Source organism: Scomber scombrus, chromosome 10 (assembly GCF_963691925.1).
Source record: "Scomber scombrus chromosome 10, fScoSco1.1, whole genome shotgun sequence".
In the NCBI taxonomy this organism is placed as follows: domain Eukaryota; kingdom Metazoa; phylum Chordata; class Actinopteri; order Scombriformes; family Scombridae; genus Scomber; species Scomber scombrus.
In genome coordinates, this window is record NC_084979.1 from 16401704 (window position 1) to 16473792 (window position 72089).

The following is a 72089-nucleotide window of genomic DNA, read 5'->3' on the forward strand; positions in this document are numbered from 1 at the left end:
TTCCTCAAAGACATGATTTGTTTTTAGGGCTATCTTTTTCATTTAATTTTAAATTAAGTTTTTGGTACGCCAGATTATGGCCTTGGCGAAATCATGTGGGGTTTTTTAGAGACAGAAAGGGAACAGAGCTGTCATTTTCTTCAATTAATTGTTGATTCTTGAATGACTCGCATACTTTTTTTTGTCAGTGAAATGAACGTGTGAAGTGAAACTAAAGGATCAGAGTTTGTTGCGCTTTAATCAAAACGGAACTGCAGCGTTACAAATACGGTTGAAATGCATTAGTTTAAAAAAGAAAAGAAAAGAAAAGGCAGCTTGATTCTAAACTGCTTTTTAAAATGCCTATTTTTCCTTAACCTACGCTCAGGCTGATAATAATCAGGCTAAAGTCTTACAACTCTTCTGTTCAGTTTAGTTTAGTTTTTTCCTCTCCAGTAGAGTCTCTTTTTTTCCTGAATGAAACAATGTGTCAAAGCGCAGCCTCTTCATTCAAGCTGTTTATTTCTCAATTTGCGTGCGTGTAGCTTTTACAGAATTCCGGATGTGTCCTAAGTCACAGCTATTCCACACCACTTCTCTCTCTCTCTCTCTCTCTCTTTCTCTCTCTCTCTCTCTCTCTCTCTCTCTCTCTCTCTCTCTCTCTCTCTCTCTCTCTCTCTCTCCCTCTATGTGTGTGTATGAGTGTGTGTGTGTGTGTGTGTGTGTGTATACTTTTGCCAGAGGGTTGACATTACCAATAAAGTTTAGTGTACCTGCTGTAAACTTTATTGGCGGTGTAAAGACTCGTCTCGGATGGCTGTGCATCTTTTGTCTCTGCGTGTCAGTTTGGAGATCACGGTCTGCAAGGACAAGATACACCACTCATCCAAGTATGTATCACTCATTTGATCATTTTGGAAAATTATTTTTTATTCGTTATAGAGACTAATATGATATTTTTTCGGTGAAATGCGAGAGGCCTTGTTCTGTAAGTGAATTCAACAGTTAAAATCTGCATGTTAGGCTGAAACTAAATGAGTTGCAGATACTCTCTTAATCTCGCATCCTCTCACACACACACATAAATATATATATATATATATATATATATATATATATATATATATATAACACATTTTAACATGTATTTCGATGCAATATATTTTCTGAAGGTGAGGAACATTTCTTGTAAACCCAGTGGCCGCCTCATGTTCTCGTTATCTCCAGGATCTACAATTTATGTCCGTATTTTCCAAAGGCGTAATTTTTTCCTTTTTCTGTCTGTTACTCGTAGCTCTTGTTGAAAGTTTGAACCAGATTTACAGTGTATGTTGAATCCATGTCTTCAGGTTTTTATAGCTGCTGCTGTGTGTTATGTGCAGGCTTAAACGTCACCTTGCCTGCTTTTCAATTGTTGTTTTAAAAAAAAAAAGTGTTGATATCCTAAAGCCAATTAGTTGAATTTGACGCAATTTCCATATTGCACATGCACCTGGAGCATCTAGTGGATGTGGATCTGGATGTGTAGGACAGTGAAACCAGGCATCTGCTTATTGTCATGTAATCCATCCCTGAGAATGAGTCAGTGGGAAAGAATCCCTAATATGGAGGTATAGTTTGGCCTAATTGAAGTTTAATTAGACGTCTGTGTCTCTCTCTGTGCCGCTCTCTGTCTCTTTCCCTGCCTCCCCTCCCTCTCTCGCTCATTCACACTTTTATTCCCCATTTTCCTTTGGTACGGGCAGATCATGGCATCGAGCTTGTCCACCAGGGGAACTGTCATATTTTTTGACGCACGTCGCCACTGTGACATATGGGAAATTTCAGCATTTTCTGTTCAATATTGTGTGGCCATTTTTAGTTGTGTGCAATCGAAAAAAAGAAAGGGAAAGATGGGTGCAAACATTCCTGGTTGTTAAAGGGAGAAATTTACAGCTGAGTAATAAAAGTTTACGACTGAATCCTTTCAGTGATTGGCTGCAGCGAGCCACGTGGCAAACGCTCTATGAACATGAACTTTATGCTGTTGTCTATTCTCTGGTCCTTCCCTTGTATCAGCAGCAGACTAAGCTGGGGCGTAGAAACCTCTTTTATTTTTTACTCTAATGTAAAAACACTGCACAGTCGTTTTTGGCGCTGATTCGTGTGATATTCATCCGATCTCCGACTTCCTGACAGAGGGATCTTCGGGACAGTCGCCGCCTCTACCAGCCGCTGCCTGCGTTCATCCCCCCCGGAGGCAATAAAGCCGCGACTGGGAAAGGAAAAGGAGCAAGCAAGCCTGCTAGAAAATACTTTCCCGGGCACACAGACATAAGCTTCTTATCGCTGGGATGAGGAGACAGCCAGCAGCAGACGGGAGATGTGCTCTGTGTTGATATTTCCCACTCGTCTTCGTGACCCCTCAGCTGCTGTGTTGGACCACAGGGAAGCTACAAAGTACGGAGAGCCTGCTGGGGTAAGATTACACATTTATCTTTCACTCTTGCTTAATGTTTTTATGTTGTGGTTGGCAGTCATCTGGCGCGTTCTCTGTTGGAAATGATGCATAAGTGTGTGTGTGTGTGTGTGTGTGTGTGTGTGTGTGTGTGTGTGTGTGTGTGTGTGTGTGTGTGTGTGTGTGTGTGTGTGTGTGTGTGTGTGTGTGTGTGTGTGTGTGTTTTGAAGATCACGAGAAGGGAAGGTGCCTGATCTGTGTAGTTGTGACCTGACCTATAGCCTAGGAGGCTGCTGATGCCCAAAGCGACTGCCATTACCTCATTGGCTGGTGTAAAAGCACCTGAGTGTCTATTGATCACTTTAGGTTACATTAGCTGCGCATTTTAAAGGTGCTGTGCCAATCTGTTGTAATTAATTGCCTACTGATTGTAAACTTTGTCATCACTCATAGGCCCCTCTGACCAGGCAGAGCTGGCTGGTGTCCTCTAATGATTTCTGGTTTTCATAGTTGTTGTCACTTGTTATTATCAGTCTGTGCCAAGAATCTGAATATCATGTTTAAGTAATGTCACGCACGCACGCACGCACGCACGCACGCAAGCAAGCACGTACACAAACAGGTTACCATATTTACACACTGACACACTGGTGGCTCCCAGCAGTGCCCCCTAGCGATCAGCAGTGTTGCATGTGGGAGTGGGCGGGTGTTGAGGCTTGTTGTTTATGGCTGCTGGTTTTCGGCGGCGGTTCACTGCGGATGTCAGCTGACCCAGCTGATACACTGCTGCCAGCAAATAACTGCACGAGCAGACACAGAGGAGTGTTTCTGAGTGTCTGAATTTCTGTTGACACTTTGGGGGAATGAGAGATTTTGTCTGTTTGTTTCATTCTAATGTAATGTAATACAGTGATCTGTTGAAGGATGTTGCTCTGACATAATCACTGACGACATTATGAGAAGTATCCATTGCCATTTTATTTACACCAGTAGCAATAAAAGAAATAAAGAAAAATCACAGCAATTGCAGTAATAATTGGACATTAGTGGACAGGTTGTTATTGAGGAAGCACAAGTTAACTGCATAGTGCAAAATATACATGAATCGTGCAACATATTCCGGTTTCTTCCCTCAATTTGACAAAAAACTGTTCAGGATCAATTTCAAAGTATTCTGAGCAACAGCAGAGAGGGGCTGAACCAATAAGGCGTGTGCAAAAATTGAAATATAAAGGAAAGGGGATACTTAAGTGGCCTTTATTGCATGCCCAAAACAAAGTGGTTTGTCTAATGAAGGGGCATGTCAAATGTATCTTAAATACTACCGTGTGTGTGTGTGTGTGTGTGTGTGTGTGTGTGTGTGTGTGTGTGTGTGTGTGTGTGTGTGTGTGTGTGTGTGTGTGTGTGTGTTTGTGTGTGTGTGTGTGTGTGTGTGTGTGTGTGTATATGCCACCCAGATACTTTTAATGTGTATTTGAAGTTGAAAGCGGTTGTTTTTTTAAATCAAAGCACAGTTTTTATTGCCTGCGCAGAGACAAAAATATTGTCTGTTATAAAGTGATTTCATGTGTGTCTGTGTCCTGCTGACGCTCAACAGTCCTGCGTTTTATCTTGTAAAATTCAATTATTGGCAAAGTCTCACTCTGGAAGCCTTTAGTCTTTTAACCTACTGTTACACACGTTGTTTGCTTTTTCCTTATGAGATATTGCTCTTGTAATGGGTCGTGTCCGCTGCTGCCCGATAGTGTGCCTGCAGAGAGATAGAGAGAGAGAGAGAGAGAGAGAGAGAGAGAGAGAGAGAGAGAGAGAGAGAGAGAGAGAGAGAGAGAGAGAGAGAGAGAGAGAGAGAGTCCATTTAATACATGCCATTTGAGTTGTTAGGTAAATCTTGGTTTAAAATAAGATGTGAAGACCACAGTCTATTGTTTTGCCCTGCAGTGTTTTTAAAACCAGAGATAGGCTCGCATAAAACTCCATGAAGTCATGAATCTGTCCGCATCACCACATTTAGAACCTCACTTACAAATCCCGACAGGGCAAAAATTTTGCCTAATGGTCATAATTTATGATGTGTGGATCAACATGCACTCATTGGGCAACAGTTTCCTGAGTGCTTAACGAGCATAAAGTCGAACACTTCCGGACATTAATTGGGCTAGCCAGCGATGGTAAAGTGCTTATAGAGGGCTTTACATTGTTAGTATGTGAATTACTCCTTATTAGTAAGGTTAGAAGCGGGGGAGAGGAGAAACACCGGGGTCTGACCAGGCTTTTGCCTCTTTGGCTAAGTTTTTAATCATGGCTGATAATGCAGAGATTTTACAGGTCCCATACAACTAACTGAGTAATGTTGTGGCGCTGGATATTGATATATATATCTGCAAGCGTGCAAGAGAGAAGAGCTGTGTGTTTAAAGACGTAGTGGGCCCTGATCTGCTGTAGAGGAGCAGGCTGGCAAAGTTGGGCCTTCAGCGAAACAACTAATTAAAACGTACATTTAAAGGCGATCTTGCGTGATAATAACTTACTCTATAACCACAACAATAATAGTTATAATTATATTCATAGTAACAACAATAATGAAACCAATAATGATAACAATAATGATGATGATGATGACAATAATAATAATAACAATATTATGTATACTTGATTTCCTTTATGCGTATTGCATGTTCATCATACTACTAAAAGCATAATCTCTCCATTAATTAATATTAAAGGCCAATATTAATATCCATGGTCAGTACTTGATAACAGGATATTGTTAAAAATGCATTAATTTTGTTCAGGACCTCTTTGGTTCTTTCGATCACCGCTGGTCATTATAGCTCTTTAAAGATCGTGGTAACATGGACCAAACGGCTTCTTTCCTTCCAGCATCAAAAGCTGCGCATGTGATTTGCCTCACGGGCCGCAATAAAACACTAAAACACGAGGGAAAGAATGACCTTTCTAATTCTGCACACTGGCACAACCTCTCCTGCATTCCAGCCTTTCCAGTCCACATTGGCTTTACTGTTCAGCCTTTATTTACAACCTAAACTTTATGGACCAGCGCATTTTGGGGGGCTGAGAATCGGACAATCTGTGTTCTGAAACAAACATAATACACATTTAATTATATTTAAATATATTTCAGTTGAAATAAAGCACAAAATACGTGTGTTAATTACATTTAAAAACGTTATAATACGTAAATGATACCGACTGTAGTGTGACAACAAAGTTACTTTAAAGAAAGTATTCCCTAAATCCTGCCACAAGCTGTCTGTGATATTTATGAGTATGACAAATTTAAAAAGTAAACTTTTGCTGCCAAGCATGTTTTACGCAATTAATCTCATTTCAGGATCCATCTATATAATCTCAGTTTAAATTTGAATTTAATATTGCATTAGCAGTGGTGATAAACGCCTTAGGGGATTATGTTTTCAATTTCCTGCGGGTTAAAATGAATTTGGGCACGTTGAGACATGCCATCCTGCTGTACGCTTTTCTTTAATTCTCCTTTAGGCTAATCATCACCTGATTTGATATTAAAGTGAGGAGGAAGCAATAATCCCAGGCCAGTAGCACATTACAGCCTCTAACTTTTGCGCTTTATTTGCCACATATTTGTGCGGCGCGGATGTCACATATGGCCCCGAATAAGGTGAAGAGAAACTTTTATTGCACCAGCTACTTCCTTCTCTTTGTTCTGCTCTCTTTTATGGTCCATTCAGGATCCTAAACAACAGACCAAACAACTGCACGTTTAGGCTTCAAGTATTCACCCTATTGAGGAAATCAATGAGGTGGACTTACAGGCTGCTGTACTTAGAGCGACTGTGTTTGAACAGACATTTTCAATAACTCTATTGATTATTTTATAGATATATGTTATGGTCTGTTGCAAAACGCCAATTAGGTGAAATATATTTCAGAGGAAAGTGTTGAGTTTTATTCCGTTAATACGCGTTGGACTTTTTAAAAGGAAAATAGTTGTGGTGAAAAAATGCGCTGTAGTCAACTGTACAAAGAGTCATTTAATTATCTTAATTACAAAAATGTGAGTGAGTGAAGCTGACATCTGTCATATCATTAATGTGGATTTGAACGTATTTAAAGGCAGCACATTTCACGCAGACACTCGCTTAAGTTTTGCTCGATTTTTGCAGCACACCTCTAAGTAATTTTCAAACCTATTATTTGCTGCTGAGATAATTATCGGTTTCCCTTTCCTCCCTGTGTGTCAGAGGAATGTAGGAGTATGATCAGAACAGGAAAAAAGACTGGAACATCTGCATAAGCATTTAACGCGTTGCATTTTCACTGTAATTCAACTCCATATTCTCTGCGTAAAATTACAAGCATCATTTTTATTGTTATGAATTGAAGAGACTGTACCTGAGAGCAGCCAGCCCATGTGAGCACCGGGCATATAGTTGGCCTGTGAAGGTTTTGTCTTACGTGAGCTGCACAGTCGCATAACTGGATTTTTCAGACTGTCAGAAATCAGCCTGTATTTAAAGAAGCAGTCCTTTCCTTGACGGTCGGAGCTATACGCGCTATTTCCTTTGGCTTTATGCTTCCACATGCTGTGCAGTGCTTTCATTTTTTAGCCTGCTCGTGTTGCGGGGCTTGGCTGCAGAGATAGTAGTTGGTGAGCTGGGGAACGTCACTTGTTTTATTGCCCTGAGAGAAGAGAGACCATAAACGCATTCTTACTACCTACACCCTCCCCCAGTTTCACTGCAAAAGCATGGAAATTGCTCACAAGCCAGATAATTCATAAACAATGGAAACATTAACAGTATGCCGGAAGGTCGTCGATATGACTGAGATAAAGAATAAATGCCAATATTCATTTTAGTGTCTATGGACAGGCGGCGAGTCCTGCGGGATCACAACACATATTATGTCTGCAGTGATGTTGTAAAATTAAAACTGAGAGTTTTGGACACACACACACACACACACACACACACACACACACACACACACACACACACACACACACACACACACACACACACACACACACACACACACACACACACACACAGACAGCACAAGAACTGTGTGTCACAGGTAAACGAGTTTCATTATATATAGTAAATGCATTTAAAAAGCATTTTCTCTGAATTTGACCCTTTAAAACATCTTTGCATGCTAGTTCATGTGTATGTATTCAAATATCCCACCTCCCTTTGACTATGAGCACTGTACTGAATGGCATTGGTCCAGTTTTGCATCAAACGTGCTCCTTAAACAACACATCTCTGAAACTAAGTGAAAGTAAAAAATGTCTCATCCAACCAAGCTGTATTGTGTGCTACTCCAACTCAACGTTGTGTTTATCGGCATTTAGCACTAATGTTCAAGCTCTGAGCTAAAAGCTACAGTTTCTCCTCAACTCCTGCCTCTCAATTGGTGGAGAATGGTCAGCTGACATTGTCATATTGTCTCTCACCGAGCCAAGCCTCGGCTATAACACTCGGGTTTGTGCGTCTTAACCGGAGATTGGAAATTAATAATATTGAATCCTCAAAGTAGCCCACTTCCAGATAGACAAGCAGAAAGTCGAGGGAAAAAAAGAAGACCGAAAGGTGTGGTTGGTTGACAGAAAACGGGAAGGAGATTTACTGAGAAGGAGATTGAAAAGAGACCGATAAAGAAGTGGGGAGAGTTGGAGAGAGGGTTACAAGCAAGGTATGAATTCTTATTTCGCAAACCCGTCGCTCTCCTGCCATTTATCCGGTGGTCAAGATGTTTTGCCTAACGTACCCCTAAACTCCACCACCTATGACACAGTCAGACATTTTTCGTCGTACGGTGCAGCTGTGACCCAGAATCGGATATATTCACCTTTCTACTCTCCTCAAGATAATGTCGTTTTTGGGTCTGGCAGGGCACAATATGAATATGGATCAAACGTGTTTCTTCAAGACAAGGACGTGCTCCCCAGTTGCAGACAAACAAACATGGGACTCAATACACAAAGCCACATTGCTCAAGAGTACAGTTTGGATCAAGGAAGAGCAGGAGCTCAGGATCAGAAAACCAACATCCCGATCTACCCGTGGATGCAGCGAATGAACTCACACAGCGGTGAGTTTTACTACGACAAATAAATTAAGGAAATGGGCCAGTTTTACGATATGTCTTACCAAGAGAGCAAGTTACTTTTTATGGCCCCATAAAACATTACTGTATCCCCTCGACTTGTAGATGGGCCTTTACATGTGCAAACAAACAGCTTTCATTTTAAGAATGATATACTAGTCATAAACAGGAGCGTGAGACAGAGAGGATACATTAGGATGCTTTCATTATTTTAGATATTAAAGCAAAGATGCCCTTTGAGATAGGATTAGTCTCACAGTTACACGTGTTTATTTTTCTTCATGGATGTAGATTACAATTATGATTCTAGCAATGAGGCAAAACTTATGTTCAACTGCTTCAAAGTATTATCAGACCACAGGCAGAAGCATGATTTTATCTCAAATGTGACTTAGCCTTGTAGATGATTAAAGTACTGACTTTACTTTGTATTCCAGCAGGAGTGGGCTACGGGACAGACAGGCGCAGGGGACGACAAATATATTCTCGTTACCAAACACTTGAGCTGGAGAAGGAGTTTCATTTCAACCGCTACCTGACTAGGCGCAGACGCATCGAAATCGCAAATGCGCTTTGTTTAACAGAGAGGCAGATCAAAATCTGGTTTCAGAACCGACGCATGAAATGGAAGAAGGAGAGCAACCTGACCTCCACGGTGACTGGAAGTGAACAGACAGGAGAATCTCCGGAGGAAGAACGCAGTGGCGCAATGGAAGAAGAGAAAGATGAGGTCAAGAAGAAAGAATAAAAAAAAGTGGGGAAAAAACACCTGATGACCATGAAAACCCAACATAACTACCTAAAAAAAGCTATATGGACCTGAGAGCGACTTTACTGCATGATGGCTACCCCGCAGCTCTCCCACTTATATCTCATGTTGACCACAGGAGTGTTGAGCCTTAGAAATCCAAATTATTTCAGCCACAGTATGCCCCCCCTGTGACATTGGAGCCCCGAGATTTTTTTTTTTTTTTTTGCATTGCAATGTCACACTTGTATTGTGAGAATAAAAAGAAGTATTCATTTCTACGTTATTTCCCATGCCAGTAAAATCTGTGTATTTATCCCCCACAGTCCATCCATCACTGTGAACTCTTTGATCACCTCACTAAATACAGTGTTGGTCAGAACTAACTCAGTATTGTACATGCACATTCCACGGAAGGAAAGGAACCGGGCGGACACTTTAATTTGATCAAAGTGTAATCTAGTACTTGAATATTCCGCAAAAAAGTGTCTTGCATAAACCTCAAAGTTGCACGGATATGCTACAGTGTACACACACAAAAACACACAACACTGAAATGCCTGTATATAATAAAAGTAACAATACATTATTATAAATCCTGTGTGGACTTATGTGCATTTAGCCGCTTTGATAGACGCTGTATAACATAAAATTGCGCTTATACCCTTTTTTGACCATTTGACACAATAGGCTTTCCTTGTGAGATAGATTTGTACACTAGTAATTCTTCACTTTTGTTTTTGGAGTTACGTGTTTTGTCATAATTGTGTATCATGGAATAAAATATTTGTAAAACTTTCACTCTCGTCTTGTGCTTTTGGGGAACTTGGCACTTCCTTACATGAGTCAAATGGCCGTATAAAGAAATTGTGCTTACAATACGTACCAACTCACCAAACTGTAGCACACTTGGTATTATATATATTTTTTTATTACATTATGACAAGTCAGGAACAAATGAGCTTTTAAGCAATAGACACAGTTCTGATTTGAGAGCAAATTTTGGCCTTTTTAATATAACATTTTCAACTTTCTGATTGGTATCAGAGCACGGGAATGAGTCATTGTCTTATATCCAATGAAACACTATAACATTCTCGTAGCTGTATTACTATAACACAACTGCAGCGACATTAAAGTTTCAAGTCCAAATGCGTGGATGTGTTTTACGCAACTTGGCGCGTTTATCATCATCATTATTATTATTATTATTGTTGTTGTTTTCATTATTATTATTATTATTATTATTATTATTATTATTATTATTATTATTATTATTATTATTATTATTATTGGGGTGGTGGTGGACTCGCAGTTTTTCGGGGGCAGAGAGCTCTGGCCGGTCCTGACCGTCTTGCCCCATACCAGACACCAGATGACGCTCTTGTCTTACTGTCCTGCCCTTTTTTTTCATTAAAGAGCCTTGCCTGGTCCTCAACAACCAACAGCTCAAAGTTTACCGGACACGTTTCTCCTATTCATCAATATCCCCATTGAGTATCAAAGCCAATTTATGACTGGCCAACATGTGCACGTGATCCCATACAAATACCCCATATTTGGGCAGCGCACGACGGATCAAGAATTAAAAAAAAGATACCAAAGCCTACTCCACCTATAAATCCTGGATTATTTTTTTAGGGCAGACAACTCTGAATTTTCCAAAAGCGGCTACAAAGAAAAGCAATGATCAACAAAAACAAGGAAATAACCGCAAGATAGGCTACATCCCGCAGCCCTCTCTAGTTTAAAACGAAAGTATCGGAAATAGTTAAAAATGAGTTCTTATGTTGACAGCTCAAATCTCAGGCAAACAAGCGAGACAACTTCTCCAAACACTATGTTTAGTTTCGATCTATCTGGGCACGGGTCCAGTCGTTATAAGGGTGTTAATGTGAACGGGATATTCACTTGTCCCGTCCCAACGACCTCTGTTGAACGGGAGGAGATGAAAACTAGCCTGCGTGGCAACACGGATACTCCTCTCCCGCCGGGACCACAGATAACCATGGTCTCCAGTAGCTCGTCGGTGAACGCAAGCGGGCTCAACTACGGCAACGGCGCGCTGCTGGGGCGAGGGGCTGACAGAGACCCGGAGAGGAGCGCAAAATCCGGCGGCAACAAGAACCATGAGAGCGACAGAAACGCGGAGAACACGCAAGCCATGAAACAAAACACAAACGCGAGCCAGCGTCAGGACAGTGAGCAGCAGCCACAAATTTATCCATGGATGACAAAACTGCACATGAGCCACGGTAAAGTTTGTCTATTTCCTAAAGTGCGACTAAAGATGCTTTCCCTTCTTCACTCTTTACACTGCTACACTTCTTTTCGCCCGTTCCAGTTTCCCTCTTGAGTTTTATAGGCCAAACGCAGGAAATAATAAAAACTCGCGGTCATAAATTTTATGACAAAGGCATCCATTGCTCGTAAACCTGCTCTGTTACGGTGAAGAGGTGATCTGTGGGGTGATTTATGGATGTATAATTGGATAAGAGAACAAAATTGTGAAATAATATTACGAATTCACTTCCAAGTATTACTTTTGCTTTGCTTCCTTTATATTATTGCTTATAGTCAAGCTACACGTTTTACATTATCATTCTGTGTGTGTGTGTGTGTGTGTGTGTGTGTGTGTGTGTGTGTGTGTGTGTGTGTGTGTGTGTGTGTGTGTGTGTGTGTGTGTGTGTGTGTGTGTGTGTGTGTGTGTGAGACAAGCTTTAGCCTTAAACTGAACTCTGGGAAACACCAGTGCCCTGACCCAATCATGAACTTTTCACCTCTAAAAGATTTGAATAGGCATGCTCCTTTTCCATGCCTTGGACCCTCTGAGCACATTTTGCTGCAGATAGAAGCTTCTTCTGTTTTGTGCTCGTCCATATGCAAACATCCAGAAGCACACAGCAGGATGTTAAAAATATTACGTCCAATAGGACGGGCCTGTTGCTTTACTTAGCACGCCTGAGCACGAGCAAGACTTTAAATAGAAAATATATATCCAGAAAACAGCAGCTTCCATTTTCTAATCCCACTTTATTTTAGATTGTGCGTTGTTTGTTTTCTTCCCACGACATTCTGCTCCCGTGCACAGGCCGAGGCCAGTGTTTACAGGAAGGGCAACTCATTGTCTGTTATGTCATTTTACGTTTTACAAAAGGATTTCTTTGCGTTACAGTCGTGTATTTTTTATGTTTTAGTGTGAGCAGCCTCCCCATTCAAACTGACTTTATTTATTGAATATAGCTTAACCATCCTCATCAGTGTGACATACATTTTTATTACACAAATCCCCAGTAAGTAATATCAGGTTAAATGGGGTTATATAAAGATATTTGATCTTTTAAATAAGGGTTGAAAGGGACATAAATTAATAGATTTTTGCTTGTAATGCTTACTCTTTATGGATATGTATATTATTATGGATAACCAAGCTTTTTTTTTTTTTAAATTCATATTATTATTAGATTTATATTATATTTTATTTATTTACTATTACAATACTGCTGAAAGCTAACTGATTTTAATACCACTTCAGAATCGGAGGGTAAGCGGTCCAGGACCAGTTACACCCGCTACCAGACTCTGGAGCTGGAGAAAGAGTTTCACTTCAACCGGTACCTGAGCCGCCGCAGGCGCATAGAGATCGCCCACACCCTGTGTCTAAACGAGAGGCAGATCAAAATCTGGTTCCAGAACAGACGAATGAAGTGGAAGAAGGACTCAAAGATCAAAGTGAAGGAATAAAAGTGCACTGATAGGGGCGCAGCACGTTTTCAGCCCCTCACTTCACAGTGCTGGAGTGCCGCCTGACCTCCGGATGAACTGCTAGGAGCAATGACATCATGACACCGCTCTGTGCTCTTCATCACCAATTATGTGTCACTTGCTGCAGTTTGGGACCTAATGTATTGAATATCATTCACTTTGATCAATCGGTTTACATTTCTAAATTAATTTGCTGCCCATGCGATGATAACCTCACTTTGCTGCACGAAGGGGACAAGAGGTTGAGGGGAGCAGGGTCTTTCAAACTGCAAGTATTTGGCCTGCAGTACACTGGAAGGCTGCACAATGCTACTAATAATCTATGTTTTTAATTAGGATAACAGTAGTGGAGGCAGGGCGATAGCCTGCTTCATTTCAAGCTCTCTATCATCATCATATAATAAAACAGTTAGGTCAACAAATCCAAAAAAAGGGAACTGCTTTGGAAATCATAATGATTAGGACCTGTCCTATAAGCATCAATTAAATAGGTCCCCACTGGGAGAAACTACTTTCCCTTTTTGTTAAATTTACTCCCTAATATGTTGCAGTGCAACCACAATAGGATGTGTGATGTGTACAGTGAGCAATGTCTTTGTGAGTGGATTTCTTTGAAGACACCATCCATGTTGTGTCTCTTATCCTTGTGAATCTAAATCATTGTGTATAATTCAGCGACTGTATGTGATAATATTGTAATGTGCAATGAAGCCATTTCTCCTCCCCTTTGTAAACTGAAGGTACCTGGTTTACACAAGGCCTAGAATAACTGATAGATGGCTTATTTGTTGTAACCAATAAAGTCTCATCATTAAAAGTAAGGGAATTTCCTATTGTCAATATGCGCATTTCTGTTATTTGTCACCTGATATGAGGAGTTGTTGGCAGAATCACACAGCTGTCTAATATAAAAACTGAATTAAACCATTTCGAAAGTGTGACACATTTTGTCCTGATAACATTTTTAGTCCGACTTGGTATCCGCATTTCATCAGAAGACAAACGCGCTCTGAAGTTTAAGGCCCTCATAAAACTTTATTGCCCCTTTTCCACCAGTCACCCACAGACACAATCCGTTTCCTGTGTTGTCAGGGAAGGAAAGGACACGCCAGCCTGTGATAACACAACATGGATGCGCAACTTTGGTTTCCTGTGGCCGCAGACTGACGCGCCGTCACTGCTGAGGCCATATGGCCACTTTATGATATCACCCTGCTTTTTCTACCTGGCATCATTATACTCTAGTTAAAACAACAATATCTACCAGTATAGAGGACATGAAATCATGCCAGTGGCTGGATGTCCTGTATCCACAAGACGCTTTAGTAGAAGTATCACTATGACGCACAATTGCTCAAGGTTATGAGGTAATTTCTCTACATCACTACTTAAAGAAAATAAAAATCAACTCACCTCTCAAACTAATAGCTTCAGATAAAACTTCCTTCACGCTTAGAACCGCTCAGAGCAGCGTCCACTTGCTCTGCGCGCTCTTAGGCCTAACCTATATGTGGACAATGTATTGAATCCCTTTTTGTGTGTCTTTCTTTTAGGGTATTTTAAAGTTTACAAGGTTACATATGCCAATTGCCCCAAGCAGGGCCTGTGAATGGTGCATAGGAAGCACGTGGTGTCATTTAAGTGGGTTTTATGGCCTGGAAGAGCTGACAAACCTTCGATATATACACATCATATATAATCTTAACTGTCCGGAATCGCAGCTGCTGGCTTCCCCTTATCTGAGGAAGAAAGGGCTTTGTGGCAGAGAGGATGCAGTACCTTTCTCTGGACTCTGTAGTCGGGTGGTGCGGAGGACTGCACGGGAGCTGCTGCAGTAAGTTGCCTTTTAACTTCGTCTACAGGCCTGCGACCGTGCCGTTATTTCACCGTGAGCCGTTTGAAAAAAATAGTTTGTTTTCTATACGTGTGACTTTAAATGCATGGTTTCCAAAATTGAATTACTTCCAAAAACTGTCTGTACTGCTATTGCTTATGCGTTTCATAATTAAAAGGATAATTATACTTATTAAACGATCGAGAAAAAAAAGCTCATTTTGAGATATTTATTGGCTATTTGGTGTTGCATAATAGTTCGCCAGAAACGGGATTATACGGAGATGATGATCGTGATTATTGGGTTTTTAGCAGGTTTATTTTTACGCAGCGTCATCATTATAGCAGAACCAGATTTTAATCTTAGGAAATGCAAAAAGCAGGATGTTTTTAATTCCTCGTAGCAGATTTGAGATACAGTAGCAGTCCGTTTGTTTCAACAGCTTGCTTTGCATGTTGGACCTGTCAAAGAATAGAAGAGAAAAAAAATATTTTAAATGAAGGTGACTGTGAGGAAAATGAAAAGTTAACCATAAGTATGAAAAAATCATCTGGCGCGCTGCTTCACGATCCCCACCCCCTCCCTCCTCTCCCTCCCTCTCTCGTTCTCAAACACACACATTCAGTTTCTCTCTGTTGCACATCTACAGCACCTGTATGTATAATTTGTAAAGTGAAATTATTTGTTGAATTTTCAGTCAAGTCATATAGTTTGGTACAGTGACTCAGATTGAAGAGAAATTGAAACGGTGTATGTCGTAAATAAAATGTAATTTTTGTTCTGTCAGGCTAACATGTTGAACTATTGTGTGCATTCATACATGAGCTATAAAATACAAAAACGTCCTGATTAAAATGCTTCATTTCGCTGTCTCACCTTGACATAAGGTTAGTGTCTGTGCTCATGAGCTGCAGCTCCTGTTGTTTTAGGGTCATGTCTGGGCCACGGAACAGGTTTGATTCAAAGGCACTTTGCAGTGTCATTATGGCATCGTTCAAACTCAAACACTGAAAAACACAGCGTGAATGTGAACTGCAGACATGACTGTTGTTGCATATTCTACATAAAATTCACCTTTCTTTGGAAATATTGTTTTTGTCATATGCCTTCTAACTTGCTGTCCACATTACCGAATTGATCAGTTTGGAGACTGATGAGGTACTGTGCATCTTCAAAGCTCGATAATGTTCTGTTGCTCTGTAGTGCACATCATTTAATTGCCCATATATCTTAGAAAGTAGTTCAGTTTGGATATGTTGTTCTTAATCAATGTGTGGAATTGCAAATGGCTAATTTTGATGTGAAGTTATGTTTGAGTCAGTATAGCAGTGTGATAAAGCAGGTGTGCAGCAGGGATGCACATGCTGACTGTGACACAGCACCAGTAGCTGCTGTAGGAATGAAATGGGACAGAAAAGTTCAGATTCTCTCCAGACTTCAGCTTCAGATTTCACAACACACTTGTGAACATGAATTTCATTAATGCACATGTATGTCTATCACTCTGTCGCTGTTGTATTGGCCTCGTTGGCTTCTAAACGTTTTAGGAGAAGCACTTTTGCTGTGCAGGTTTGCTTTCAGGTGTGCAGGATGATCAATTCTACACTTCCAATAGGGGGCGCTGTGTAACACGCTCCTGTGTGGGTTATACACTGAGGGGGCAATATGCCCAAGCCAAGGCATGGATCAGTACTCTTTTTTTCATTTTAAGAATATATTTTATTTTGTCCTAATTTTGAACAGCTGTACTGTCTTATTAACCATTTCCAGAGGGAGAAAATTATCATATTGACCCCCAAACTAAACATTTAAAGAAATCCTAAATCCGAGATGTTTTCCTCCAAAAATGGAATATTTTGTCTTTTCCAATATATTATAAACACAAACTCAAAGTGATACGGAAGCTTACAGGTTGCAAGACGCTTATTATAATCGAAATTATTTCATTTTCATGCCTTTCAGTCATTGTATCTTAGTAGGAAGTTTGAATTAAAGGTGTTGTCTTATCATGCAACAAAGACAATTCAGTTCAAAACAATCTGATGCTGATGCTGCTACAGTAAAAGTGAAACTGTCTAAACATCCGTTTTCACTGCCATGCTTGTATTCCGTTCTTTGACCTGTGGAGCTGACACTGTCATCATTCAATCCACAGAGGTCATTTCCGGGTGAGCATAGACTTCCCTTTGTCTGAGCCCAAATAAGAACCATAAAGTCTCATTACATCGTTTGCAAACAGAGTCAGAATTTATTTACAATGTGAGGACAAAGTCGTGATTTTTTTATTGACTGCTCACCATAATTCAGCCGTGCTGAAGTCCAGGGATTTCTATTCATAGGAAACTTTGCCCAAGGAAATACCAAAATGCTTGTAAATTTAGTTTTACTGTCTGAAAATGACCCGTCCTAAATGTCTGTCCTCGGTCCCAGTTCTGCAGGAGCCCACACATGTCAGAGCTTTTCTAGGACAGTCTCCCTTCAATTAGGCTAGATAACAGAGGAGAGCAGAGGCAGGGGGCAGACTGAAGGATCATTCAGATGAATTCATATCAGAACGGTTCGTTTCTTTTATTTAAAAACTGAGAAATCATCTGTAGAAAAACTTGTCCAAATTGTTTAGAGTGAAATAAACGTGTGGCTTTTCGATGGTTTTTATGACATTTGTTTCTCATGTTTTCATCTGCTTCATTTTATTTTATTAGATTTACTTTTTAATGATGTGTTGGGAATTTTACACGCAGCAAAAACGGAATATGGTAAAAGAAAACAATGCGCTCAGTTCCTCCAGTTGATGTCTGTGACTTTACGAATACCAGCTCTGTTAATTCAATGGATTATTTAATAGATTTAAGTACCTGAAAGTAATAATAATTTGCTGAACTTTGGCATTATTTTTCAAGAATTTAAATTTTTCTTTTTGGATGCAAAAAAACGAGTATTTATTTTAACCTCTGGATATAATAATGATGTCCCACGTTTGATCTAATTTTTTCTTTTTTCTTTCTATTTTTCAGGCAGTTCAACATGAGTGGTACCGTGGAGTCAGTAAGTGTTACCCATCGCACCACGTCTAACCACCTGGCTTTAGTAAGGAGATGTAACACTTCACTGAGTTTGTTATTTGGCTGTAGGCAAACAGCTGGCTCCACTGACCTCGCGGGCACTGATGCCTCCACTCTTAACGAATTTGGTTAGGGATTCTGGTGTTTAGAGAAGGACTGCGGTCTAACAATCACAAAGATTTTACTTCCAAATCATTAATGATTTTTTTTTCTCTCAATGTAGATGCGCAAACAAAAACTACAACTTCAACTCAGATTACTGTCTTTCTGTGAATTACTTGTGTATAATTAATAGCTAGAAAAGTTGCACTCTTGTTGCACAGGTGAGCTGGATTTAACAGTGGAGCTATGAGTCTAATTAACCATAACATTGCTATAATGAACTGCAAACAAACCAGTGGTTTCTGTGGGCATCCAGTGCGCAAACCTTTGCTCCATAAACGGCTGCATTAGAGGGATTTCATATTCAACTAGTCTCCAGTCTGTCTGCATTTCATTAAAACTTTTTATTTTAACTGGACGATACAGCTTAACGATTACACCTGGGGAGATTAAAGGTGTAAAGGCTATTAAGTTAAGGGTTTGATTAAAAGCACGTCTCATCAGGGAGCGGAATATTGCTATATCCAGGTCAGGTGCTGCTGGGCCACCAAATTAAAAAACAGCCATGCATGTACAGAACAAACAGCCTCCACGTAGTTCTGCACAGATTTATTTTGTTTACATGTGTACATGTGTGAACACGCTTGTACAGCTGTTATTTTGCAGGGGGGAAAGAGAAGCTTAACAATTTCTCAAATGAACAAATGAAACATCAAATTAGTCTGCCTGAGGGCCTCATTTTTTGTACTTCTACATTATAACTAGTTATTGAACTAGGTGCACGATCTGAAAGCCATTTGTGGGGAGAAAGAATTCATTGCTGTCGCTCCATCAATAATCATTGGCAGTGAACTATTGGAACCAGTCAAACGCGAGGGGTGAAACGCGGGTCAGGCTGTCTAACTAATATTAAAATGCGTGCGCCAGAGCGCATGAGGCGAGAGGGGAGTGTGTGGTGTGCTTGCAGCTCTTTCAGACTAGTTGGGTGCACGATAAACCGCACACATTTAGATGAGAATAAGCCAAATGAACACGAGTAAGATTGTTGTTACTATTTTCTCGTTGCTTCATTGTTGTTGGCTCAGGATGCTTTGTTCTTTCAGTAGAAAAACAATCTATGAAATGGATACACAGAAGAGAGTGCGAGCGGAGAAATATGTAGATTGAGATATTTTTTGACAGTGTTTGAAGTCCCCTGTGCATTTCCACTGTAATCAATTCCATTGATTCACAATCTGAGCATGTTTGCTGTTTTTAATAACCCCCCGAAACAGGTCACATGTCTGATATTGCATTTTTCATCCGAGGCTTTTCTCATTAGCTTCCAGGGTGGCAGGAAGAAAGGTTACCGAGCGGTCAGTATGGTAATAGAAAGCAGAAGAAATGGTTGGGAACAATAGAAACTTATTTTTCATCTGTGCTGTCACGCCGTCCCTTTGTATCCTCCGTGTTTGTGACTGAATATTCATATAGGAGCTACCTCAAAGGCAGAGGTTGAATGTTGAGAAAAGAGACCCTCTTTACCCTTCTGCACACGAAGTGTTTGTGTGTGAGTGTGTGCAGGCATATTTGCGAATATTTTTTGTGGGGAGAAAAGTAATATTTTCTGTCATTTGTTAATGTATTAAGAGCAGATTTGATTTGTGTTTGTGGCTCTAGTAACCCTGATAAGCAGCATCCGCTTTGGCGTGCGCTTTGTGCAGTATTTCTACTCTATTGCAGCTTTAATATGTGGTAATGACACTATACTCCTCGAAATGCATGTTTGTCCGATTTCAGACATGATAACCTGCATATGTGTGTGCCTGAGAGATATCCTTTGCAGCTTCTAACCTAAAGCACATTAGTTGTCTATATGTACCCTGTAGAACCGAATTTGTGTGGAGTATAAACAATCGCAAATCCGTCTCTACAGGAATACATGGGCAACTGAAATACCACGCCGGCCAATGGATTATTCTGCTTCTGCCTCTCTGCACATCTCTCAGGCTCCCCCCCCCCCCCCCCCCCCCCCCCCTTGATAATGCATACACAGGCCACATCCAGGCAGCAGCGGTGAAATAGCCCAATATTGTCACAAAGTGTATTCATAGTCCAGACAGCCGTAGATTGTGTAGGTAGGCCACAGAGAGTAAAGCCATGTGTGCAGTGTGCGGCTACTACTGTGTCTGCCCCTGTAAAACACGTTAGGAACCAGGGGTCGTTTCAAAGTGACTGATTTACGGCTTTTATTGCGCTATAAAACGCCTCTAACATCCTCGCTAGGGGTAATAGAAATGTCGTGCGCATTCTGTACAAACAGGACAGCCAGGAATATGCCATTTCACGTCGTTTTAAACCATGTTATGTCATTATTGCTGTGAAAATAGATGCATCCGTTAACTTGCAGTTTGGTGCTGTTGACCAATATATGGACTTGTGTGCATCTGTATATTATTATTATTATTATTATTATTATTATTATTATTATTATTATTATTATTATTATTATCATTATTATTTTTATTTTTATTATTATTATTATTATTATTATGATTATTATTGGCTGTTGGTGCCCCTACAGCTAACATAACCGTAAAAAATAAACTGGAAATTATTTTTATTTTTTTAAATTTAAAAAGGCATCTGGATATTGGGAGACTATTATGAGTTAACCTCTCTCTCTCTCTCTCTCTCTCTCTCTCTCTCTCTCTCTCTCTCTGACTCCAGCTGACTCTGAGATAAGAGTGGCTAGTCTAATGCATATGACAAGTTTATACAGCAAAGCAGTATCAGATAACAGCAGGCGCCCAATAATGTGGCTGATGGTCAGGCTTAGTTTTCCAAATGGCACCTAGACTGAAATGCTATTGTAAAATTGTGTTATTATTATTTTTGGATAACTTGGACTGTATTTTGAAGCTGTAGGCTATGGATGTTATTGTAAACAAGTTTGAGTACAAATCAGTTTAATTTATTTATGTACTTCTTTCATTTAAAAAAGGAAAAAGTGTTGCTTTGTGCAGATGCTCCTCATCTGCTGGTCAGAGAGCAGTGATAGTCCACACAGATTGAAGTGATTTACATAGTTATGGCTTTTGTTTAAGTCATAACAAAGTTCATAACATGTCTTGCATGTACAAAACAATGACTTTCCAAAGACAATACAAACTGTGATGAAAGAGAGAGTGTGACGAGGAGTTAAGAGTGATACTTTTTTGTCAGAATCCACTAATAGTGCTGAACTTGAAAATCTGAAGATTGTTGTTAATCTGGTTTTGCTTTTTGTTTTGTTTTGTTGTTGTTTTTTGTTATTGTTATTGTTGTTTGTAAATCTACAAACAAGGCATCTCTAAGCAGGACTGACTTTCAGCTAGATGTGAGGCTGTACAATTGCTTCAAAATGATCTTACTTTCTAGTCTGCAATAACCAAAATGAACTTTTCTTTGGCAAAATACTTGACCACTGCAGCTGAGTCAGCAGATCAAGTGTTTCTGCTGCTCACTGGTCCCTGCTTTTGGGTCTGTTGTGACATCATGATGGTGTAGTTTTACTGCTGACTGGTCTTTAACATCATAATGATGTTGTGGTTTATGACACAGGATCCTGTTCTATGTTGGCTGGCCTGTGATGTGACATTGGTAGTATTTTGTAACTCTCTTCTGTTGGCTCCTCTGTTTTCTGGTGTGTGTGTGTGTGTGTGTGTGTGTGTGTGTGTGTGTGTGTGTGTGTGTGTGTGTGTGTGTGTGTGTGTGTGTGTGTGTGTGTGTGTGTGTGTGTGTGTGTGTGTGTGTGTGTGTGTGTGTGTGTGTGTGTGTGTGTGTGTGTGTGTGACATCATGATTGTAGTGTTTCAAAGCTTTCTGGATTATAACAGTTCTCCGCTTGTTCGCTGCTGTTTGTTTGGTGATATCACAGTACCAATAATGAAATTGGAAGATAATTATTAAAGATTTTATTAAAGAACACATGTGGAACATTTTATGTACTTTAACCTTTTTGCACAAAATACAAGGACAACCATGACTTTTCTGGAATATCATTTTATTATTATACAGACAACTTTGGTTCCAGATTTTTGCTGCTTCTGTATTGCAATCAGCTTCCCAAAGCCTGGCAGCTTTAGGCTACTAGAATCAGTCGTATTTCTAATGTTTTCCATTGTAAGAAATAAATTAAAAGGTGCAGCAGAACTTTTTAAGGCACAACCTGGAACGAAGGGGAAATCGTTTTAAAGTAGGCAAACATATTATTTAGCTTGACTCTTCTTCTTCACATTACAAATGATCATTATAGCCTAATTTCAAAAATCACACACCTGCAGAGAATCTCACCACTCCAACCCCCCTGACATATAGATTCACAATACACCTTTTAAATATTAGTGCTGAAACACACATTGCAAAACTGCTGCAGCTCTAACTCTTAAGTGTATTAATGGACTGTAATCTGTTTGACAGGTGAAGTACTGTTGCCTTCATTAATTAGCAGACAGCCTTTATATGAGGCTTACAGGCTAACAAAATGATTGGTTTGCTATTGTTGTACCTTATCCTTGGTGAATCACCTATTGTCCCTTTGAATAATTGAGACCAGTGGATTTTGCCTGTTTTATTTTCTCCTTGGTCAGCAACTAGCTACTAGTTTTGTCCCCAAGATCAATTGCCTTGGTAACACAACCAGAGAGAGAGAGAGAGAGAGAGATAGAGAGAGAAAGACAGAGAGAGGGGGAGAGAGAGATTTGTGCCCACAATGGCGACTGTAGGTATGCTAAATACCGCTGGTTCCTTATCCGGGAACTACCTCTTACTCTGCGATTGGGCCACTGGGTCACGTGGTAAAAGTAACTTTACAGGGCTGCTCGCAAGTAGGAGGGCTTTATGGAGCAGAAAAACGACAAAGCTAGAAAAATTATTTTCCACTCCAGAAATTAATGATCATGAGCTCGTATTTGATGGAGTCTAACTACATTGATCCGAAATTTCCTCCTTGCGAGGAATATTCGCAAAATAACTACATCCCTGAGCATAGTCCCGAATATTACAGCCGTGCAAGGGAGTCTGGCTACCAGCATCATCATCAGGAGTTATATCCTCCGCGGGCGAGCTACCAAGAGCGCCAGTATAACTGTGCAAGCATCCCTGAACCTGACACGCCAAGGGGACATGGAATACCCCATTCTGCGCACCTGCTGACAGGGAAGGGGCAACCTGCTTCATGTGATACCCCACAGTTGTCCATGTCCCCCGCCACCCCACCGGCCGCAGCCTCCGCCTGCAACCAAGCTACCCCGGAGCATCCAAACAGCACAGCCTCCTCCAAGCAGCCCGTGGTGTACCCGTGGATGAAGAAAATTCACGTCAGCACTGGTAGGCAACTTGTGTGTTTATGTTCCCTGCACTCCTCATGCTCCTCTCTCCCTTTCCCTCCCTTTATCAGTCCCTCTGACTCCCATCTCGTTGCCAGCCCCTGCTCCGATAGCAGGGAAGCCTTTGAAATGGCACAATTGAGGCGGATTTACGACTCGGCATTGGTAATTACACCCACCATAAATTTTATAGCCGAGGTATACTCAGGGCAGCCGTATCGCCATGTGGCTTCTGCTGTTATGTATTGCGCGATAGAGAGAGGGGGAGAAATGAATAAGAAAAAAAATTGAGCTTTGTAATCTTGCATTAATAATTTAGCTCATAGTTGGATGTGAGTGTCCTCTCATTACGCTGAGAAGTTCTTAACTTCCCATTTAAATTTCTCAAACAGCTAAACATTCATATCCAATAAATCTTTGTAGCCATATCTCAGTTGAGGCCATTCTTGTTTACCCCTCCTTTCCTCCCTTCTCTGTCTCCCTTTCTCTCCACTTCTCCCTTTTTTTCCAGTGAACCAGGGTTACAATGGGACGGAGCCCAAGCGGTCTAGGACAGCATACACCCGGCAGCAAGTCTTAGAATTGGAGAAGGAATTCCACTATAACCGGTATTTAACTCGGCGGAGGCGCATCGAGATCGCCCACACCCTGGTTCTCTCTGAGCGACAGATTAAAATCTGGTTTCAAAACCGCAGGATGAAATGGAAAAAGGACCACAGGCTCCCGAACACCAAAGTGAGATCCTCCTCTTCCTCCTCCTCCTCCGGGTCCAACACAAGCTCAGCAGCCGGCGCTGTTGCCGCTGCCTCGGCCACTAACACTGGTGCCTCCGACGAACTCACCGGAGCACAACATGGAGAGGATATTACCAGGTTATAAACCACAAACCAAGATCGGGGATAGAAAAAGAACTGGTTATTTATAGAACAATTATATATTTTGTTTTCGTAGCTATCTTGTGCGGTTTCCTTTAAGTCCAAAGTTATATAAAATGCATGTTATATAGCATGGATTACTGCGAATACCGATGAATTATTTTTACGTGACACAGGGTTTAATTTATTTGAAGCTGAATTAAAATGTTTTTTATTAAAAATGTTTTGAATGAAGGAGAAAAAAATTAGAAAAAAATATACATTTTATCAAAGTGTTATTGTGGGCCATTCTTTTGCCCTGCTGCCCAAGGTGAAATGCACAATCTATTTATTTCAAACAACACTGGAAGGAAATCAATATAATAATAGTTATTTTTGGTATAAAAAAGCTGGAACACACCATTGATCTTGAACTTGTACGTTTAGGATAATAATGTGTGAATTACCTCGTGCTATTTCAGAAACAGGACTTTTGATTTACGATTTTAGTTTTGTGGTGTTGATGTTGTGTTTAGACCGTTAAAAGCAGATTATTGTGTAATACAATAAACGGAGTTTAGTGTATACTTGTAATCATATTGGTCAATAAAACAGTGAGTGTCTACTAGTTTTACATACGTTTGGTCGAACTTCATTTTTAGGCAAGATGAGGTTTGCTATTGTTTTGGCTGTTTGGAGAGATTCACTTCAAAAGTGTACAGATGTGTGAATATTTGAACATTTCACGAGGGCAAACAAGAATCACTGTGTCTTCAAAGCTCATTTATGCGTCTTTCATTTTATCAATGTGTATCTTGATAAAAAAAAAAATCAGATAGTCCTTTGTGTGAATGTTGTGAGTGTTAAAGCCGCCCTCATAATGGACTGGACTTATTTCTAAAAGAAAATCTGAAAAATGAATTTGTTTGCGCTGTGCATTGTGTGCAACCTCATCAGTCTGAAGGGCATTCAATTAACGCTAGAGACAAGCCACTGAGGCCCTCCTCTCCTCCTCTCTTCTCCTCTCCTCTCCACTACACACTGCACTGCCTCTGCCACTTTCTTCGCTCTGACTTGTAAAAAAAACAAAACAAAGCTGCATGCGATTAATTTAGAGGACATTTGCAATGTGTTAGAGATTATAGATTGTTGTGAAAATATTCTTATTCATTTTGTAAACGAAGTAGTTGCCCTGCTTTTTCTATAGTACACTGCGCCATGCGACTGAGTTTTCAAATGTAAAAAAAAAAAAAAAAAAGCCAACAAACATATACGAAATAAAATAAAGTCGTGAATTGCAGATAGATTCAATATAATGCGTCATGTGGTTTTCGTTAAATCTCACAGTGAGGATGGTGATGGAGCAGCTGACCTTTGTTATTAGCAGCCTGGCCTTATGAGGGGGATGTTGATGTTTTCTTGTGTGTTCGTGCACTATTTGACTTTTTTTGGTCGTGTTCAACACTTTGCAACATTGACCTACTATTTCCCCACCGGGCAGCTTTATCTCTAGAGTGTGCAGCAGCAACAGCAGCTCGCGAGAATACAAAAACTACAATTTTCAAAAAACGGCGCTAAACTCGTCTCACTTGCAACGTCATCGCTCCTGCTTTTCATCTGGCAATAGGAGCAACACACTGCAGGACTGTTTACCACTCTAGACCTGCTGGACTGATGCAGCAAAATGATACAAAATATTACCTACTTAAACTGCACATCTCAACTGAATTGTCTCCAGATCCAAGATGCTTTCATTTTTTTAAGTCTTTTGTTTTGTTTTGTTTTTTGGACAAATCTGTGCAGAAGTTTAAACATGACTTAAACCCAACGACTCGCAAGAATTTGATCGATTATTGAAATTGTGACATGAATAGGCCTTATAAAATGCCTTGCCTAGTGGGGGGCAAGAGAGCACAAAAGGAAGAGGTATTCTCCATCATCAATCTCTCACTATACAGAGCTTTGTGTTATGTTTGTGTTATGTTCTTGAAAACAGCGCTGTGTATGACAACAGCCAGTTTTGATCGCTCCAAATATTCTGTACCAGGCCACATCCTGTACCATTCTTCCGAAATGGGAGAGTTTAAGTGGACTTAAGTGTACCACTTAAACTGAACCAAAGCATTTAAATTTTGCTTTTGGACGTGGCTTTATAAAGGCACTAGAATAGTGTTGAGTCGGCGCTGAAAAATGAATCCAGAAGCCTTTATGTTGTCGGACAGATTGGAGAAATTAATGTGCTCGCCACAGTCGCAGCATCCCTCCAGTCCCTTTCTCGGCCCTGTCGCCTCCATGTCGCGAGGTTGAAAAGGTACTTTATTGAAGTTTGGGGGCGAAGTGGGAGAAGGCCGAGTTCACCTCGAGGACACATTTTCTGTCCCATTAGGCTCATTTCAGTCTGGATGGCCGACCTCTCCAACCCTGTGACCTGACTCCCTCTCTATGCGTGTACCTTCTGTGTGCGCCCTCGCTGGTCCCCCCTTGGCCTCGCCTTTCTTTGTGGATTTTTCTGCTGTGTGCCTATAGAGAGGCCTGCAGCGGGGCATCACTGAATGTGCTGCTCCCTTTGTTTATCAGAGTGACTCAGGACAGTGTTGAACTCTCGGACAGTCCTAAACATCCAGAAGACTTGCAGGACTTGCAAACATGCGTCTTTTTTAGAGCATGTTGATGTAATATCGTGTCCAAACTGAGCTGGCAAAGATTCGTGTCAACTTTCATAAGTTAACGAAACGACAATTACCGTTAAACACTCACATAAATTGCAATATTCGGACAGATTATGAAGCATTATTCTGATTGTTTGTGTTGATTTGATTTTGCAAGGTTGTCTAGAAAAATAAGAAATATTTTACATTTATATTGTACAGGCATTTTGGGGTTTTATATTCAATGCAATTCAGTTCAAAACTTTATTAAGGACACAACTCTTTCAACTCTTAAAATTAAATGATTCTTAAAATTAGAACCAAGGTATATAAATGTCACATTTTCCAGGGACCAGTTGCATTCCTTAAAGTCTCCAAATAAACAACAGAAGGCTGTAAAAATAGTTGGTGGGGTCACATGACTTCTGCGGAAGAGAGCAACTGGCCTCAGGTCATGACTTCCATTCAAAAGGAAGCTGCCAGTTATACAGTAGGTGTTTCTGACAGTACTGGGACAGTTTGGACGCTGATTAGTTTATGGACAGTTTGTAGTCAGAAAAGAGACTTTCCTAAAACTTGCCACACACGCACATTTCCCCTATATGGGACACAATTTAACTCAGCGTATTGATGACAAATTGATTCTTGCTGCCAAATGCTCTGGAAATCATTAAGGTTATGTATATATAATTAGAGCTACTGCAGATGTTACAAGCCTTTAGATATTTCTTTAATTAAATTGTTTTCTGTCATTTGGGAAATCTTATATATATATTATTGCAAGCAACCTTAAATTCATTATTTTGACCACTTTGCAGTAAGTTTGCTTTGGTTTGGTTTTGGCTGGATATATATTTGACAGCATGTCTTCACAGCTGGCACTGAAAGTCAAACAAGTAATCTAAGTGTGTGTCATTTGTAGTTGATAATTCAGTTCCCTCCTCACATATCCGAGGCTACAGGTGCAGCAGCTCCAATTACAGCTAACAATGACTGCATGTCCCTTTTTGTTTGAGCTGTTGTAACTGAAGGTTTGTGTAAAGTAGAACACGAGTTATAACTAGCGGAGATTTTCTTGATTTGTTGACTTTGCTTTGTCAGGGATTTAACTAATATGCCCATATAAGGCCGTACTGGATTTATTATGGGAATAAAAAACATGTGATTTGTTTAAAGAGCCCATGCAGTTAACCAGTAATATATCAGCCATGTCACGTGTTTTGTTATTTAACTCGTGTGCACAGATTTCTCACATCGGAAACGTTCCTCAATATTTACACTGATATTTATCATCATAATGTTTAAGGATTAAAAAAAAGTGCAGGTCGTGTACTTAACACGTTTACTTTCCTGTGCTCTTATAAGCAGGCCAGTAGTTCATTAAATACATTAACTTCAAAGTTATATAGACCACTAAGTCAGAAGATTAAAAATAAATGTTAAAAAAAAAAAAAACTTTCGTGACTAATGGCGTCATCCTTTATGAATGAGTGCCAATCTTTAAAGTTCAGAATAAACTGTCTTGATTTGAATGTTCAGGGAAGCCCTTTGCTTTCAGCTGTAGAGTAACTTTGAGAGGCGGCAGTTATTCTTAACCTCACCACCTTGCAGGAATGTGTTGTATTTTATGTGTTTGAAGTTCAGTTGTTTAAATTCCTCAGCACTTACTCAGCTTCTAACTGGTTTCTTTTCTGACTTGCGACTGTTGAATCACACATGATCTTCAGCTCACATTGCACGGCTGCGGGCTCCCTGTGATTTATGAGCCCCTCAGGCGAGGGACTCTCTTGGAAGATATAAAAACTTTGCACAAACAGCCATCTGAATGTTTGAACAAGAGAAAACACAAAACAAAAAATCATCATCAGCTGTTCTGATGTTGACGTTAGTTTATTGCCTGTTTTTTTTTTATTTTTTATTGCGCACCAGCATTAATATTTTTTCCCTACTCGTCTCAGGTGAGTGTCTTCTTCAACTACTTCTGTTTGTAATGAAAGGTCGGAGCATTGTTATGGTGTAGTGTGTTTAAACGGCAGCCATGGCAGCTGCATAAAGGCTGAGAGTTGAAACAGGGGTCACGCTGCTATTTTCCAGAGACAGAGAGGCTCTCTCGCATTGACCAGCGGTGGGTGTGTCATAAATCCGTAAATCTCTCTCCCATCCGTTCACTCTGGGGAGCAGATGCACCATGTCTTTTCTTTGTGTGTGTGTGTGTGTGTGTGTGTGTGTGTGTGTGTGTGTGTGTGTGTGTGTGTGTGTGTGTGTGTGTGTGTGTGTGTGTGTGTGTGTGTGTGTGTGTGTGTGTGTGTGTGTGTGTGTGATTGAGAGAGAGAGAGGCGGAGTTTAATGAATTTACATAAAACTAGATTTTAAAACTCCATCAGACATGTTAAAATGATTTACTTTCAGAGCTGGCAAACATTTCGAGCAGCTTGGATCCACACCCTGATATCCCACTGCAGACTTCAACATCATATCACACAGGAAATGATGGCCTGGGTAAACTTGCCCGCAATACTTTATGTCATCATAACGCCTCGCTGAGAAATTTTTCATCAGCCTATTTGCTGCATCGTTGAGGACCTTAGAAATTACAGTCATTTTCCTCCATATAGTGTGTCACCAGGGGCCCAGACAGTCACTCGATTGAGTTATGATGATCTTATTCACTTTTCATTAGCAAAAGTGATCTGAATATGGAATCCCAAGACTATAGAGCCACAATTATGTATAGGTTAAGTGAAAATGCGCATTTTATTTGATTTGTTCTGGGAAAATGATTCTCCGGTGTATTTGTGCGGCCACCAGTTGCATTTCCATCGCAGTCATCTCGTACTTTTAGCACTCTGAGAGCACATTTTCCCTCGTCGCAACATATTGTTACACACAGATGCAGCAGATTATTGAATATTTAAGTCACAATGAAAATCAAAATGAAAAAAGGAAAGTGTTCCAGCGTTTAAACACTGGATTGAAACCAGCGCTCCCTCTCAAACTGATTGACAGTCATTTTAATACAATTATAGCTACACATCTTGATATTAATATTTAATGGTGATGTTAAAGGTTTTACAACAGCCATAAAAGCAGTAAAACAGTTATCATCAGCCGAAAAACAAACAAATGTGAGGCTTTAATATATATGGAGCAGTCAACGCCTATTGTAAATCATGTAAATCAGTTTACAGAAAAGGATATAAAAACCATGTTTGTTTTATGCTGCCGAATTATTTCATTTAATGCTATATATGTTATGCAAAGACATATTTCTTTTGATTAAAAATACACTTAAAGTGATCTCCAAATTGTATCCTTTGGGGTGGCATTTCATTGGCTCAGAGCTGCAGGATTTATGTTTGCACTCTGCACAGACAGGCCAGGATTTACAGTGAGCTGTGGGTACAGCAGGCCCAAATTAATTCTCTATGTTAATGCACATGCTTATGCAAAAGTCAGGACTTGTTTGGGAAATTGACAATGTGTGTCTTTTCCTCACTTATGAAGTGCAGTCTGCAAACTCTAGTCCTTTCATTTCACTCTGAATTGTTTACAGCAACATAGAGCACCGGGCCCATAAATCTTCCCCTTGCTCTGCCAAGACAGCGCCATTTGTATGCACCGTTTTAACCGACAGCATCCTCTGCCCATTAACGTCTTCTCCCCAGCTCTCTCTCAGTCTCCCCTTATCTGCCCAGCTCTTGTCCCCTGGAAATACATTAACTGATCCGTGCATTCGTTAAGCTTCAGTAAACCAGTGAATTTTAACGAATATATAATTTACAGAAAAAGGAAAAGAATATATGAGTTGTGTTGCTTTTCGTGGATTTCCCCCATACTGCGCGCGTCTTGCAGATGTTTCCCTAGTCCCGTTTTTCTCTGTAAGTTATTGATATGAAAAATAAAAAGTTTATCGACGATTTCCTTGGTTGTTTGTGTCAGCAGGCGAGAGAGCGCAGAAGGTAAGGAGGAATTGGAAAAGGGTTGACACCCAGAGCGACCGGCGCGCTTTTGTGTGAGAGAGAAAAATGATTTATTGCTGCTGAGGCGGTTCAAACAGAGTTCACGGAGAATTGTGGTGGAGGCGCAGAGGAGCTAAATTATGGTCTTGCTGAGCTAGTATATCATAGATTCTATCTCCAATTCAGAGAGTGTGTTCAAGGGTGTGAGGTAAGGAAAACAAAACGAATTTAATTACTTTCCCCCATTTCACCCAGTGCTGATGTATCCTGCCCATTCACCTGTTGTTGTTGTTGTTGTTGTTGTTGTTGTTGTTGTTGTTGATGATAATAATAATAACAATATTATTATTATTATTATTACTATTATTATTGTTAATAAGAATAATAATGATTACTATTATTATTAATCCATTTTGGTATAAACATACAGTTATAATAATGTGCTCTGTTGGCATACATTCAACACTTAATTATCATTTTAATTTGCAAAACCTGATCACAATCATCATTACATAATTTTTATTTTCAAATTCAAATAAGGTCTTCATGTACTAATATTTTAGCATAAAGTTTAAAATTAAATATTCATTTAAAAAACAACTGCAACTTTTGGAACTGTTGATTACTTACTAATGAGCCATATTGTATTGGTGGGGATTGTAGCTGTATTATGTGCTTGATTGGAACTGTAAATTGCTTGATTGAACTGGAAAACTAAAATATTGTATTCGTGAAATAAATTAAGAAAAAAAAATCCAAGGACCTGGAGGTTCAGGTGAAACCTCGGTGCTGGTGGCAGCAGGGGTGAAACGGAAAAGGGGGAAGGCTCCTCTTCCAAGCTCTGCAACCCTGAGTGCATAATCCATCACAGCTGAGAGACATCTAAAGAGGCTTCTCTCGGCAGCTTTGTTGTGAAACACCAGAAGGAACTTATATGTAAAGCATAAGAACTGAGATTAATACTGGCACAGAATATGTTGACATCATAGCCTGCTCTCTGGTTTTGAGAGATGCTTTTGGGTGCACTATTTAAATTTTTACGATTACTTCATTAATCTGCTTATTTATCCACTATGCATTCATGTGTGTATTGTGCATTTTATGATTTCCCCCAGTTAGGCCAAACTTGATGTTGCTTTTAGCTTAAACAATTTCCACTCCAAAAATGTATTATGTGGCATTAAAAATGAATTTACAAAATTCATATTTTATTTAAATGTATTGCAGCATAATGGGCCATATTTCCAAGTTCCCGGTGATTTGCTTTGCTCTACACTGTAAAACAGGCGCACATAGGACCCTACTGAACCCCTGTATTCTTTGTCCATGCAGCCGTGCAGCAAGCGGGAGGTTTCCCATCAAAATGTCCATACTGTTTGACTGTTGCCTCCCAGAGCCACAGAGAGGGACACTTGATACTGTACAGTACTGCCTGATTAATGCAAATGCGTTGAATATCCTATAGGAAGAAAAAAAAACTCTTATGATTGCCTCCTTTGTCTTTGTGTGGCAATGACTGTCAAGCCTTTGTTTGACCACTCCCAGTGAATCCTATTAAGCCAAAGCTACACTTCCACTCCGACAGTTATAAACATATGTTGTTATTTAAAGGAAAGCCCGCCGATTTATAATGACCAGTTGAATTAGCTGCAAACTGAGTTATCCAAAAATAATCGTATTGATTTCTTTTGCAGGCAAAAAGCAAATTTAGAGCAGTCTGACAATAGACAGAGCAGCTAATAACATGGAAATACGGTAATAAATAATAATTTTTATCATTAAATTTAATTGGATGAGAATATCCCGGAACACAATTTATTCTCTGGCATTTTACATCAAGAAAAGCGTCAGCAGAACTAATGAATTGTGGTCGATAACTCGTTATTATCCAATATGATCCTCCAGCTCATAGACGTAGCCTACTGTATAGGACGTAAAGCGTTGCATTTGATTTAAAAAAAAAAAAAAAAAAACCTACCACCAAAAGTTCAGGTTGTGCAGCTGCAAGCGGCGGCTCCTTCTAATAATAGCGTCCTGTCAAAAGATTTACAACATTACAAGAAATCAGGTTCTATTGAAACAGATTTCTCGGAAACACACACATGTAAAATCTCTGTCCACACTGCCATTCTTTCTCTCCCCGTATAAACCTCAATCTTTCTCTCTCACACTCATCATACAGTTGTTGGCGTCTATTCATATTCCGTTATATCTGTCTTTTTTATTCCTATAGGTAAAGAAAAGCGGGCTGCTGATAGAAATGTTGTCTGAAGAAATATCGCAGAAGCTTCTTCGGGCGCCCCAAGTTGCCAGCGGATTACTTTGCAACTCCAGAGCTCGGTCATTGGAGGACAGCCACACGTGACCAAGGCACCCTTCTGGTAAATATTATTCAAATGTTCCACATGGTTACTCCAAGTGTGCTTCCCTGCATGCCTTTATACATTCAGGTTAATTGTGATCGGATATTAGATAGACAGACGTCCTATAGTCTTTACGACTGTTGAGGGATTCCTGGTTTTATTTGAGACAGTTTGATGAGCTGGGTCCATGGACCCCCAACAGTCTGCCCTCCCACTGCAGCTGCATGGCAACACTTTTGCTATGAGCTCTGGACAAGTGCCAAAACTAAGCGCGGGATACAATGGAGGAGGAGGAGGAGGTGGTGGAGGAGGCCAAGAAGCAGAACTTAATCAGCAAAACATGACCTCCTCTGCTCATGTCAGTTCCAGGTTGAGCCCAGATGAACGGTTTCAGTGCCCACTGGAGCCTCTGGTTCACTGCCATGCCAAGGGCAAGCTGGACATCAAGAGCAGGAGCTGCAGTCTACTCACCATCTGCCGCTCAGGAGTAATTTTTCCCTGGATGAATCCACGGACAACTGACTCAGAACAATCTGGTAATGTTGGTTCTTCTTTTGTCATAAACTAAATAACTTTAACTTTTTTAAGTTGTAACTGAGTATCCAAAATATTGTTGACCCAATCTTTTTTTTAGGTGTTCTCATGGGTTAATCCATGAATCCAGTTTTGAATGAATGTTTAACTCAAACACTGATGTCTGACCTTAATGCTGTATAGCACTTAATTAATTGCTTTTTGTTGCATGAAGATACTGAATGCATGGGCTATAAAAATGCACCCCTATGTTTTTTCATGCTTGATCATATATCCAAAGTCCATCTGTCACATATATTATTTATCCTGCATAGGCTAAAAGTACCCTCATCAGATGCACAGGCTCATTATCTTCTATTAGGTTGGATGGATGAGTGTGAATGTTGTAGCACAGTTAACCAAATGTCAGTGTCAGGCACAGAGCTGTTTGTTCTTCCAGCTCTTTACACCAAGTGATATTCAAAACAGAGAAACTGCAGTATGAGCTGTATGAAAACAGCACTGTTGCCACTAAGAATCTTTATATGTGGATTTTTTAAACTTCATCAGAAAATATCTTCTTTTTTTTATCAATTTATTGTTTCATGAAATCCATCATTCCTGCTCTAATAGATCTCTTGTAATGATTAATAATGCCACAGTGATACAAAACAAGCTACAATATATTGAGGACGCTGCAGTCTCCCTCCAGTCTGGTGGAGTGTTGTTAAGATGTGTGGTTCTCTCTCTAAGGTCACTGTAGGCCTTATTAAGTGTCCATTAACCCCTGCTTGTTATATTGTTATCAACAGGGCCCTGGTTTCCCTCATATACATGTCAAATGGAATCTCTAATGTGGTTATTTTCAGTGGTGGTCCCAAGGTACCTTTTAAGTGACTGAGATGGGGATTTGACAGGTCTGCTTCCGTGTGTAGCTGTGATTAATGTGGCCTGTCAGGCAGCCGTAGTGGCGTCAGATGTTTCCCCCAGACTGTTTCTTCGGGAGGTAACTTTCCCCTGAACACATGAAACAGTAGACAGCCAGTCTTGTATAGTGTCTCAAGCATGACTGAATACACAGGAAGAGCTGAGGGCTCTACTTTGTCTCAGGTTGATTGGCTGAGGATTAACATGGGCCTTACTGGCACTTGAAGTGCTCCATTTGGAGGTTGTACATTTCACAAAAGACTTGTTAGATATGTGACACTTGCTTTTAGTGCCTTTTCATCTTTATGTGCTTCTTCCTACATCAGTCAGCGGTGATGTGCGGGCCGGTCTCCCGGGCAGAGGTGGAGGCAGGCGTGGTGTCAGAAGAGAGAGAACAGCCTTCACCAACAGCCAGCTGCTGGAGCTGGAGAAGGAGTTCCACTTTAGCCCTTACCTGTGCCGCCCTCGGAGGCTGGAGATGGCAGCAGGGCTGCAGCTCACCGATCGCCAGGTCAAGATCTGGTTTCAAAACCGCAGGATGAAGTACAAGAAAGAGCACAAGCATGAAAAGGTGGTGAGTCCATCCCGGTGGTCTCCTTGCAACCCCTCCTCCAGCTCAAGCTCATGTGCAGACCACCAGAGGCTCCCAAGTGCTTTTGTTGTCAGAACCCCTTCCTCTGATGTGCATTTCGTGGACTATGCTCCTATGTCTTCCTCTCCTTTTGGTTTTCATTGCGAGGCCAGCAATGGTCAGTGTATTCACCCTGCAGACCTGCCCCATCTGAACTACATACTTCCATCTGTTGCAAATGGTCCACCACCCTCCTCTATGGGCACAGAGAGTCATCAACATGCTGGCTTTTCAAATTGGCCCTAGAGTCCCATAATGGTTATCCCTCCTTTGCTCATCAAAATCTCAGTGATACGTCTGCTTTCACTTACTTATGAAAGACTGGATGTCTGATTAGTATCGCCGGGTTGAAATTCCCTCAGCACACTCTTTCACCATTCATGAAACATTTTAATTAAACTATACGAACATATCTCAATTAAAGGAGAGCTACAGTGATATCACTTGTGGTGACTGGAGACTGCGGGCCTTCAAACATGCTGCTCATATTGTATGCACACAGCATGTACAGAACATTTGAGCATTAATAATTCCATGTTTTTTCGCTGTAACTCTGTGGCTGTTACATTTGTACTGTTGTTGCATGTTTTATGCATGTGGGAATCAAACTATGAGTGAGTTTTCTATTTCCCTTGGTTGTCATATAAAAGCTAAGTGGTTGTCATATTTTGTAAGTGTCACATTAGGCCTCTTTTTCATTACATACTGTAAATATCAGGTCATTTGTGTAAAACGTTTTAATGTGAAATGGGCAGAATAATGTTCATATTGAATGATGTTATATTTTTGTTAAAGCCATTAAAAGGATACGGCGAGTCTTTGATACTGTTCTTGATTAATTGAGATGTCATATACTGTACATGCTTAATAAATGCATTTGGGAAAACTGTAGCTCTTGTGCAATGTTTACCCTATTCATCGCTGATTAGAACTGCACTTTTTGTCTCCAGCAGTATTTCATGATTAAGGATTCCTGGATTAGATCCCAAGTGGAAAAAACGAGAGAGGTTCTGTAATCAAATTAAGGCACGGTTTAAAATTCATAGAAAACTCTATAGTATTGTGCATTCAAGTTGCACAATCTTGCCACATAAACCTCTCCCTTGCTTCTGCCTTCGAGTTCCCCACCATTAATCACAGAGACAAGGCAGTCTTTCCAGCACTCCAACCACAAGCTCTGAACCCACTGGGCACCATGACAAGATCTCTTGCCTCCTCCTTCCCAACCTTTTCCTTTTAAATAGTCAAATTGTAGTGTTGCAAGTTAGGGCTGGCCTCCTTCTCAGGGGGCATGTTAGTTGTGTAGCTTGGAAGCCCTTCCAGCGAGGTTCAATCACTAATGACAACATATTATTCTAAGGAACAATGAGGATACTTTGTTTAATTCTTATTTACTAGGGGGCAATTACTCTTGCTTCCAATCTGCTTTCATAACATGGATTCTCAAGTACAAACTATGTCTTTTATTTCAAAAAATTCAACCCTCATAGAGCTAAATTACGCATGCAAGGAATTTTGCATTTATTTGACAGAAGTGGGTCACATTTTCTCTTGGGTCTCAGTTTTACGTGTCAAGAGAGACAGCAGCTTTCTTAGCCATAATGTGAGCCCGAGCATCAATATTCTAATAAACAAAACTGCACACTGTTTTTAGACATGCTGACATTTTTACATCAGTGGCCTTACTATAAATGAGCTGTCACAGAGGCCTACTGACAGCTATGAGATGAGGAAGGTAATGAGGAAGTTGATCCCCTAGCGGTCCTGAATAGAATGACTTCCTGCTCCTAATTCATTACCTAATCAGTCCCTGGATCAGCTGTCATTTGGTAAATATTTGACATCATTTGCAGCAGGTCTCAGAAAGTGTCAGGGGACCCATATAGATGCTATAACTGGAAATTCTGAATAAAATAAAGTAGGGTCTACACCACATCTGTACCAAAGAGGTGGTGACACAGCCTTGGGATGAGAGTGTGTTGTGTGACAGCTGGGTAATTTAAGGGAAAAGTAATAAAGGGCAAGAGGGAGAAAGAGACTGAGCAAGGAGAAGTTCTGCCCTGCAAATATGTTCACTTACAAAGAGACAGAAAGAGGGGGGATTGTGAGGAAGAAGCAGACAGTGTTGGATTCCTAAGATTCTTGCATATGCCGGGTGATTTATGGTGTTAATGGTGCAGAGGCTCAATAGGACTTTACCTCTAGTTCCTCAAAACATTCTCCTTCCAGACACTAAAAGCCAGGAAGATCCACACACTGGAGTGCAGTAATTCTGTGGATGGGGTCAAGGGGGATCCCCCGAGGTCAAGGAAAGCCCCCCCACCAAGGGCCCCACTGCAAGGGGGAACAGTCTACTTCCATTTCAGCATTAAGTTGAACAGTTGTTCTGACATTGGATTGCTCCGAACTAAAGTCATTACTTCCTTTTTACTCACTTGGCTCCCCATTTAGTGACTGCTGTTTTGCAAATCCCAAAAATCCCTACATGTTTTTCTAAAATTCTGGGCTTTGATCAGACTGGAGCTATGCATTAAGTGGATCTTTGAAGTGATAAATGAAGCCAGCCCTGGTGCCATGAAACCAGCTTTGGTTACGGTCCATCATTAATTTGAACATTTTTGCATTATGTCCTTTACAGTGACTGATGTTCCACTGTCCCATTTGCAGCTGTTGTGAAAATGATTTTGGGGTTAGTCTTAGAAAATTCTCTGTGCATCAAGACTTTTCCTAAGCCGCCGTGAAGACAAAACTGCTGTGTGCTTAACAAAGGCGTGCTGTTCTAAGTATCTCACAAAGCATTTGCCCCTGCATTCAACAAACGCACTGACTGAAGATCGTCATATTACCATCACAGTAGGCTGCTGATGTCGACCGGAGTCTTATGTTGTGAGGTGGTAACTCCACTCATTATATGGGGATCAATATCAGAGGAAATAAATGACAATAATGATAACAAATGTCTATGTGTGTGTTATTGCTGTGTGTGCCAGGTTGTTCTCTGATTGGTTAGAGGCTAAACCATCAGAGGTTCAGAAAATAATCCGGACCCCACCGAGGACACTTTTCCAGTAATACATTACACTGGATTTTTGTTTGCTGTGGTTTGTTTTGATATCTTGTTCATGCCATGTTCTCATTTTCACCAATGCCAATGACTTGCCTATGTTTACGAACTGGGATTGCAGCACTTCAAATTCTCTCAATACTATGACCTCAGTTTACCATTATACACGGTCGCCCATAAAGTTGGAATAAAATATTTTTCACCTCTTTCCATGAAATGATTGTGAAAATGTGATTTATTCTTGATAGATAAAGTGTATATATTCTCAAAATTGTATTGATCAATCTCATTGCAACTGGTCAAAGGTGATTACTGATGTGTATAAATAGAAAATAAAAAGAGGAATGTGTCTGAAAACAAAATTATTCCAACTTTATGGGTGACCGTGTATTAATTATGATGATGCTTTTTGACAAACAAGTCTTCATCAGAGCACAACAAACTGGTAATCCTCCTTTATAATGATGATTAAGAAATCATCCCCAGGTGTGTGGAGGAGATAATAACTTGCAATTAACTATTACAGCATATACAAGAGATATTTTTCATTAGCTAAAGGAAAACAAATGTTTCCATCATGACAAATCTGAACCTCTGAAACCACAACACAACAGCTTACTGGACGCTTTCTGTTTACAAAATGTAAACCTGTTTAAGGCTTTACCTATTCATCTATGAGCTCAAATCATAATCTGATATCTTCCTGAGGAAGCCCCCACAGACACCAAAGAAAAATGAGGAAAACAACTTTGAGAGCATGTATTTTAACAGCCTGAATACATGCTACACAACAATGTTCTTGTTGAGTTGTTTTTTTTCTTCATCTGTGTTTTGTCATTTTTGTGTCTCTGTCCTCATTTGTGTGTTGTCTCTGTAATTTCAACTTGTCAGTCCTGAGCTGTTTGTTGTCATTGACATTTTTAATATTGCCTTTAATAATGTATTTTTCATTATAAAAATTACTTTGACGTTTAATATCTGTGAAAGGTGCTATACAAATAAACTTTACTTACTTACTTACGTACTTACTTGAGGTTATATTTTATTTTCTCATGAAACAATATAAATACTTTGATAAAAAAATTATATCTAATGCAAAAAAACAGATTTGATAATGTTTATGTAGAGAACATGTCAATGAAAAAACATGTACAAAGACTAGAAAAACCCAATAAATCTGTTGTTAGTATGAGACCAAATGAAAGCACTTAATGTCTTCCCACAGAGGTCCTGACCTGAAGTTGTGACTTTTCTACTTTACTTAATAAGTCCTGATGCAATGTCTACTCTTACATAATAATTAACATATAATTAATATAAGTAACATAATATTAAAGATTATGATCAGTTTAGGGCCAATTGACAATTCTCTTTTTAAAGGACATAAAGAGGATATAATGATATGTATAATAAAAAACATACCAGTAAATACTGGCTCAAAAGTGACTGCTCTTTGCAGCACTTTAGTCCATTGTTGAGCAAAATCTTAAACTTTTATGCTCGGCCTTTAGGAGGATTTGTTCTTTTTATGACCTATTAACCTTCTCAGCCTTTTCCCCCATGGTAGTAACTGCTGCCCAGCAGTCTCTCCAGGTGCTTGTTGCTCAAGATGATTGTTAAGTATCAATTTCCTGTGTCACCTTTATGGGTTTTATTTATTTGTCTGTTCCTTCATGTGGAACGGAGCCCGGGCATCACTCAGGTAGATGGATTATAACTCAACTGCTACGACTCATCAATCTGGGAAATTTGACTTCCTGAATCTCATACAACTGTTACTGTCATATTACAGTGCGGCATTATCAAGATCAATGACATTTTAAATGCTTCCCAGTTAAGGATGATCTGTGACAATAAAAAGGTAAGTTGGTGATGAAACTGTCTCAGCTGTGGTGAGCAGTGCTGTGCTCAGTGAGTGAGTCACTGACTGGAGCTCACTTTTTTCCTCTGAGGAGCGCCGGTTAAATGAATGAACTTGTAATCACAGTCACCCTGCTAAATGTCACATGTTGACCATTATCGAATATGCAACACCAAATGGCTTCATCACAGAGATAACACACAGTTACCCATGGGCACTATATTTTGGTTGCTTCTTGCATAAAAATGCTTTGTGGAAAAAATCTCACAGACAAGAAAGGACATAAAGACATGATGACATCTGCAGGATGAAAAATATCCAGTGTATATAAACTTCAAACTCTGGCTCTATATTGTTCATCTAAAAAAACCTAACAATGTTTTATCTGATCCTTCATGACTTTTACTTTTAGCACAATTGCTCCTGAGCATACATTTTGAACTGTGTTTGGGGGGTCTCAGAGACTCAACTGTAAAATGTGGTGAACTACAATGAATTTCCATATGCTCTCTATCTGTGACTGGTGTTGACTGTACTTTTTAGTGGAGCTGCAATGATTAGTTGATTAATCGATTAGGCAACGATAGAAAATTAATTGCAACTATGTTGGTAATCAAATAGTTGTTTATGCAATTTATCAAGCCAAAAGACCAATATTATCTGGTTTCAGTTTCGAAGATGTGAAGACTTTGTCATATGTGACATGACAATTAAAAATATTTATGTTTTGGACTGATGATAAGACAAAACAAGATAATTGTAGATCACTGTGTTTTTATTTTTATTTTTTATTACAATTTAACATTGTATGGACTACATGATGCATTTTAAAAAAATCAGCAGCTTCATCAATAATGAAAATAATTGTTGCAGTCAAGCATTTTACAGTTTGTTCATGATAAGTCACACACAGAGTGAGACCTCTCTGGGTTATAAATGACCCCAAATTTAAGACAAATCAATATGTAAATACAATGAATACAGTACATACTGTAACATACTATACATTGTTCACAGGAATTCAAAGAGAAAGAGAAAGAAACCAAAATAATATAATCTATTAATGTATAGCCTATATAACATATAAAACAAGGAAAATGTCCTATCTGGTGTAATTGGTCATTTCCATATTTTGTCATGTTCATCAATGTAAAAGCTGAGTTCTGGCAATTGGGTTTAAACATTAGAGGCAAATCCAAAGAGTATCAACATTTTTTGAAATGGCTGGTTTTGCAAATATTATTATTTAATATCAAACAACGAGAAAGTAAAGACACTCTAAACAAGATAGAGGAGTTAAAACTGTAATATGCAACACAACATTGACCTTTTTTCTTTTATTACCGGAAATACAAGCCTTGCTGATCCGCATTTGATAAACGAAAGATTTCTGAAACAGTAATATAACTACAGTTTTATTCTGTTTGTATTTTCTGGGGGGGCAGTCATTAAACTCATGCAGTGTAGCCAAACATTGCTCAAACACATAGAAATGTATTTCATATTCTAGTGAACATCCCAAAGTTTCCAAAGATACCAAATAAATCAAGAGTTGAATTTTGGGGGAATGTGTATAAAATGATGCACGAGACATCAACAATATTTCCAATTGATGGAGCAGATGTTTAAGGGATGTTTAAGCAAGACAGAAAAAAAGACTCCTTCTCTTTCCCTGCAGCAAAAACAATGCCGTGTGAGTGAGAATATTACAGAATGTGCTGCAATGATGAACATTTCCTCCTGTTTCATGTTTAACCCTGCTCATTTCCCACAGTAAGAACTCCGGAAACACACAAGTGTGCACAGCAGCTTGGGGGGAAGATGACTGATGGCTTGTTGTCATGATGTTTGGGATTTTGCCGAATCGAAGCCTCTTGGCTCACTGAAGCTGTGAAGCGCTGCAGTACATACTACAGGCTATTGTTGAAAAGTCCTGGTATTAGCAAGGTATTGCTTCATTGTCACATTGTCGAGCCTGTGTAGAATGCATTCATCTGTAATGTACCCCATCATTTACACAGTAGTTCCATTGGATTTATGATTATGGTTCATCTACTGTGACAGATTTCATACAATTCAACAATGAAGCAATGGCAATTATTAGAATTTCACAGTGTGTGTGGATAGGTTTTTTTTGTTTGTTTGTTTGTTTCTTTCTTTTCAAGTGGTAGTCCCTGGATTGTGTGTGGGCTGGATATACACTACACTAAACCTTCCTTCTGACATCACTATTTTTCAAAAATGTCAATATTTGAAAAACACTGACATGCTCTATCAATCACATGGATAGCCATCTTTCAGGCGGTCAATGCACCACACTTGAATATCTGTGTCTGGTTGTGCCTCAGCCCTGCTCGGACCATTTCTCTCTATTTCTTGCTTTATTTCTCATTGTCTCTCTACAGCTGTATTATGATGTCTCATTGATGAGCCTGCACTCCATAAACATGCATCGATGGCTGTCATCTTCCCCTCCTGGAACTGCATTAACGGCAGTGACCTCTCTGGCTGGTGGTGACAGTCTTCTGTCAGCGCTGGTTAATTCTCATTCTTGTGAGGGTCAAGAGCTGACATATAATGAGGCTTGACAACATTGGAGGGCCAGACGAGGGTCTGGTGTCAACAGCGGCCGTAGCATCATGTCAGCAGCAGGAGGGTTCAATTTAAACCACGAAGGTAATCCAAGCACGGATGCGGCTGATCCCAGGGCCTCGACTGCCTATTGACACACATCAGAGCATGGACGCAAAACAAATTAGCATCAGTCAATATTCTGTCCCTCCTCCTGCCTCCCTACACAGCCACCCAAGTGCTGCCATGTTTACCTCACCTCCAAGTCAAAATAATAGAGACAGTGGTGAACATGATGGAGAATGCCTGCACAAAGAGGATGTTTTGGGGGCTGGGGACAATGTAATATGATGCAGAGTTGGGTTTGAGGGAAATCAAATTCAGAATTATATTTGTGGGATCCATTTAGTTTTCTCTTTCTTTTTTCTGCAGACATCTCATGCAAAAACTGTGGTTTAGGGGATGCAAGCTGTCCGGAAGAACTTGTTTTTTGTGCTAAATGTGATAATATAACTTCTGTTGCATAAAGGTGCCAGGCAGTGACATGGAACAACACTTCAAATATGCTAATCAAACATATGGCATGTCTAGGAACAAACACAGGATTGCTGTTCTTGTCCTACAAGATAAAAAGGTTACTTGGTTTTAAATGTAATTTGAATGCGTCCATGGGGCTGTAATTGGCTTGGGCTTCTGCATTTTTTTATTCGTTTGCATACGGGAAAGCAGAGATTGCTCACACCTGTTTTTTCTTTTCCTCATCCGCCCCCCACCACCCAACACCTACCCATCCCCCCACCCCTCTGCTGAAAGCCATTACAGAAATACAATTTCTAATACCTCCGCACAGGTCTTCGATCGACTGCAAACAAATTTATATTCAGGCGGTAAACAGAAAGCTGCAGAGATTTATTTATTGAGTGTGGAGGAGAGAAACAAGCTAGCGCGTGAACCCTGAGTAACCTCCGAGCTGACATGAAGATGGATCAGTGCACCATGCAAATGCATGGAGAGAAGGGATATATTGCACTCAGTCATTCAGCACATCGCTGCCTGTAGAATCCCATTAACTCCCACAGCTGGGATCATATTTCTGTGTTGTAAGAATGCAGTTAGAAGTTGTTCATTACGGTGGATTATTTTGTAATTACTGCAGGCTTAAAAGACATAGGAAATATCATTAAAATCAAACGACAAGAAATGTTAGGAATGGTTGTTTCTTACTGTTATCTGAGTCCGAAATATGATTGTATGCTAATTATAATAGTATTATTATTATTATTATTATTATTATTATTATTATTATTATTATTATTATTATTATTATGATAATGAGTCTGCGTGGTATATCTTTTAATACGTGTATTGAATGTATTCATTGTTTGATCTAAGCTTATAATTAAATTTAAAATGCTAAATAATTAAATTAAATCGCTGATAATGTTTTAATCAACTATGCTGATGATATGAAACAGCTGAGCTTAAATAGCTTAAAATAAAGCTGACACATTTTTAAGTTGATTTTGTATTTTATTTCTTATAAATATAAGAAACTGAGAACAGTTTGAATATTAGACATTAAAATTGGCAGATCGGGATATGATCAGCTTTATTCATTCCTGTTATGTATGCCAGCAGGCTGAGCGTCTCGCGGTAATGTGTGGATCTGAAAAGTAGGTCACCAGACACTAAAAAACTTTCGCAGCACTGTGCAGCTTCTTGACATTATCATTTCTGTTATACTGGAGGTGAAAATACTGGGCTGCTGGCTGCATTTCCTGTAGATCTACGGCTGCACCAAAACACAGGCCAGTTGGATTGTTTGTAGGCCCAGCAGTCCTGGACTTGTTATTTTCAACCCATCTGTGCTTATTTGGAAATTTCTGTCACTACTGCTTGTTTAGATAGTAGCATGCAGTTTTGTTTGCACATGCAAAAGAAGAATCACACGATGATTCATTCCTTATCAAACACAGAGATACTGTATGTTGGAAATCATGAAAACATATTTTTTTCAGGCTCTGTTTAGCTAGCATGCTTTATCTTTTTTTGACGGAGGGACCAGCTCATCCAGCTGAGGAGCTCGTTTAACCTGGATGCACATGTCCTCTCTGTCACTTACAACTTCTTGATCTCCGCTCGGAGCCGTTTTTTTATGTATTTGTTCGAGGCTAATTACAAATCTGCTGCCACTGAACTTCTATACCAGCTGTCATGACCTCTGAACCCATTAAGTGTGCCTTTCACATGGTCGGGTTTTTCAAGAAGCCTTCACACAATTTGCATAATCCATTAGCTGCATCAATGTAGGCCTATATTATGTTAATTTGTGTGTGTGGGGGGGGGGGGGGGGGGTGTTCATTGTTGCCATGAAAAATAATCTGAATTTGACCGAAAGAAAACTTTAAACTTTCCCCTAATGCTCAGAAATCTGTGTAGACTTTAAAGTGGATGCTGCAAAGACATATGACGTCATAGCCTACCTGTCTGAGTAGATGAGAGGCCCACGAAGGCCCCAGTTTTTTAGGATGAGTATTGCTATGGCCTGCTCCGGTCACCATCAAAATGTTGACCTGTGGTGAGCTTCACAACTTGCTTGCTCGGCTTAATCAGTGTTGTCCTCCCTGATGACAGAGATGTCCAGCTATTGGCCGAGACCAGGAGGGCACGTCATCTCCATCAATCAGGGACTGCTGTTTCTCCACTGAGGCATGTCCCCACGGTCGTCCAGCCGCCTGACCATGCGTTACTGGATGCATGAGAGGCCGGGCATGAAGTGAGACCCCGTCCAATGATTATGCAGAGAAGAGGTGATAATGACTTCCTATCAAGAGTTAACGGCCGAAGGGGAGAGTAGCCCTCTGTTCACGGGCTGCTGCCGAGCAAGAGAGGTCATAAACCGAGACCTGGACGCCAGGACACATCCTGAACTCAGCAGTCGTGATGAGGAGGGGAAACTGAAGGTGGAAGTTGCCTCAGGATTTAATTCTCTGCATCCCCGGTATTTAACTGTCTCCAACAGTTTGACTCTGTGCACCTCTTCGGACAGCCCTCCTCCTCCTCCTCCTCTTCCTCCACCACAGACTCTCGAGGGCTTCTCAACACCGGCCTGCCCCCACTCGTCCCGTGTCCCCTGGCGGTGCAGGGCGCAGGGGCAGGGCTCTCCAGGACGCGGATACTGTGAGTCAAATAACAGCGAGGCGAGAAACTCTAGTTTTGGGTCACTTGCAGAGCAAATTCAAATTTTTTCTCACGGTGGCGCCGAGATTCAGAGCTCGAACTGTAACGTAGCAGAAATGGATGAAAGGAGTAAAACTTTTGAGTGGATGAAAGTGAAGAGGAGTCAGCATCGGGCGGGTAAGTTTGAGCTCGAGATGAGCGATAAAGTCATTTTAGGATGAGAGTATACAAATAATAGACATGTGTATGTTTAAATGTGGTCTTTAGATCACTTTCATTCATTGTTGGGAAAAGTTTGGTCAAAGTTTTCTCGACAAGCTGAGGAAAAAAGACAGAAAAACAGCTGACGTGTTTTGTGCGTCACCGTGCACAGTTTCCTTCGTCACCAACAAACATGCAGGGTGTTTTTTTATTTCCCCACTTTTTTAAATGCAGATGAAAACGTTTTAGAGGAAGCAATAGCTGTTTCCTCGACGCCAGATTTGAATATGCACATGAGGACCCGGCTACTATTTCCTTAACGGTTCCATGTTAATGTCAGACTGTTATTTCACATTTTTTGCTCCACCTACTGTCTCCAGCAGGATTCAGACGACACAGAGGGAGGGTGGAGTACAGTAAAAGGCCTGCTTAGCCTCAGTGTATATTCAACCCCGAAAATGATCAATTATTTACCCTTGCCCTTACTAACCAGCAGTCTTTGAATAATGCATCAGACCACTGCCTGTCGAGACTCACAGGAAGTTGAGTAAAACTTACTCTTGTAAGCCGGAGAGCTCCCTGAGTATTGATTAGTTGTCTGTTTGTAATGAAAGCCCTTGTGTATTGATTTCAGTTTGCAGCACCTTTACATGTGTCCACCTTTTTAACATAATTGCTGTCACAGATCATCATTTCTCTGACTGATGAGTCCTGGGCAGAGAGCCCACAGAAGAATACATATCCCAGGCTTTAAAAAAAAAAATACCAATAGCCTACTAATGTGAAAAATGCCTATCAATCTTCAAATTTATGTGAGTTATAGTATCTTGTATAGATCCCTCATTTGATCAATAATGTCAGTTGACTGACTGACCACTGCACTTGGGCTGGGTTTCATAAATTTTACATGGAGGAAGATTTACAGCAATGGTGGTCCAGTCTTTTTTCTTCTTTTTTTTCACAGCACCATCTCTGTCTGCTGTAAGTGTGTTGCGGACCCAAATGCTCAGTGACCAAAGCTGCAGGCTGGTCATAATCACTGAGTGTTTGTGATAAAAGGCCTGGGTGTTTCTGTGAGGGGTGGGGTTAAAACTGATGCAAAAGTCAGATTAGTGAGTAAAATGATGCAGCCAGCCCATACAAAAGGTGGAATGAACAGATTTGATTTGACAACAATTTTGCTGGATGCAACCAACAACACTGCAATTTCTAGCTCTTGATTGCCTAGTTGCATGTTCAAAATTCACATTGATGGATACAATTTTTGCACATTCAAACATCTTGTGAAATATAATTTCTGATTATATAAGTGTGAGAGAGGAGACAACACATTTAAATTGATTTGAGGTCACGAATATTTTAATTTTACGACACAACAAGCACAAACTGACAAAAAAACCCTTCAAAATTCTGATTTGTGGTTAATGATGTACATTCACACACCTGGCTTAACATTCCTCTGATGAGGGAAGTATAAGGTGACACAAACACCTTTGATTTGTGATAATATTCATAAAGCACATTATTCACTCATTGGATCCAAATCTGTGCACTTCAGAAAGCCATTGGCTCGTAGCCACCCACACGCGCACACAAACACACACACACACACACACACACACACACACACACACACACACACACACACACACACACACACAGAGAGAGAAAGAGAGACATCTCTTCAGTACTGTTAGTGTCTTTGTAACCTCTTTCTGTATCTCTCTGAAGGGGATCATATGTAGGAGTAACTCATTAGTGCTACTGTGTAACTTGTAAAAGAGTCATTAGTGAAAGTAAGCTTTCCTCTGGAGCTTGTATTGGTTTTGGCAAGAAACAGAGTCCCCGTATTCTTCCATGTTGAAAGGCCTCCACAGACCTGCTGTAACCTGATCTCCTGGCTTAGTGTATATACTCCCAGTGCGTCATTCTTCAATTATGCTTTGACAGCACCTGAATTACTGTGGGCTGGATGCCCAGATGACTGAGGCAATGTGTATCGATCTATCCCTTTTCTTCTTCCCTCTCCTTGGCTTGGAAGGCCCTTCCATTGCCTTTGCTTTGGCTGGCTATTTTTAAGCATGCAAGTCATTTCTCAAATATTTAGTTTGATTCTTTTATGCCTTCTGGTCGGCATCAATTCTATTATCTTTGGAGCCATTAATCAGAATGTGCATGTGATTTGCACTCCTGATAGCTGGAGTTCTTAATTACGTACAGTTCCTCTGTATTGGCTGTTCATGTGCGCTGCCCTCTAATTCTCAGGCTCAGTTACCTTGACATTCATTTTCTTAAAACACAGATGTCTACATTTATCCTATAACTGACCTTTCCATCTGCTATGCTTTTCCAAGTGGCAAGAGGACTGTTAACCTTCCTCTCCGTGAGTTGTGGTGTGAGACATTGCACTACACCTGGCACTCTGACTTCATTGCACAACAACAGCAGCAGCGGCAGCACATTTTCTCAGAGGCAAAGACTGCCACAATGTCAGCAATGAAAAATCAAAGTATAGCTGCAGTTCCTGTCATTCATTGCACATAAGTAGCACAGATGATACTTTAATGTGTAACCCAGAAACCTCAGAGGAAAAAAAGGAGACATTTGTCATTAACGCAGTGTTTGAAAGGATCTGTAAACTGTTAAACTGTCATTGACACAGAGAGGCCTAAAGGCAAATTATTAATGATTCTGATGAATATAGTTAATGGACTGTAAACGCTACAAAGTTGTTTTGAATCGCCAAACAGTCCTACTTTTTCTACATATCTGCAATGCACAGCAGCACATTCTTTTTTTCCACGATTTAGTGAACTTGCCGGACACACCAACACCTCTGCAACATACTGCAGTCCAGCCCAGCCGTGCAACAAATGTGAGACTCTTCCAGAGTCTGAGCTGTCAACTCACGTCTCTGTCAGTTTTTTCAGTCTGTGATTGTGCTTGGAATTTGCATTGTGTTGCACAGATGTTTTACAGCACCAGAAGATTTTTGCAATGTGCCTATAGGCAATTGCTAAATTTGATAGCTGGTTGAAATACATCTTTGTTACACAGACAGAAAAATGGCTCCCAGGCTGAAAACTTTAAATCAAGAAACTGACTCTGGGCCAAAATTGATCAATCAGTTTGTTGGAAATAATAAGGCTTAAATATTTGTTAAACTCGTTTCTTTAATATCAAACAAACCTTTAATGTTTATTCATTTATATTTCTAATTAAAACTCAACTCAACAGGCCATCACATAATTAATAGCGTACTATTTAATTTCTGTGGATTTTTACAAATTTGAAGATTAACTACATATGACTGACACTGATGAAAATTTATTATTTCAAAAATGTTCTCTGGAATAATTTTTCAACTTATTTCCTGGATATGGGCGTGGACAATTTTAGTCAGAAGGGTTTTGTGCTTCTTTTGTGATTAACCTCATTGATCTTGCTGACGACTGTTTTCATGTCCTCTGTTCCCAGCCAGGATGCACATGACCTGTGGGTTCAGTATTGTTGGAGCGGGCCTAGGTGCTGCGGAGGCTGGAAGCGGCAGCATCTGCGCGGATGTCCATCCCACGGTGAACGGGGCCCCGAGGACCAGCTTCAGCACCAAACAGCTGACCGAGCTGGAGAAGGAGTTCCACTTCAACAAGTACTTGACGCGGGCCAGGCGGGTGGAGGTCGCCAGCGCCCTGCAGCTCAGCGAGACACAGGTGAAAGTTTGGTTTCAGAACAGACGCATGAAGCAGAAGAAATTACAGAGGGACGGACTGCTCTCAGACCCGGGGCCCGCGGCTGCTCACTCACACGCCAACACTTTGGACACCTGACCCTCTCGTGGACTGAAGAAAAACACCTGTCTGAACTCCTGAGCCGCTGGATCTGCATCATGTGTCAGCCAGCTATAGGACGCCAGCCTGCAGATGTTTTGATGTCCGTTTGCATCGGATTCAATCAGGCTTCACCTTTATTTGCTTACCACGATGGATGCTTTTCGCAAGAAGCGCAATGGCAAGTTTCTTCATGCAAGAACGGGTCAGAACAATTTGTCATCCTCCCCGGCTTCAGACTGGCGCTCTGATTTGAATATTAAAATTCAACTCATCGCATTGCGCTCCTATCTACACAATGTAAACGAAGATACAAAAATATATTAATTGTGCATAGAAACTGTGGCAGACTATTTGTTTATTTGCTTTGTACAATTTATTCAGGAACTTGTTTTACTTGAATATATTTATTTAACAGAGCACGTGCTTCCTAGTTTTGTCTAAGGTGACACAAATTCATTATTTTTATTTATTTAAGCTCTACATTTGACTATATTAATTTCTTTGCACAGAGAGAAAGAAATGTATTTTGTAAGTTTTACAAATGCTTCTTTACTTATCAAATTTAAGTTCCAGCGTTATGGAGATTTCTTTTTCTGAGAGTCTCCTTTATAAAGCTGTTAACAAAGAAAAAAAGAAGTCAGATTCACTTGCTGTAGACAGAGCACATCTTTAGCATGGTATGTAAGTAGATAATTATCTGATAATTTAATAGACCCCCCCCCTTCTCCCCCGCATTGTTTTAAATAGTGTATGTTTAGTTCGGTTTTAAGGTTTTCATTATCCTCCTTCCACAGGAAGATTAAAATGCCATAATTGACTGATAGACTTATTGACCGATCGTATTAAGAGTATTGATCCGTGGTGGTCCATCTATTTAAGGCGTAAATCTGGGAGCATTTTGCATGCATCTGTAACTGCATGTTAATGGAATGTAGAAACATCACGATCGGGAGTTGTTGCGTCTGTTATTACCTCTACACATGCATCAGAAAAAAATGATAATTAAGCTTGAACACTCATGCGGGAGAGCAGACAATAACAAGCTGTCTGGGCTGTTTTGCGAATCAACCAATACATTTTGTGGCCCAAGCTGCTCGGGCAACTAAATATTCCTTCCAGATTCATATCTCATCTCGTACAAAGTAAATGATTGTAAACTCGGCCCTTAAACACCGTTATGTGCGCGATGAATGCGGCGCATTTCTATCACGTTAATGCCTATTTTAATATCAGGATCAGGGCATCAGCCTCATTCAGACTGCGTAAGGAAATCTTTTTGTTTAGCTTTCGATTAGCGATGTTTGCACTGTGATGTGACGATTACTGTGTCCAAAACTGATATTAACGATAACAAAGGAATTATACTTGAAGCAGCAAATGAAAGGTTAGAAATTAAAATGTATTTATTAGGTCTGTTTAAACCTTTAACAGGTCTCCTTAATGGAGCTGGGCGTGTAAACAAAATAAAAATAATCATAATCATAATAATTAGACAATTGCAGCTCTGCAGGGGCAAAAGTGGACATGAAGGCTGCAAGGCCAAGCTAATATATGCAGTTAAACCAGAATTCACCCCTCACCTTTTGACCTTTGTCTTGCTTCGGGACAACGATGACCCGGTCAGCGGCTCAGGCAGAGAAAGATGCACCATTAGTTTGGGCGACCTCGAAGTCTGAGCTCTTTCTTTCTTTCTTTCTTTCTTTCTTTCTTTCTTTCTTTCTTTCTTTCTTTCTTTCTTTCTTTCTTTCTTTCTTTCTGTTTAATTATTTCTTCCCCAACAAACAGCATGCACAAACAACCCTTTTGTTCTGATGCTGGGTGTCTATGTCCACACAATAATATTTCATCCAGCTGAACAGAAGGGCGACCAGGCCATATGATAACTGTTCATATTATAATTCCATACCAGATAATGCATTTTTTCTACACCTACAGCTAACCTAATTTTTGCCCTATCTCTTATTTTAATAAGCTGAAAAATATGCTAGAGGCTCACTTTATAAACTGGATAAAAAAGTATTTTCGCCCAATAGGTTTTTGGTTATAAACTACAGTCCTACTTTTAATAGCAAAGTTGACAAATTAAAGTTACTTGATAATACTGAATACTTAATATGATTCCATGTCAGAGACAGTGTAAACAAAATTTAGAACAACTATTCATTTCATTCCCATTGCTTATATATTCTATGCATATCTGCTTGAATAATTAAAAAAAATCCAGACATTAATCCCCTTCTTATAATGTTCATCTCATTAATATTAACTGAAAGCCAGAAAGGAATACAAGTTCAGACTTAAAGGTCTGCAGAGTAGCTTCTGACAGCACAAAGATTTAAAAGTTGTATTTGTAACTAAGATAAGAATAAATTTGCATGCATACAATGGTAAAAATGTGGCTGCCTTTGACTAAACGAAATAGCACAAAGCAGAACGTTTACAAAATCATCTAATGTGTTCATACTTTTTTTAAGCACATACCCGTTCACTTGTAAAGGTTATGATGGAGATGATGATGAGGACAATGATGATGAAACAATGTGATGATAAAGCCTGTGAATGTGGAAATGGTCACATGTCCACTGTTCCTACAAAGAAGTGTGTTAGGCTGAACTTATTACACACTCTTTGATCATCTTAAAAATTATGTTCACTTTGCCACAGGCCTTCATGTTTCAGGTTGTAATGTGCAGAGGATACTTGCAGCAGGTTTGCACTCTTAAAAAAAAAAAAATCTAAACTCACTTCATCACAGTTTATTTCAGTTCCACTGAATAATAGATTCACTTTGAAATTCACAGCAATTTAAAACACAAGCATGGTATAGAAAACGTGTGGAGGGAAAAATACGTAATGTGAATTATAAGGATGAGGTGAAGATGAAAAGATGAGTTGATTTGTTTTGGGTGAACTATCACTTTAATTTCATTCTGTGGCAGCCTCAGCATTTGCCTCTCAATTGATGAAAGGCGAACCTCATTGTTTGTTCAGACCTGACATTTAGTTTGAAAGCGTTTGAGTGTGACTCTCCTCTGATGAATTTGTGCTCTTCTGTAATTCCTTCCTGAAGATGTACGGTTGGCTGAGGAGACTGACAGCTGTGCTTCGCTTATACACAAGCAGACACAAAGTAAATGGAGGGAAAATAATACCAAAATAACTCAATTTAAATTGTATCACTGCCACAGGTAGTAATAGTCCTGATATGGCATAATTTCTTTTCTTTTCTTTTTTTCGCCTGCCTTCATAGCAATAATTTCTCATAATGTAATTCATACTATTTTATTTAACACATTAATTTGAATCAATAGGAAACATGTTCATCATGAAGTAAAACAGCACAAACATTAGTTTGAACTATTGTAAAAAGTGAAGTTACTTGCTGCATTTACTTTACTACAATTGAGATGCCAAAATAATACCAGGGATGTATTACTTGATGATGAATGAGGCTATTGACAGTCACTGTTTTCTTCAGCTATGTCTTCTATTGCAAGTTAGCTGATGTGGGCAGCTGTTACAATTCTCCTGAGAAGCACTGCGTGGTGTGAACAATGAGAGAACATATGCGACTTACAGAATATCTTACATTGCATTTTAAATTAACACATAGAAGTGGGTTCCTTCTGAGCTTATTGTAATTAATACTAAGTTGGCCTAAAATTAACTTAATGCATAATATGCATGTAATATCCTCACTGGTGCTCTGGAGACTGAAATCAATTGATCAAGTTCAGCTCTTTCTAACTTTATGTGAAGCTCTTACAGATCACTCTGTTGTTGTTGTTGTAATTGCAGAACATTTGAATGCTCTCCTCCCTTTTAGTTTTTCTGCTCGTCTGATTTTACTGTTTTTCTTTATTTGCAAAGACTTCCATGCACTATTAGTCTCTTAGAGTGGACTGATTCACATATTTGACTACCAAACAAGCTGTGCATCAAGAAAGTTGACATGAAGAGCACCTGTTTGTGTGTGAGTGTATGTGCCTATGCATGTTTGGATGTCTTGTGTACAATTACACAAATATGTGTTTTGTTTCCTAGGTGCTACTTATAAAGCGCTCAAATGGACACAAAGCACCTATTTGAATAATTGTCCACTCACTCAAACACACACGCACACTGACACACATACATACACACACGCACGCACGCACACACATACACACACACACACACACACACACACAAATCCATACATAACAAATTCTGACGGAGCTACACTGAATACAACATGCACACCAATCCAGTCCTAGCCTCTCCTCTCCTGCTCCACTCCAGGGAGCAGATGTTTGAGGACAGCTTACAGCCTCAGCGAATTTCTGTGTACAAAGCAAACAGCAGCACTCAGCACTTCTGGCTGCAAAGGGAAATTTGCTCTTGAAAAAGGGGGGAGGGGAGGCCTTTGAGTAAGTAAGGTATCATGAGGATGGGAGGCTAGGGGGGGAAAAGGAGTGAGAAGGGGTGCACGCAGAGGTGAAACTGTGTCAAGGTTGTGAGACTGTTGCGCGGGAATATTCCCCTTGTTTCCTGAGACATCTGGTGCTGTGTGTCTGAGCAGTGTGGGACAGCATTATATACAGTACATACAGTATCTCCCTGTGGCATCATGCAACATCAATACAATCAACCAAGGTGGCCCTGCTACATATTTGATTGTGTGGGGGTCTGTCTCACCTTTCCTGTGCAGCTCTGTCTGCTCTCTAGTTGCCCTTTCAAAAGTTGCAGACAAGCATAAAGTAAAGGGGGAAAAAGAGCAATGAGCCTTTATAGAGTTTGCTGATACTGCATCTGAGACATCAGCTATAACATAGAACCAGCTATGCTAATGATGCCATTGATATAATCCACTGATTTAATGGAACTAGTGTGTTGTTATGCTGCCTATGTTCTCATTTCAATATGTATCTGAAAGAAAATAGCAACATTACTCAAAAAGATGACTAACAAGATTTTACATAAATCGTACAAAAGTATGTCGTTTTTTAAAGGCTTAATGAATACTTGCTTGTTTTTTTGTGTCTTTTTTCCCTCCCAAAATGTTTACAGTGCAGCTTTACCACATATGCTTGTCAAGAGAGCACAAGATGTCTCGTGTAAACAGGCTCAAACATAGTCACACACTCTGATGTCCAAACATGTGTGCAAGTACACACATTTTGACCTCTCATCAGTGTATTATAATCCCTAAACAAACCATCAAGGCAACCCCCTCCTCCCCTGCCCCTGGGGTGAGGTTGCCATAGTGACAGATTCGTAGACATATGGAGAGAGAGGAGAAGGGGAGCTGGGTGGAAGGGGTGGGGCTGTTTGGGTGAGGTGGAGGGGGAACAGAGGAGAAAGGGATGGGCACCCATTTGAGGACGTTGGCGCTCCGTCTTTCAGACGTGTCTTTCGTGTTTCATCCGTCAATCAGCCATCCGTGTCAGTCTGTGCTCAGTGAGGGAACAGTTCATGAACTTTTCTCAATCAAGTCTCTGTCAGACGCCATCTTGGCTTTATTTCAAGGGGGAAAGGATTGATTCTCATGCCGTCTTCACAGCCCAAACAACACAATATGTGCAGTTCAGGGACACCATGAGAAAATAATTCATTGGAAATGTGTATTATTAAATTGATTTGGAAGGCTGTGCTCACATTTTGCAATCTCTGGCCATTTTGTTGTTTACACTAATGACTAATCAACATTAGAAATACAAACATACAGATGTTTTTGCTTCTTGCTAATTGGATTCAGATGATGTAATCAACCTTTCAGCCAACCTGAGGACAGCTTGACAATGGACAAGGGAGGAAGAGAAAAAGGGAGAGAGGAAAAGGGAGCGAGTGTGAGGAAAGGGGAGGTGTGTGTGGGGGGGGGGATGTTGAATCGAAGCAGCCATCAGGATTGGCCTTGCTGTTATAAAAACACATTTTTTTCATCAACCATTTTATGCAAAAGGGAAAGACCAGGTGCTCAATCAAACATCACGCCTACTGTTTTATTTTTCATCTTCACCCCTCCCAGAGCTTCCCTGCACAAACCTTCTGTGTGCCTTCCCTCTACCCTCACAACATTCTTCTCCTCCTCTTCCTTCTCTCTGTGTCATTCGTCTTCCCTCCTGCCTCTCCACTGCCTGCTCTCCAACTGATATGAGAGAGTGACCCTCAGGCCCTCAGGGGTCAAGTGATACAAGGTCATTGGCAGGTCATCTCTGCTGACTGGCTGACCTCTAAAAGGACTTCTGGAAGGAGCCAATCAGGTCTTGCTCCTTCCCCCCTAAGGCGGATCCCCCCTCCCTAGCTCATCAGCAGCCTGTGTCACATGACCATGGCAAGGCGTCAGAGGGAAGATGATTAATGATGCTTTTAGTACCTGTTTAGAATGAAGCTGTCCACACCGCACTGTAATTACCCACTCCCAGGCGGCAGCTGCCCAACATAATTGCTTTTTGTTTGTTGACCTGGTTTATTGCGGAGAAAGATGGCTTTGGCTGGGTAAGATGATGCTATGTACAGTATACAGGGGTAAGGATGTATGTATGTTAAAAATGTTGGTGACAGTGTGTGTTTGAAATCCATGTTAGCTATATAGGTATGAGCAAGAAGATGTGTGCCTTAACTGTGTGTGCACAGATAGGAGAGATACAAGTGACACAAGAGAGTCAGAGAGAGGTGCTTCATCTCTGCACTTAATATCCATATCTTTAAACAAAGTACATATGTAGTTATGGTATGTAGCCATAGAGACACTGAGACATACAACCCTCCCACATAAGGTCAAAGACAGCCACAAACCTAATGTGCAAGTTCATTGCATACAAACTTAGAAGGGTTATGTTATTTCATGCATAATTTATGTCAACATCTCAAAAGGAGGGGCACTGTGTTGCTCTGAAAATTCAAAACTAAGTTCAGAAGGTCAATGGAATACCTCACCTAGAGATCCCCCCTCCCCCTGCGCCTTTGGCTACATGCCCAAGGCAAATATGAAAATCTCAGTACCTGCGGCGCAGTGCCACGAGGACAGTGACAATGAAACCCAGATAAACAGCCTCTCGTTTGACCTATGGAGAGCATAAATTTACCACCCATAAATCCTTGAGTGTTTCAGCTCCGTTTGGCGCATTTGCCGTGCCTCTCTACCCAGACAGAGAGAGGCAAGTGTCGGGTATCAGTGCTGCTGTATGAGCAGCTTTCATCCTGCTCCTGGTTCTCACATAACTCAGTCCTGCAGCCTTTATCACCGCCTCATAAATAACTAGGCTATCGCCTGATAATGTCCGCTTAATGCTTAGTCAATAAAGCCCACAGTAAGAGGGGCCTTTTTTAGCCTCTCTCCTGTACATAAATATAAACAGTGCAGTAGATTGATGTGATGGGCAAGCTCTTTCCACACTGGGACAAAAAGAGGCAGCGTGTGGGCCTGGGAGCTGAAGGTGGGCTGTGGGGCTGCAGGTGTTTAGAGGAGATAGTGGGCTGTAATGAGGGGGCTGCAAGAGAAGGGCTGAGTGGATAGCCTTGACTGATCACCTGTGAAAGGCACATACGCACATATACACACAAATGATAGCACACAGACACTAACGTACAAAGGCACATGCGCACATAGGCACCCATTCACACTCCCCCACACACACTAATGCCATCATTAGTTAACCCATTGGTGTCGATGCCTGGTGCACAAAAGCTCATCCTCCCTATTTGAAGGGCATTAGAGTATTATGATAAAGTGACTCGCAAATTAACTGCTTTTGTATCTTGTTAGCATCTTTTCTTAATATATTGACACATTTGCAAAACAGGTAAATGCTAAATGGTACACTGCTACCACAGAATTATGTTCAGGGATGTACGTTTCATTGTCTTGTGCACATTGCAGGGACAGCTATCGACCATTTGCACTAGTCATCAGACCATCCAATTCCAGTGCGGTGCCAGGGGCAGCTGTAGTCAGTAAGATGGCTGGAATGGGATCAGACTGAGGCCTGGGGAGACAGAAGAGACTGACAGGGATGTTGCTGGGTTGAATGAGGGGGCTGATTGTGATCCATGTGTTAGTCAGTGCAGCAGCACCTGGGCTTGGAGCAGCAGCTGGGGGAGATGGGCAGGGTGACACAGAGTGGGTTCAAAATGAGAGGGATGATCCAATCAGCTTATATTGACATATTCCGTGGCGTGCAGTTGGTGTGTTTGGTTGTAATATAAGCGTTTACTCTGCACACATTTTGTCAGGCCAGTTGCAGCCCCAAGATGAGATAGAGCAATTGAATTGTCACATTGTGAAATTTTTAAGTCAGTTTAATATGTATTTGTTTTTGGGATCATCATCTTTCACTGGTGATTTCATGATCACTAAATGAGCTCAATAGAGCTATTGAATGTGACCTCTGTGTCACTTCATCATGGCTAAGCTTTCCAAAACCACATTGGTTCATCATTTTCAGTTCTACTATGACTTTAAAACACATGAACTTTCAGCTAATTTCCATGATAAAATAAACTGTAAATGTGCTGTTTTCAATAAACTGAAAAGGACTATACTAGGACATTTAACTTTTACTCATTCACATATTCTGTTATGACTTTGTTTATAATGTTTCTCATGTTTAAACTAATAATCACAGTGCCTTGCGTTAAAAACCCAACCTTTTATTGTTCCAAACTATCATTTCTCTAACTAAAGTTTACCTCAACACAAGGCCAGTTTTTAAAAACGAGTCATATCATTATTCATTATCTTGGCCTAGTCCCCAGAGATTTTAAACTATGGAGTCAAATCCACAGCAGTGACCTCTGAAAAAAGTTCCCTCCCAAGAACAGGCGGAAAAAGATATATTTTATTCTAGTAATAAACATACACTGGAACCCTCTACTATCAAGCTACAAGATATATTTTCATCAGTGTATTATTAACAAAACTACACAACCAAGCCAAACAATGACAACAGCGAGACCATGGAATCCTCCCAGCAAAAATAATGACTTCATAATTTATGTATAACATGTAAGGCTGTGTAATACAAATTAATGACTGACCAACCAACCTTGAAGTTACTGGAAGGACTATTTCCTCACTACAGAGATGCTAGTTGCTCATAGCTCCCCTCTTAATATGCTAGAGCGTTAGCAGCATTGCCACAGCTATTTTTCAACAGAAGGCAAAGAGATGGGATTATTACAGATGAGTTTGTCTGACTCTGGGAAAGTAATACAATAAACGTATTTGATAAAATGTTGGGTGTACTTAAACGCATTACCCAGCGTATCTACCCCTTGTTCTGGACCTCATTTATCAATATTTGCTTGAGTGAACGGAACTGGGAGATTTTGAAACGCTCGACCAAAACACTGGATGTGCATGAAAACATTTCAAGTCTCAATGATTCTTAAGTTTCTTGTTGTTTGTAAATTCTGTAACAATTTGTTTATTGTTATGCTTTATTAAAAGCTGTGCTAATTTGATTTTGAGCTCCCTGAGGGTATGTTTTGGAATGCAAACCCTGACAGAAATCGCATAGAAATCTTTCAGGTGCTAAAAGGCAAAGCAGAATTCAAACGACACTTTCAAATATCAATACTCAAATAAAAAAAAATCTAATTTGACTTAAAAAAGTAACCCTAGACTTTAGCTTCTTGCTTTTATGGTTCCCTTGCAACATCAGGCCACCGATTTCATCCCTGGCAGGTGCTGAACTAACCCAGGAGGTGGACCCAAGGGTCCAGATTTAGGAGGAAGGTGAGCTGGGAGGTGCCCACAAACTAGTGGAGGCACTGCTCCGAACACTGCGGCAAATGAATCTCCTGGGTAATGGAGACAGAACTATTGCAAGATTAGGAGAGACATTAACTGGGGTATCAATAAATAAACCTCTAATTAGGAAAAAAGAAGCGCAGCGGAGCAAGAGCAGCGGCACAGGGGGAGAATATCAATGGCATGCTCAAATCTGTATGCAGGCACAGCTCTCTGGTGAGGGGCTGGGCCTCACGGGGGCTTCACCAATGGCATTGGCTTACACATCCAGTCCTGACCCGCCCTGGCGGAGAGTGTGCCCACTCTTTGACTGTGCAGTGAACCCAGCACACCCTCCCCCTCCCTCCAAGACTCTGTCCAAGTGTAACTCCCTGTTCTCCACCTTCTTCTCTTCTCTTCTCTTCTCTTCTCTTCTCTTCTCTTCTCTTCTCTTCTCTTCTCTTCTCTTCTCTTCTCTTCTCTTCTCTTCTCTTCTCTTCTCTTCTCTTCTCTTCTCTTCTATTCTCCTCTCTCCTCTCTTGTCTTTTCTAACCAGCCTATCTGCACAGTGCCCTGAGTGTGCCGCTGTGCTCTGTGACTTCACCATGATTGATTGTGGTGGGGGTCCTCCACTCCCTTGGTGAGAGAGAAAATGGAGGAGGGAAAACAGGAGAGAGGGAGAGCGAGGGAATGGGAAAAACACAGAAGCCTGGAGAGAGAGAGCCTATGATGGGCAGAATGAAATAGAGGCAGTATTTGTGTATATACACACACGTCTGTGTCTCCATCTATTGGTATGTATACAGTAGAATATGTTTAAGTAAAATGTGTTCATGTTAGGAATGACGATATTAGACAGTAAGTACAGTAAGTATCCAATTATAATGTGTTAGGATTAGTTGGATGTCTGGACAGTAGGGGGATGTGGAGGTACAACCTAGGTGTTGGTGGAGGCTGAGGGTGGAGGAGTGCGTGGCGCTGACCGCTCCCTGTCTCTCCCTCTCTGTTCCCTGGAGGGTAATAAAGACTGATGACTCTGATGCTGTGCCATCCGGCTCCACAGTCTCCACTGCACAACCATTTGCGCCATCATTTATCCCGCTCCCCCCCTCCCTGCTCTAATTCTGCTTTAATAACCGCCAGCTCCATTCATCAGTGTATTGACGGGCCTGACAGGCTGTGCGGCACACACTAACTCCCTGCCCTTTACTCCCTTACAGCCGGGGTCATCGGGAGGTCACATAGTCAATAATCACAACACACCTCACTGTCACCTTGGAGCGACTGCATGCCCTGCATATCTATCCCCCCGCATGCCCAAGCTCCTCATTGACTTTACTGTTTAGTACCCAGCGCCATGCATATTTGTTAAGGTCTCAGAAGCTATGGGCAGAGTTAGAGCCGCACCACAGTAAGCATGAATAGCAGAGGAAGTATTGATGCTGCTCCAGTAGTGATGCAAATATGTGAACGTGGACTCAGAAGACTCTAGTCCATTAAACTGATTTGGATTATTCCAGTCTTGCAATGTCAAAAAGATTTACCACATGACTCCAGAATGTGCATTCTTTCAACACAGTAAGTCTGTCAGACACAACATCGTATTTACACTTTGCTTTCACCACTTGTGTTGAAGGAGAAGGTTTTGGAGAGGAGGGAGGGCTATAGTCATTTGTTACAGGTGCAGCCTCTCCCTCTCTCTCCTTGGGCATTCACCTCTTCATATGCAAAACATGTCCTGCTGTCCTCCGACTCCAGCACAGTTTGCTTCCGTGACACATTTTTTCTTCATTTCAGTTTGACAGTGACATTTATGTTCATTTGCTCTGTGCAATTGTGAGGCATCTGGAGAGGCTGTTTCCCTTTTTTCCCTCCCTCCCATCACCTCTTTCCTTTTTTCACTCCTGACAAAAAAATATTAATGCAGATTTGCATGCCACACTGACTAAGCCCTTGATGAACAGTTGGATTTTTGGGAACGCACAGAGGAAAAACACCTCTGCAATTATACATGGCAAGAAGGCTGAGAAGCGCAATGGTGTCTACTGTTTTTAGATAGATTACAATCCACATGGTAGCTTGGAGTGTAGCCAGGATTGGTGACACTGGGAACCTGCACTAGTCCATGACTCTTGTGATGTTGCTGAGTATGGTGCTGCTGGGAGTTGTCGTGCACCAGGGAACTGAACATGCTGCTTACTGTGCTGGGCCAGGTTGCACCCACCCCTCTTCCCTGGTCACATGATAGTCCCTTTCCTGACCTCTTATATTCTCGCACAAAGACATGCAACAATAACAGAGGGACAACTAGAAGCAGCCATGTGTGGTGCACACACACATAATCTAAAAAAAAAAGTGAGCAACAACATTTTATATTCACATACTATACAACACACACGTGCATACACACCTCCCCACCCCCACCCGAGCCCTGCTTCACCTATCCTGGCCAGGCGGCAGCAACGGCAGCCAGGGGTGCGGGTGCTGAGGGCTCTAATCCGCGGTGCAGGTCCCATCGGCAAGGATCATTGAGCTAATTAATAACATGGCACAGAGAGGGATGGCAGTCATTAAGGAGCCACGGCTGCGTGTGCTGAGATGCTGTGGGTTTCTGCATGGGAGTTTGCAAGTGTGTGTGTGTGTGTGTGTGTGTGTGTGTGTGTGTGTGTGTGTGTGTGTGTGTGTGTGTGTGTGTGTGTGTGTGTGTGTGTGTGTGTGTGTGTGTGTGTGTGTGTGTGTGCATGTGTGGGGTTGGAAGAGTCGGGTGGTGTAGGGAGGGGGCACTGCAGACACAGAGACTCACTCTGGCATGCAACCCTTTGATTCATAACTCACAGGCCAAGTAAACATGAAAGCATATCATTATACAGCCAGGCACACATACACATATGCAAACACACATGCGGCATGGGTTTATATGTATGCACACAACACACACATGTGGACTTCACATAATTTACTGTGGTGCAACTTCAAATAGACTAGTTGAATTTGTGTTAGGGTCAGCCAGAGTGCAGCTGAGCAGGATTTCCTTTTTTCTTTGTATCAATGAAGACAACTCTGCATGGTGCACTGTGCTGCACAACCAGAGCAGCACAGTGCTCCATTGGGCTCTGTATAAAACACTTTACTGCACCAGCAGAGCCTATCATTTCCAGTCTGCAGCCATATGTTAGGCCGCACTGTATACATCGCCAATATTTACTATTGGCTAGGGGACCAGAAGGCTAAGAGCACTTAGTTGTGTGAGGCAGCCCAATAGCTCAGCCTGGGCTAATGAAAGGAAACAACAGGAGCAATTAGCAGTGTAAACAAACAGCTCGCTGAGGCCCCAGTCTCCTGCCTCCCCCTGACAGCAAAGGGACTGGCAGCCTGGAGTAGGAGGTAATTGGGGGAGCTAGGAGCTGAGACAAAATCAATGGCAACGCATGCACAGACACCACGATTACTCACCACCCTGCGTCACAGCCCCGGGGACTCAAACACGGCAAGGTATTGTTGCAGGTTTGACCCTGCCTAGCTTATACTCACCTCAGGAAATGCTGCTTTCGTCAGTGGTATTTGAATGCACATATACTCATACAATCACAGTAGTATCAATTTCAGCATATTGACACAAAGACTCAGAGACAAACCCCCCCCCCCCCCACACACACACACACACACACACACACACACACACACACAAGCACTCACACTGTCAGCTGACACGACATAGCGTACAGGCATCACACTTTGACCACTAGCTATACAGGGGTCCTAACGACCTTCCTCTCAGCCTAATTGATCTCATCTTGGTGCCATTTATGTGTCTGCCTGTACACTAATGTCTCCTACTCACTCACTCATTGGGAAGTATCGGCGTCTACAGTGCGACCATGTGGCTGCGGCCTGCAGGCAGCCGTGAATAAGCCAGGGCCATCTCCACCCTCTCCCAGAGTGGAGATGCAGGGCAGAGGGGCATCACTAATGCAAGAGGCTGGCTGGGACTTCCTCTCTGCAGGGCATTTCTCCTGTAGGCATAGGGCTTCTGCTGTCTGAGTGCTGGCCAAGACAATAATCAGCAAGACAGACTTTCCTGCAGAGTTTTACTGAAGTCCCCTATACACACATTAGAGATGTTTACCCGAGTACAGGTTCTATCTGAACCATGCCGGACTTGTTGGCCCTTGTCTTGGGCATTAAGGTGAAGTAATGAGTGGAAAGAACACATGAGTAGGCATAAACTTGAAAGATGTATTCAGATCCTTTTCCTAAAGTATAAATCACCACGTAAAGCAATGCTCCATTAAAACTAATAGTCCTGCATTCAAAGTTCTACTCAGCTAAAAAGTTTAAGTATGTCATGATAGTGAATGGCCCTTTCCACTCTATCGGAAATCACTTAAAAATGTTAAAGTATTCTGTAATATTGCATCATATTTAATAAGATGCTTATATATTTACATGAGTAAAGTCTGAATCTGCAAAGTAACTAGCTTTCAAAAAAATGTAGTTGAGTTATAAAGTAGTATAATATGGTATTTATATTTCAAACACCTCAAAATTGCACAATATATTTTTGCTTGATCAGTTCATAAGAAAAAATATGATCAACTATTTCAATAATCAGTTAATTGTTTAAGTCACTTTTCAAGGAAAATATGTCCTAGTTTCTAGTAACCCTAACCTTAACCTTAACCCTAACCCTTAATTGTGATATTTTTTTAAAACTTTTTTCTGGTTTGTATCATTGTAAACGTTTAAAAAAAACAACTTTTTGAACTTTTGGTTTTGGTCTCTTAGTCTGACAAGAACTTTGAATACATCATCTTGGACTTTAAAAAAACTATGATGGACATTTGTTTTTTCTGATATTTTATCAATCAAATTGAAAATAAATGAAGAAAATAATGAGCACATTCACTGTTAATTTGATTAAAAGCACTGACTAGAACATGGGACAGAATACATGGGTTCATGCCTTTTGTCAATAAACATGAGAACATGTCTTTGAGCAGGGCTCTGAATCCTTACATTTCCAGGAATGCTAAAGTGTGACACTGTGCTCTGCCCTGACTGTGAAAAGAGAATTTACCAATATAAGAATGATCAAATTTGTATCATTATCATTACTATCATTATCCTTTTTCACTGTAAGTGATAGTAAAAAAAGAGGACATTGGCTTATTCTGATCTTAGCACTTAAAAGTTGCACTACTTAACTGTATCAGCAAAATGTCAAAATTGAGCCAAACTGAATGACTCAAGACTGTATTTCAAAAGGGATTCCACATGGACATGAATTTTGAGCTCTCGCTGGAGCTTAATCTGGGTCTAAGAGACTTACTCCATCATTTATGATTCAGAAAATTGGGGAGGGGGGACACTACATTCATCACCTACTTCAGCTACATTTCTGATTTAGTGGTCAAATGGATGGATATTGCCTCTATTAGTCCTCATTATTACTGTAAATTCTTCAATACTGCCAGGTTGGCTCGGTAGGGATTATGGACCATTATGAGCAAAGTGGAGACAGAGACAGAGGTACCTTCTCCACCACATGCAGAACAGGCAAAGTGGAGGGGCAGGAAAGAGGAATGAGACCAGGCTCCATATAATGTTAATACAGGAGCCAGGGCTCTGATTGGGGTCCAGCACAGTCTCATTCAGCTATACTTAACAGCATCATCGATAACAGCAGCCCTCGGTTTGAAGAGCCAAATGTCTGGATGCTTGACGATGCACACACACACACACACACACACACACACACACACACACAAACACACACACACACACACACACACACACACACACACATACACAGCCTGCCCTACAAATACCAGAGCATTACTGCCCTGGCGCTCATTGACAAAGCTGCCACTCAACACAAAGATGGATGCTCCTCCTGGGACGATTCCAAACCTCCCTCATTGACTAATTTGTGTTGCTGATCTAACTACCTTTGAACACAATGCTGAGGTGAGTGTGTGTGTTCTTGGAGAGTGTTTTTTTAGAGTGTGCATTTTTGTGCCAAACAGTGACCACAGTTCCCACTCCCATGGTACAGGTAACACACTCATGGGGACTTCTAGCAGTCAGTTCCGAATTACAAAAACCACCCAATCTTTTTCTCCAGTAACTTTAAACTACAAGTGATGCTCTTCCTCCTGAGATGCTGCACAAATAAATCCTGTTGCTCATTTATGCATGTTTCCCTGCTAGTCCCTTGATTAAAAACATGTAAATGACTGGTTTAAGTTACCAGCTTCCCTGAGCATTATATTAACCTAAACAAGCCATTCAAATGAGCATTTTCATTCAATTTCGAAGAGGCTCAAGGTTCCTCCAGCCACCAGTCTCTATTCCACTTCACACCACCAAAAACATCTCTATCTCCTATCAGTCTCTCATTGGAGTGTGTCACAATCATGGACAAAACACACATTTCGTCAGACATTCATCACATACTCCCAGCCATGTCGATAGTTGCCAGACTGAGCAGGCTCATAATGAATTTGAAGAGCTGCACACCTATAGCAAAGTCATTTACTTTATCAGTCCGATAAAAGGAAGTGATAAGATAGTGGCCCGGCACTGTAAGAGTATCAGTTTTACTCCGCTATTCATCTCTCCAAGATCTACAGATGGCAAAGCTCATCGCTCAAGTCAGCCTCACAGAGCCTTTATCTATAGAATTTAAAAAAGGGCTAATATCTCATAAGAATGTGTGCTCATGAAAACCATCATTTCCATATCATTATCAACCTTGGATATGTGACTGCCATACTAAGTGGCTTTTCTGGCCACGCTATCTATTCTGCTTCTGGTACAGGAACTGCTGGGAGAATACAGGTGCAAATATGATTTGGGCCTATTCCTCTTATGAAGTTGACCCTCTGTAATTGACACAGACACACTGGCAATTTGATTAGCTCTTCCTGCTGCTTGAGGGCATTTGGCCATAGCAACCTCATCGCCTGTTTCATGTACATAGCTCCACCTATTGGCGAAGTCAGGGAACAGCACGTAGATTAGAATAAACCTTCATATGAGTTCCCTGACTCAATACATTGTATTTGGAATTAAGCCACTGGGCCAAATCCAAGAATATTTAACAAGCCAAGCTATGGCTGCACCTCACACCTAAACAAATTAATAATACAGGGTCATCTCTGTAGGGGCAAGGCTCCATAATACAACTGGAAATTATGTTTAAAAAAAATTAAAAAAAATAAAATTGCGTTTTTGTCATGTGCTGCATTATCAAACAAACAGCATACATTTTTGTGCACTTATATATTTCTTCCTTCTTCTAATGTTTTTCTAGATATATGTAAATGTGTGTGTGCATGTGTGAACATGCAGTCATGCGCTTACAAATGCACATTAGGGTGTGTGGAGGTGAGTAAATGTGTGTGTGTGTGTGTGTGTGTGTGTGTGTGTGTGTGTGTGTGTGTGTGTGTGTGTGTGTGTGTGTGTGTGTGTGTGTGTGTGTGTGTGTGTGTGTGTGTGTGTGTGTGTGTGTGTGTGTGTGTGCCTGTGTTCACAGCTAGCTTGTGTGTTAGAAAATGTGTATGTGCCACTAAAAGTAGTTCATCCCGTTAATACAAAGAAAACTGATAAGAGCCTCTTGAAACACTTGAGATAAGCTTTCTGGCTTAAGTGCACTGACATTGTCACCAAACATGCAAGGCGTAGGAATGCAAGTCAAGAAAAATGGGGGAAAAATACACCCACACACACCCTTCAATAACAGTTTCATTCACAGCGCCGAACAAGAATGTGCTCAATAGCAAAACAGTGTGTCACATGAAGTGAAAATTACTGTACATCCATTCATCAAGATACATCATTAAAGCTGTCAAACATCAAAGGTTCTCTGATCACAGCTCATTCTTGAGAGAGACACCAATAGCCTCATTTATCATATTTGTTTAAGCAATGCGAGACAGAGTGAGGCAAGACGAGAAAGAGCGAGCAAGAGACAGAGGAGAGTGCTGAGAGTAAAAGCCAGGAAAAGTAAGGGAAATTAATGTTCAAAGAAAGGAAAATAGAGATATGAAATAGAGTGGAATACATGAAACAACAGAAATATGAACAGGAAAGAAGGAAAAAGCTAAAATAATAAAGAGAGGCGTTGAAAAGGGGGTGAATAAATAAAAGTAGTATAAGAGATAATTAATAACAAGCAGCAACAGAGTTTTTTAACACCTCTGTCTTTAGTGGGACACCACCTGGACTGAGCTCTAGCCCCTGAGGCTCTCCAAACTAAGCATGCCAGTTCAGAGATTCACACACCTGCATGCACCAAAAATGTGGACAAAATACTATCTCCTCTTCCATCGTATTATTTTTATTATCTGTATCTCACTTTCACCTTTATTTGACCCCGGGAGATTTCCAGCACATCACTCACTTCAGTGCAGATTTATTATCATTTATGATTTTATTAACATGGGAAACATTTTGGGGGGAGATTGTATTGCTAATTTATATCCAAATAATGCTTGTAAGAGGACATCTTTAAAGTTTATGCAGCTCATGATCAAATGGTTTTTATATATCCCCAGGCTCTTGTGTTCTCCAAATTGCTTCAATAAATAACTTGTAAGTCTAATTATGCAGCAATTAATTGCAGCCAACATGGAATGCCCATCAATCTTGTAACTTGAAAAAGTCTTTTCCAGCACAGACTGGCAGTCCAAATAAGAAATTTGATTAGATTCTGTAAGCATGTATGAGAAAGAGAGAGAGTGTGTGTGTGTGTGTGTGTGTGTGTGTGTGTGTGTGTGTGTGTGTGTGTGTGTGTGTGTGTGTGTGTGTGTGTGTGTGTGTGTGTGTGTGTGTGTGTGTGTGTTGTGTGTGTGCGTGTGTGTGTGTGTGTGTGTGTGTGTGTGTGTTTGTTTGTGCCTATGGAGGTTACAGCCAGATCACAGAAGAGAGAGCTCCATCCCAGCAGCTCTTTGCAGTCTGCTCTCTCTGCCGTCTCGTCCAGTTGCTATGGCAGCAGCAGTGAAGGCTGTATCCATGGCCAAAGGAGGAAGCTGGCATCCCCCAATAACAGACCTCCCACCCCTCCTCTCTCTCTGTCTCCCCCCGCCAGGCTTCTGACCCGCTGGTGAACCTGCCTGGGGGTCGGAGGTCAATGGCTCAGAGCTGCCGAGTGACAGTGAGGGATGATGAGGCAGAGAATGAGAAAGAGAGGAGTTGCACCACACAGATGGGGAGGAGAGATGATAAAATGAAAAGATGAGACCAAATTTGATTACTATCAAGAGGTGGGGGTGTGGGTGGCAATTCCGCATTTTAGAAAATGGCTGCTGTTTTGTCTTTAAAATGGAGGAGGAATGTGGAACCTTTTTTTGTTCTCTAATTTTAATTCAGCATTAGAGTTTGTTTATTGTGTATGTTTGTGTGTATGGGTTGGAGCTGAGGGGGTTGAAGAGTAAGGGACAAGACAGGCAGTTTGAGACGGATGGGTGCGTGGGTGGGGGGTTCAATCACTTCCACTTTTTTTTAATTTTTATTCTGTGCATGGGTGTTCACAGGGTCACAAGTGAAAGTGTTTTCTCTCCTTGACTGTGTACAACCTGTCTGGGGAGAGTAAAGGTATGTGTGAAGGGAGTTATCTGTGTATTTGCATGTAGTCAAAGGGGTTGATATGGTCGAGGGGAGGAGGGGGTGTCAAGTGAGTTGACCCCTGACCTCTCTGCCTCTGTGAGGTCAGACAGTCTTAGGTTAGTTCAGAACATGACTTCCTCACCTTGAAGAGTTGTGTGCTTTCATACCTAGGGGCCTTAAGAGATATGCGGCTGTTCATCAGCATTTGTCAGTTGCAATTTCCCAAAGCAAAGACTTGCTGACATCCTTCCACATCTTTCTGCTCAACAATGAAATGTGGCTTTCATTTAGCTGAGTTTACCTAAACTTGTTTGTGGAAGAGTTATAATCAAATATCATTCCAATTCAGTGTGCATTCACTTTCACATGTGGTTTTGTAAAATCTTTAACAGAGTGATCAAAAGAGAAAAAGGATCCACTGGGAGTACAGAGCAAGGAAGGAGGGGCCGAGGAAATGACCCCCCCCCCCCCCCCCCCTTCAGACACTCACCACCACTTGCAATGTTACAACCTGTGATAATACATTATCATCAACCCTACTGCCAATATGAACCAGGAAATCATCCAGACCCACAGTTGCATAGAGGCTTCTTTAAATACTGTGAGGATAACATTACCCCCTAGTGGCTAATATTTGCAACTGCACCCTGAAACTCATGGGTATGAGTGAATGTCAACAGCCACCCATACAATCAATCTCCATCCGTAACACTCTGTGGTCCATACAGTAGCTATGGAGGAGAGGCTTTAACTCTCTGCCTGTTCCATCTGATACATGCAATATGTCAGCACTATCAGACATAACTATAACATTTTCGTTAATCTCTGTCATTATCATTGGTTGGTGTGGACTTTAGGAGCCAGTCCGTTAGGACTGACAACCAGAGACCCACACAGTAGCCCAGAGGGCAGGACAGAGAGTGTATGTTTGCTTTCCACACACAGACACACAAACATGCTCAGGGCGCTATGCAGACACTTTATGCAGTCCCCTCTCACTGCTGCATTCTTTTTCTTCTGCGTTTGCTCCAGATGTCGTGTCCTCTTCGTCACCCCGTTTCTTCGCTCCGCTTCACTCGGTTCCCCCGCCTGGAGACTTGTCACAGCCCCTAACCGCATCAGGAGCACTGCTAGATTGGATATACATGATCTGTCCATCCATCAATGGGGAGAGGGAGGGACAGATAAATGGTATCTATGAAGAGTGAGAGAGAGAGATGTGAGGAGAAAGAGACAAAGTGAGGCAAAATATCATTTGCAAGCATAAACAGCACATGGCAAAGAAAACATGTTCAGACACAGAAACATTACAATTATATTTTTGCACAACACACAGGAACATGCATGTGTGTGTCCCAAGCTCATGACAAGGCTTGCATAACAATATTTTCTACTCTAAATGCACTGATGCTTGGATCCCTGTTCCTTATGGCTGTTATTGGTCAGAAATGTGATTAGTGATGATGTACATCTGTGGGAAAAGTGGACTGGCTGGCAGACCTGGCACATCTGTGCTGTCATTGAAAGCTGTTTACAAGCTTCCCTGAAAAGTGACAGTTTCAGACTTCATCTGTTTGTCTCCGTCTGTCATCATCAGTCTTTCACTGAGGGTTTAGCTGTTGATGCTGAATCACCTCTCCACTTTTTCCCTTTCATCCTGTGAGCTGAATGAGCTGGAACATGTGTGTTATGGCCCCTGTAAGATGTGTAACAACATGGGCACTCATGGTCGAAACCACTGGGAGCTAAGCTAACACTTGCTTCTATACAAAGTAAGATTATTCCCTGTTGCAGACCATGTTGATCAAGTAAATCAGATTCTGCGGGTCAGACTTTATATTTGCCATGTTGGCTCCAACCATGTTTTGTATGTGAGCTCTTCAACTGTAATGATGTCGTTGGGAAATATTAAATCTGAATGGTATTATATTGGATTAGAGTGTTAAGGATTTCAACAATCTTTAATGTCAAGCGTTATGAGAGCAATAATTCTCGAGATGCTACGGTGTCATCTGTAAGAGTGTGGTTTCAACTGATGAATGAATAAATCTAAATGCAAAACACAGCATCCTACTGCAATAAAAACAATACTGTTCCTATCATTCCTACTTGTGGTATTGCTTCTTATAGCTACAGACAAGGTACTGTCATATATTTGTGTGATGGTTAATATACAGTTAAAGGAGGGTTCAATCTGAGGTTGCCCCAACACTCCATCGTCTTATCTTGTGATATTCATCTATGTCTGCTCCTCTATCTTTTCCATACATTTCTAGGTGATGCAGTATCATGTGCACATCTGTACATCCCCTCCTTTTCCCCTCTGTCTCCATCTTGTTCTCCTTATTCTCTCACTCTCATTCCCTCTCCCCTCTCCTTCTGTTTTCCTCCCACCTTTACCTCTGCCTTCTCCTATCTTTCCTTCCATTTTCATACTGACGCCCCCCACGCCCCTCTCTCCCTCTATCCCTCTCTCCCTTTCTCTCTGTCCCCTCTCCTCTCCCTCTCTCTCTCTCTCTCCGCTGTGCTCTGATGAATTGCCTTCCCCTCCCGGTGAACTCGACCGATAATCCTGGGGAAGCAGTAAAAGACCATCGATCAGCCCTGCAGACAGGCCCACAAGCCACAGCACAGGAACAACACGCTAACAACAAGCCTCTGCACTTGGCTCTCAGTGTATGTATATATGTGCATGCACGAGCATGAATGTGTGTGTGCATGAGAATGTGGATGTATATATGCAAGCGTGAACTTACATTTTCACGTTTGCATGTATGTATAAGG

At 40.9% G+C, this 72089-nt stretch overlaps 5 protein-coding genes across 7 annotated transcripts; all 5 read left to right on the plus strand.

Annotated features, from left to right (window-relative positions):
• Nucleotides 1-8112: 8112 nt before the first annotated feature.
• LOC133987466 (homeobox protein Hox-C6a) lies at nt 8113-9272 on the plus strand. 3 transcript variants are annotated; one of them, XM_062426848.1, is made up of 2 exons: nt 8113-8509; nt 8962-9272. In XM_062426848.1, exons 1-2 carry the CDS (start codon nt 8113-8115, stop codon nt 9270-9272), a joined length of 708 nt encoding a protein of 235 aa, XP_062282832.1. The 3 variants fall into 3 exon arrangements, with proteins under 3 accessions (XP_062282832.1, XP_062282833.1, XP_062282834.1); XM_062426849.1 differs by having other exon boundaries at nt 8965-9272; XM_062426850.1 differs by having other exon boundaries at nt 8113-8506; nt 8965-9272.
• Nucleotides 9273-11049: 1777 nt separating this feature from the next.
• On the plus strand, nt 11050-13016 carry LOC133987528 (homeobox protein Hox-C5a-like). The gene is made up of 2 exons (XM_062426924.1): nt 11050-11527; nt 12808-13016. Exons 1-2 carry the CDS (start codon nt 11050-11052, stop codon nt 13014-13016), a joined length of 687 nt encoding a protein of 228 aa, XP_062282908.1.
• A 9931-nt stretch (nt 13017-22947) lies between these two features.
• On the plus strand, nt 22948-24261 carry hoxc4a (homeobox C4a). Its single transcript, XM_062426631.1, has 2 exons — nt 22948-23383; nt 23894-24261. Exons 1-2 carry the CDS (start codon nt 22948-22950, stop codon nt 24259-24261), a joined length of 804 nt encoding a protein of 267 aa, XP_062282615.1.
• A 9132-nt stretch (nt 24262-33393) lies between these two features.
• Nucleotides 33394-35524, plus strand: LOC133987312 (homeobox protein HOX3-like). The gene is made up of 2 exons (XM_062426629.1): nt 33394-33742; nt 34973-35524. Exons 1-2 carry the CDS (start codon nt 33394-33396, stop codon nt 35521-35523), a joined length of 900 nt encoding a protein of 299 aa, XP_062282613.1. The 3' UTR covers nt 35524.
• A 10065-nt stretch (nt 35525-45589) lies between these two features.
• On the plus strand, nt 45590-49981 carry hoxc1a (homeobox C1a). The gene is made up of 2 exons (XM_062427094.1): nt 45590-46130; nt 49632-49981. Exons 1-2 carry the CDS (start codon nt 45590-45592, stop codon nt 49979-49981), a joined length of 891 nt encoding a protein of 296 aa, XP_062283078.1.
• The last annotated feature ends 22108 nt before the right edge of the window (nt 49982-72089 follow it).

What these genes read in the sequence shown, in the direction of transcription:
- LOC133987466 (XM_062426848.1), top strand. Translation starts at nt 8,113, where the DNA reads ATGAATTCTTATTTCGCAAACCCGTCGCTCTCCTGCCATTTATCCGGT. An exon ending in GCGAATGAACTCACACAGCG is followed by an intron (nt 8,510 to 8,961) that starts GTGAGTTTTACT and finishes TTTGTATTCCAG; the next exon opens with CAGGAGTGGGCTACGGGACA.
- LOC133987528 (XM_062426924.1), top strand. Translation starts at nt 11,050, where the DNA reads ATGAGTTCTTATGTTGACAGCTCAAATCTCAGGCAAACAAGCGAGACA. An exon ending in AAAACTGCACATGAGCCACG is followed by an intron (nt 11,528 to 12,807) that starts GTAAAGTTTGTC and finishes ATACCACTTCAG; the next exon opens with AATCGGAGGGTAAGCGGTCC.
- hoxc4a (XM_062426631.1), top strand. Translation starts at nt 22,948, where the DNA reads ATGATCATGAGCTCGTATTTGATGGAGTCTAACTACATTGATCCGAAA. An exon ending in GAAAATTCACGTCAGCACTG is followed by an intron (nt 23,384 to 23,893) that starts GTAGGCAACTTG and finishes CTTTTTTTCCAG; the next exon opens with TGAACCAGGGTTACAATGGG.
- LOC133987312 (XM_062426629.1), top strand. Translation starts at nt 33,394, where the DNA reads ATGGACCCCCAACAGTCTGCCCTCCCACTGCAGCTGCATGGCAACACT. An exon ending in AACTGACTCAGAACAATCTG is followed by an intron (nt 33,743 to 34,972) that starts GTAATGTTGGTT and finishes TTCCTACATCAG; the next exon opens with TCAGCGGTGATGTGCGGGCC.
- hoxc1a (XM_062427094.1), top strand. Translation starts at nt 45,590, where the DNA reads ATGACTTCCTATCAAGAGTTAACGGCCGAAGGGGAGAGTAGCCCTCTG. An exon ending in GAGGAGTCAGCATCGGGCGG is followed by an intron (nt 46,131 to 49,631) that starts GTAAGTTTGAGC and finishes CTCTGTTCCCAG; the next exon opens with CCAGGATGCACATGACCTGT.